Below are 72,089 nucleotides of genomic sequence, written 5' to 3' on the forward strand. Positions count from 1 at the left end.
TTCTAACGATTTTGTATTGTTAGAATTATTGTTAAATTGCTTCCAATATTGATGTTATTCTATTATGTTTATTGATCACCATATTGCATGTTAAAAGGAATATGTAATTGAAAATCACGCCTAATAAGATAATTTGGACAACCGGTTTAGGATCCTTTTTAATCTTGTTTAATCAAGTGATCACAAATAATTTAGAATTATATGTTGCATTAATATTAAACCAATTTAGCTTCATAATAGTTTGGAGCGAATTGAATATCTGTTTGTATGCCTTTGAGATCGCAGGAATCACTTTTCACTATAAGAATCGAGTAGAGGCCAATACGAGTAAATGTAACTCCATGACTCACTTCGTACCATCATCCCCGATCCTCCTTTCGTGGTTCCGAACCATATGGAGTTAGTAATCTCATGGATTATGAATGGGGTGTAACCTTCACGGGTCAGTCGTTGTTGCCTTCGTTGTCCCTTATTCATGGTTGCCTTTTATGATCCGTGAACGGTTTACAAGTTCATTAAAAACTTGTTGGCGGCTCCCTAATTTCCTTGTCCCTAATCGTTATGTCAATTCTCACTTCCTATGAGTGCCAAACATATTCACCACATGCTTTAATCTTCTGACTTCTTAGCAGACTTTCCGCTAGAAGAAGTTGAGAAAGAAGAAGATGAGTACGATTTCCCGGACGAAGATTTACTCATGACCGAAGATGATAGCTGGACTCTCTATTTCATAATGGAGTTAACAAACAGATACAAGTTCTAGTAGTAAATGACAAATAATAGGGTATCGTATCGACAGGGAACGTTGAATAATACTATGGTCTATAGTCTACTACAACTAATATATAAGTAAAGCCAAAAGAAGATGGAACCCATAAAATCGACACCCCACACATCAAAAATTTCAATAATTAAAATAGGGGTGAGGGGCATCATGTTATGACGCGATATAGCTCCTGTTTTCTGACATATATCACAAGCAAGACAAAATCGATGTGCATCTTTAAATAAGGTGGGCCAATAGAAACCACTTTGAAGAATTTTAGCAGCAGTTCTACGACCCCCAAAATGCCCACCACATGCATATGAATGACAAAAAGTTAAGATAGCATGATATTCACTTTCTGGTACACACCTACGAATCACTTGATCAAAACAATACTTAAACAAATAGGGATCTTCCTAAAAATAATACTTAACGTCAGAAAAGAACCTGTCCTTTTCTTGTTTTGTCCATTGGGATGGTATCTTACTAGACGCAAGGTAGTTGACAATATGTACGAACCATGGAAGGCGCGTCTGTGAAACAGCGAACAATTGTTCATCTGGAAAACTATCCTGCAAGGAATGGTCAATATTCTGCTCAAGAATTATCCTAGATAAGTGATTGGCCACTGAATTTTCAAACCCTTTTTTATCTCTAATTTTAAGATTAAATTCCTGAATTAATAAAATCCACCTAATTAGTCTCGGTTTTGACAACGTCTTAGACAACAAGTACCTTAAAGCTGCATGATCAGAATATATTATAACCTTTGAACATAAAAGATAGGAGCGAAATTTGTCCAAGGCAAACACAATAGCAAGCATCTCTTTTTCGGTAGTAGTATAATTTTTCTGTGCATCAGTTAGAGTTCGACTAGCATAATAGATTACATGAGGAACCTTATTCACTTTTTGGCCAAGGACTGCACCAATAGCATAGTCAGATGCGTCACACATGATTTCAAAAGGCAAAGAGAAATCAGGAGGTTGTACTATAGGTGCTGAAACAAGCAAGGATTTTATTTTCTCAAAAGACTCAACACAAGTTTCATCAAAAGCAAAAGTAGCATCCTTAGCAAGGAGATTAGTAAAAGGTCTAGCAAGCTTACTGAAATCTTTAATGAATCTCCTATAAAAACCAGCGTGCCCTAGAAACGATCTAACATGCTTGACAGAAGTAGGAATTGGAAGATTAGCAATAAGATCAATTTTGGCTTTATCTACCTCAATACCTTCTTTTGAAATTTTGTGACCTGGCCTAAAACAATGCCTTCATCAACCATGAAATGACTCTTTTCCTAACTTAGAATTAGATTTACCTCTTCACACCTTTTTAAAACAGCAGTCAAGTTATTCAAACAATCATCAAATGAAGGTCCAAACACAGAAAAATCATCCATAAATACCTCTAAAAACTTATCAATCATATCACAGAAAATAGATATCATACATCGTTGAAATGTCGACGGTGCATTACATAAACCAAAAGGCATACGTCTAAAAGCAAAAGTACCCGCAGGACATGTAAATGTGGTTTTCTCCGGATCTTCAGGATAAATAGCCATCAAGAATATCCATCAAGAAAGCAATAATAACTTTGACCAGCTAGTTTTCCTAAGATTTGATCAATAAAAGGTAAAGGGAAATGGTCTTTCCTAGTTACAGCATTTAATTTGCAGTAATCAATGCAAACTCTCCAACCTGTAGTTTGTCTAGTAGGAACAAGCTCACCTTGACTATTTTCCACAACTGTGATTCCTGATTTTTTTGGCACAACTTATACAGGACTGACCCATTGGCTATCAGAAATTGGGTATATGATACCTGCATCTAACAATTTAACTACTTTCATGAAAACTTCTTTCATATGTGGGTTCAGCCTACGTTGCATTTCCCTAGTAGGTTTAGCATTTTCTTCTAAAAATATTCTGTGCATACAAATAGATGGGCTAATCCCTTTCAAATCAGCTACTGACCACCCTATAGCTTTCTTATGATCAGATAAAACTTTGATAAGTTTTAACTCCTGTTCATTAGACAATTGAGAAGAAATAATAACAGGTAAAGTTTCATTGGGTCCTAAAAATGCATACTTGAGTGTAGATGGAAGGGCTTTTAGCTCAAGTTGAGGTGGGGAAATAAGGGATGGTACAGGTGGAGACTCGGAAAGAGGTGGTAAAGGTTCATGTTTAGCCACCCAAGAAGAAGTTTCGAGTAAAGGCGCTTCATCAATTATGGAAATTGACTCTTCTAACACATCCCCTAGGTCCATATGTTTTAAGTTCTCATGTGAAATACTAGTCTCTAAAGCATCCTTAGAAATGAGTGCAGGTAAAGATTCTTCAACTAGTTCATCAATTAATTCAACAAGGAAACATTCAGATTCATTTTCTATAGTGGGGTGGGTGGATGCTTTAAAAATATTAAGCTTAATTCTCATATTCAAAACAGAAACATCCATCTCTCCTGACCTACAATTAATAGTAGCATTAGCAGTTGCTAAGAAAGGACGCCCTAAGATGACTGGAATATTCTTGGACGGATTACCAGGTTCCATATCTAGTACTACAAAATCCACAGGAAAGAAACCTTTATCAATTTTAATTAGAACATCATCAATCCTACCTCTAGGAACTCTAACAGACCTATCAGCTAACTGTAGAGTGCAATTAGAAGGTTGTAACTCACCTAAGCCTAATTGCTCATACACCGAATAAGGAATCAAATTAACACTTGAACCTAAATCTAAGAGAGCTTTTTCAACTTTACAATCACCAATATGACAAGAAATAGTCGGAACTCCAGGATCTTTAAATTTAGGTGTCTTGTCAAATTGCAAAATAGAACTTACCTGTTCACTTAAGACAACTTTCTTAGAACAGTGGGCTTTTGATTTCCTTTTATACGTGCACATGTCTTTAAGAAATTTAGCATAGGCAGGGATTTGTTTAATAGCATCCAGAAGAGGTAAATTAATTTGAACCTGTTTAAAGATCTCTAAAATGTCTTCTTTCTGCTTATTCTTTCCATAAAGTGAAGGTGCATCTAAAGCTTGAAGATAAGGAATCCTAGGCTCATATGGAATTGTAATCACAGATTCATCATTTTTAGGGGAAGGGGATTTTTCTTTATTTTTGGCAATTTCAGACTCTGCATTAATTGATTCACCATTGTCATTATCGCCTTTCTTGTTAGAAATTTTGTTAAATAACTCTTTTCCATTCCTTAGAGTCATTATCGCTTGAGTTTGTTCATGATTTAAGCCTTTAGGATTTGCAATAGAAGTACTAGGCAATTTTCCATCATCTCTTTTACCAATTGCATTAGCTAACTGACCAATTTGAGTTTCCAATTTAGCTATGGATTGTGTGTGAGAATCAACAACATGCATCTTATTTTCAATATTCTGAACAGAAGTAGTGACTGCCCCTAGAGAAGAAATAATTTTTTCTAGGTCAGGATTACTACTAGCAGGTTGTGAAGGTTGAGAAGCATACGTTTGAGCTTGAAAACCAGAAGAATTATTCATACCAGATTGACCTATGTGGGTGAGTCTTTGTCCTTGTTGTGCTTCTCCACTTTGTTGTTTCCACGAAAAATTAGGATGATTCCTCCACCCCGGATTATATGTGTTCGAATATGGGTTGTTGTGTGGAGGATACCCTTGAGCTGCATTTACATGTTCCTGTGACACTTCAGAATAGTTATTAGGACAATTATAGGATAAGTGATTAAAATCACCACATGTCGCACACCCTTCATTAGCATTGATGGAATTAACATGCAAATTATTTGTATTCACAAGTTGATCAATCTTTTTGTTCAAAATATCCACTTGGTCCATTTTCTTAGTCAAAGCATCTACTTTATATGCAAGATCATGAGTATGAGATACTTCATAAATACCCCCTTTACCCCCTAGAGTTCTCGATGCATTAGATGCGTTAGTATGAGAGGAAGTAGCATGCTGTTGTGAATTTTCACTTAAATCTTCAAATAATTGCCATGCTTCATCAGAATTTTTCTGCATAAAATTTCCCCCACAAGAAGCATCTACCATTTGTTGATTATGTTCACTTAATCCATAATAAAAACTATGTATTAGTTGCCATTTAGGAACTTCATGATGTGGACATTCACGTAACAAACTACAAAAACGTTCCCATGCTTCATAAAACAATTCATTAGGCTTTTGAGAAAAAGTAGTTATAGCACGTCTCATATCACTCAATTTACCTATTGAATAAAATTTCTTGAGAAAATCCTTTTGCAATTGAGCCCAAGTTGTAACATTTCTGTTATTTAGCCATTCTTTAGCCTTTTCTTTCAAGGAAAAATTAAATAAACGCATACGAATAGCATCAGCAGCAGCATCAGATATACTAAAAGTAGAGCAAACCTCTAAAAATGCATCAATATGCTTGTAAGGATTTTCATATTCAAGACCATAAAACGTAGGAAGCATTTGAATAATTTGAGGTTTAATTTCAAAATTACCTTCAACATTAGGCATCCTATTACCAACAGGTGAATTGTAAGTTCCAGGGGTGAAAAATTCACTAAGCTTAATTTCATTTGCCATGATTATTTCTTTATTACAACCAAGATCAATAGAATTACTTTTATTCAAAGCTCTCAACTTTCTAAGTGTGCGATCAATTTCAGAATCGTATGGACTTAAATCACAGGGCAAAAATCTACGCCCAAACATAAACTAAACACAAAATAAGAGATTGGGTGGAAAGCACCTAGCAAATCAAATTCCAGTAAACTCTTCGCAAAGCAAACCAGGAGCTATCACCAGAGAACTGACTGAAATCAACTAGAATTAGTGGTGAGAGAGCACCAGGCAGGTTCACTCGGCTCTTCTCCAGGCTATGTGGCTGACCCAAAGTGTTGGCCGAAATACGTAATCTGGACACAGCAAACCAGAAATCAGAACACTTTAAAACTTACTATGACATAAAATAAAACTCCCGATGGATAAAGACAACTAAACACAAAAACAAAGAAAATAGGAACAGGAATAGAATAAACCTAAGAGTTAAACTATGGCAGACAAATAGACTAATTTATTCTACTACCGTTCCCCAGCAACGGCGCCAAAAACTTGATAGCGATTTTAAACAAGTTATAAAACCCTATTCTTGCAAGTGTACAAGTTCTAGTAGTAAATGATAAATAATAGGGTATCGTATCCACAGGGAACGTTGAATAATACTATGGTCTATAGTCTACTAATTTCATATTAAAGAGAAATATATTGAGTGGTTTTGATAAACTGAAAACATAAATTAAATAAGACAATAAGATTGATGGAAGTAATAAAATAACAGAGAACAATAAAATCAGAGAGCAAACAAATAAGAGGGACTCTAGGACGATCGAATCCACCTCTATTAATATGACTAACAATTTAACTAGAGAGACTTTTAATTGGTTATATTGAGCACCCTAAACTACAAGCCGTGATAAACTCATAAATAAAGATAATTGCGATTAAATAGGTGACGTAATTTATCTAGAAAAAGCATAAACTATTCAATTACTCAATCACAAACACGAAACACCATTGCATAACATCACACTCTGGACTACAAGAACAAAGTATGTAAATTAGATAACCAATCAAGTTAAAAGATAGTTCTACAAGAATTATAATTAACGTCAATTGGAAAACAATAATCACCCAAATTATCTTATAAAGTCATGCAATCATAAAACCAATAATACTTCTCAAATAATTAAATTATCAAATCATAATAATAGGATTTCATCTAAGCCCTAGAATAGAGAGATTAGCTACTCATAATTGAAGAGAACATCACCCAATTATGATAAACCATAGATGATATCAACGATTTGGACACCGAACCGCTGTCGTACTTCGTAGTTGGTTCTTCGCTGTCCTCCTCCGTCTTGTGCGTGTGTGTGTGTGTGTTTTTCTTCCTCCCCGCCTTGCTGCATCTCTGTGTGATTTATACCGTAGTAGTTGTGTGCTGTGAGGGTTTCATCGTGGTTTTTTTTTTGCCTCTCGCTGCCGCTGCTACTGTCTTTTAGGAGTCTTGAGTTAGTGGGTTGCAAAACATTAAAACCCACTAACTTTTCTTAATATGTTGCACGTGAGTTGTGAGAATATGGGCTTTCTTTGCTCTTTTTTTTCTTTAAATCCAACTTGCAATAAACCTTAATGCTTCTCAAGCACGTGGCTCCCATCCTAGTTAATGTAACATTCTTCCATCATTTTGTTAACCTGTCACATTACATAACAATAATCAACCAAACTCACATATTAACTATTAAATGGCCCATAATTCATAAAATAACAATTTTCGATAAAATATTAGAAATGTGAATATTATTATCCACTAATATCATAATGGAGTTAACAAATAGATACAAGTTATATATCATAATGGGGTATCGATTTTATGGGTCCCTTTCCATCTTCTTTTGGCTTTACTTATATATTAGTTGTAGTAGACTATAGACCATAGTATTATTCAACGTTCCCTGTGGATACGATACCCTATTATTTCTTTCTTTATCATTCATCTCCATTCCCCCATCCATGTCTAGCATAGGTTTTCCATTTTGAATTTTTATATGTTTCATGTGTTTCGTTCACCTTTTCCATTAATAAAACAAGCAAATTTCCTTTACATCTCGATCATAGAATTTTTCATTCATTCATTCATTCTCAAAAAAATTAAAAAAAAAAAAATCAATTGTCGAACTAAACACAAGGCCAGGTACACTAATGATTTGAGGCGCCTTTGCAACCCTGTCATTCCCTGTTACCCGTTCAATCACATTTCATTTCTTCATCAACCTTTGAGCCTCGTCTAACGTTTGGCCTTCGTTTCTTCAACCCACATTCACTTAACCCTGGGATTGGTAGATGTGTAATTGTATAACATTCAAAAAGCAAGTAAAAAAAAAGCAGCAAAGCAACAATAAAACAATGTCTAAAGGCAAGTGTTCCAATGTCTTTGATATGAACATGTCTCAAATTGCGTCTCTCATCGAGTGCTTGGTACCGTGCCTGAGAAACATGAATGCTAAGTGAGTGATGGACCGCATGATCTGAGATTGCCTACATTGATTCAAAAGAAAAAAAAAAAAAAAAATGTTGAAAATAAACTTGCAAAATTCAAAATTTTCAAATTCAAAATTACACATCTTGGAGATTCTCTCGGGTCTTGAGCCTTTTATCCCTTTCTTCCTTAAACCATCAACTTAACCACATTACAACCCATGAAAGAACTCTTTGAGGTATACATACACTTGTGCAAAGTTCGGTTAGAGCTACGTTCGGCCTGATTCCTAACGAATACGTAGGTAACCTCACATTGAGGTGCGGCCACATTCATATTCATATCTATGCATGATCGAGTCAAAGAATATCCAATGCTTATCTCTATATCCCTACCCATTTAGAGCTAGACTTGGGGGCTTGAACCCAAATCACGTTAGCTTACCCAGCCTAGAGAGTCATCATCTTTGACTTTTCACGAATATATTTCCATCATCATAACCTTTGCAGCCTCACCTTAGTATCACTTTCACACACTTTACTCACACATCCATATCCATATCATCCTTCCCTTTAGGAACCCTTTATCATGAAATCTTGTTTCCCTACCGCGCATGCTTCATCATCTTTCAAGATAACATTCATTAGAAGAAACGTTGTATACTTGCTTAGCTTCGTGCCTGAGCAATGTTCATTGTTTCATGCATCGCATAATGTGCTGAGTAACATTTCTATATCAATGGTTTGTAATAATACAAAGCATATCGTTCTTAGCTCCTTGACCTAAGCAACATTCATTATGCAATAATCACTTCATCTATATACCATATATGATGCTTAGCTCCATGACTTAAGTTCATTCATCTATCGTGTCACATGGTGTAATTGTCCTTAGCCTCCTGGCCTAAGAACATGCATCATGCATACATTATTTTCAGGACAAGCAATTCAGTTCATACGATTCATTTCGTCTTGCTCAAGAGGGAAGTTCAAAACTTCTTCCCTTTTTCATTATTTTATTTTGGGGAAGTTCAAAAACTTTTTCAAAATTTTTATCGAGGAAAGTTCAAAAATAAAACTTCATTTTTCACGTCTTTCTTTTTGGGGAGAAAGTCAATACCTTCCACTCGTCTCATGACAAAAATGATGGAAAATTTTTGCTTTTGCATTTTTGGTTGCTTGTGTCTGCACACACACACTCAAACTATACATACACAATCACAAGTCATACTCATGTCATGTCACGTCGTGTCAAGTCAAACTTGGTCAAGTCAGTTGGTCAAGTCAATCATAGTCTATGCGAGTCCCTTGGCAAATTTTATTTTGCAGGTTTCAATTACAGCCCACGTCCGGGGACAAGCGGACCATCTACAGCCCACGTCCGGGGACTAGCGGACCATCTACAGCCCACGTCCGGGGACAAGCGGACCATCTACAGCCCACGTTCGGGGACAAGCGAACCAACTACAGCCCACGTTCGAGGATAATCGAACCACCATCATTTCATGATGCAAGGTTCTCGATACACATAATCTCATCATCTGTCGACTTTCCTCAAGCATGGAAAGTATTATTCGGTGGATTTCTTCAAGCATAGAAAACCGCCAAATTCCTTTGTCGGCTTTCCTCAAGCATGGAAAGCATTATCGGTGGATTTCTTCAAGCATAGAAAAACACCAAAATCATATGTCGACTTTCCTCAAGCATGGAAAGTGTCATCCGGTAGGTTTCTTCAGGCTTAGAAAGCTACCAAACTCATCTGTCGGCTTTCCTAAAGCATGGAAAGCATTTCAACATACGTCATCCGGTGGATTCCTTCAAGCATAGGAAGCTACCAAACTCATTTGTCACCGATACACTGGTGTTTGATACGCATTCTATCCCTTTTCTCTTTTATCTGTAGAACTAACACTTTTCTGTAGGTATCGGCGTATAAAGAGTGATTTAGGATCGAAGAACGTCTTAAATCATTCTCCGTCCCTATCGACTACTTTTACTATCGTTTTCGAAACTGACGTTTTTACAAACTCAGTCAAAGTGGGGGCTTCTGTAGACACCTAAAAATGTCTCCCCAAAACCAAACCCGATGATGAATAACCTTTCACCGCCACTATTGGTCGGGTTCAGTATTTAATCCCGAGAGTGCTTAAAATATCGTATTTAATTAAATTCAATTTTGTAATAGTCCATGGATCAGGCTTGATGTTTGGTCAAAGCATAGTTTTAATTTCAGCCCAAACTTATTCTTTAATTTTAGCCCAAACCTTTTTTTAATTGTTTTATTATATTGGACCAAACTTTTTATTTATTTTATTTATTTTAGCCCAAATAATAATAAAATCATAAAATAGCCCGAAATTATCAATCGGCACTTAAAATGTTGAACGAAATTAGGGTTAAAAATGAATTAAGACGGAAAAGCGGATTGAAAATTCCCGCGTCACGGCAACAGTCTACACACGGGACACCTGCTGTGACACGGGGGTTTCCGTGTCCTTTCCGCGTAAACCCTTAACGCGTTTTCTCTCCCGTTCAGCAAATATTTCCCGCGTCACACAAAAGTGCACCGTGTTACGGGAATGTTTCCCGTCTGACGGTGGGATTTCCCGTGTCACGGTACACTTTGCCGTGTCGCGGGATACTTTTTTGGGATTTTTATCATTTTAGGGTTTCGTGTGTTCCCTCAGCACATTTTCTATATAAATACCCCCTCATTTCTGATGTACGGGGCATCAATTAATTCTCTATTTTTCTCTCTTCTATGCTTTAGCCTAAACACTAGCCTACCCTTCTTCTTTCAAAATTCCTTCTTCAAGCACTCCAAGGAGTCCACACTTTACTCGTGGTTCTATCCTTAAGCCAAGGCGTGAAAGGTAGAACTATTTGAGGGTTTGGCCCCAAATCAACTCTACTTAATTAAATTTGACTTAATTATTATTTAATTATTATTTCCTTGAAGTTATTAACTCGTTTATTATTTTATAGTTGCAAACAAACAGAATCAAAGTAAGAATTATGTTCCTTTTATTTCTATTATTTTTTCTAACGATTTTGTATTGTTAGAATTATTGTTAAATTGCTTCCAATATTGATGTTATTCTATTATGTTTATTGATCACCATATTGCATGTTAAAAGGAATATGTAATTGAAAATCACGCCTAATAAGATAATTTGGACAACCGGTTTAGGATCCTTTTTAATCTTGTTTAATCAAGTGATCACAAATAATTTAGAATTATATGTTGCATTAATATTAAACCAATTTAGCTTCATAATAGTTTGGAGCGAATTGAATATCTGTTTGTATGCCTTTGAGATCGCAGGAATCACTTTTCACTATAAGAATCGAGTAGAAGCCAATACGAGTAAATGTGACTCCATGACTCACTTCGTACCATCATCCCCGATCCTCCTTTCGTGGTTCCGAACCATATGGAGTTAGTAATCTCATGGATTATGAATGGGGTGTAACCTTCACGGGTCAGTCGTTGTTGCCTTCGTTGTCCCTTATTCATGGTTGCCTTTTATGATCCGTGAACGGTTTACAAGTTCATTAAAAACTTGTTGGCGGCTCCCTAATTTCCTTGTCCCTAATCGTTATGTCAATTCTCACTTCCTATGAGTGCCAAACATATTCACCACATGCTTTAACGTAGGCGCACTTCGAGCGACGCCTACAGAAGGTAAGTGATTTTATTGATAGGGAAACAACTTCATGGAAGGTAGGAAAGGTAAGAGAATGCTTTGATTGGGAAAGCGCAAGGTCCATCTTATCAATGGAACTTCCCTCTCCAGTAAGGATGATTTCATCTACTGGAAGTTTCACCCCTCGGGAAGATATACTATAAAAACGGGCTACTATTTCCTCATGCAAAAAGATGATTCAATGGGGGCTACTATTTCCTCATGTAAGAAGTTGATTCAAATGGAGGAGTACTTGACAACGATAGGGACAAAAATTTTGTAAAGCTTATGTGGAGGATGAACATCCAACCAAAATGGAAGATATTTTTGTGGAAGCTTTACCATAATGGAATTGCAATCAAGGTAAATTTAGCCAATAGGGGTATCCAAATATATAGATGATTCTTGTGGCTATTGTGGGGTGGAGGCAGAAGAAAGCCAACACTTATTCAGGTTTTGTATTCTAGCAAAAGAGGTCTGGGGAAATAGTTCTCTGGCAATTTGCTGCTCTGACTCTGATGGGTTCGATTCTTTGAGGGAATGGATCCAATCTTTTATCCTGCTATTCAATAGCGAGGATGGTAAGAATAGTACTAGTATGGCTTTGTTTATTGCAACCTTATGGGGACTTTGGAAAACGAGGAATGCGAGGAGTTTCAATGGAACAAATGGAGGAGCAAGCTTGGTTACGGAATTCATTAACCAAGCAATGCATGATCACGAGACCTTCATTTATAGAGAAAATCAGCATTATAATAATGCAGATGAGGAAAGGGAAGGCCCTTCCCTTCCACCTGGGTTTAATCATGCCAACTAGGACAAGAAAAAGATGGTTTTGACACCTTCTTGGTAGGAGTGGAGGGATCTTGGGATAAAAGGACCAAGAGGGCTAGGATTGGATGGTCAGTAATGGGAGTAATGGGAAATGGTGTTGAAGGAACCACATATGAAGGAGGAAGGCATGGGGCTTCAAATTCAACACTACAGTGTGAAGCTTGGGCATGTTTGGAAGCTATGAAATGGGCTAGTGCCAAGGGAAAACAGGGACTCCTTGTCCTCTTGGATTTTACATCCCTCATTAACAACCTTCAAGACCGCATAGGTAAGGATATTGAGATTTCGTGGACGGTAAATGAGATAAAAGAGGTGGGTGCTTCTTTCAAAAGATGCACCATCCTAAAGGTTACGAGAGACTAGGTCAAACAGGCACACGATATTGCTAGAAACTGTCGTCTCAATATGCTTAATTTTCTTTAGTTTGTTTGTTCCTTTGCTCTTGTCAAAAAAAAAAAAAAAAAACAAAAACAAAAACAAAAAAAACTTATCTTTTTCTCTTTTTCCAACTTTTGAAAACAACATAGTAAAAGCATATTCATATAAGAAGGCAACTTGTAACATTTCATAACATGAATTCCACCTAATCTTACAATCCAAAATCAATTTCTTAGTTATAGGAATTTTCACATAATTACAATCATCTTCAAACTTTTCATATCTCTTTAGTGTAGAAGTACAAAAGGCAACAACACCACGAACTTTCTCAATTGCATCACCAATAATATTCAATCCATCATTGACAACTAGTTTTAATATATGTGCACAACATCTTATATGCATATAAGTACCACCCAAAATAAGCTTACTAGGAGCAAGTTTTTCACGCAACACATCCATAACCGCATCATTGGTTGTACAATTATCAACGGTAATAGTTGAAACTTTTTCATCCAAATTAAAACTCTTCAAACATGCAACCAATGTCTTACTAATTGTATATTTGTTGTGTGGGCATGGAAAATACACGAACCTAATAATAATTAATAATTATATGTAATTAGTAATCTAAACTATTATGTAACTACCTTCTCACATGAATAAAAAGATGATAAAATAAAATAACATAATCCAAAATTAATTATGTGATAAATTAGTATAATTACCTTATCAGACGATTTTGCAAGATCCATTCATCATCAATAAAATGTGTCGTCACGGCCATATAGCCTTTTCTTTGATTGTTACAAGTCCACATATCCGTGGTGATGGTGACTTTACTTTCATCTGCTCCCAACAACTTCATCAATTGAGATTTCTCTTCCTTGTAATCCTTTAGAATGTCGGATTTCACGGTATTCCTTGAAATGATGTCAAATTCGAGGTTCAAACTATGTGAATATCTTCTAAAACCATTATGCTCAACAATGGAAAGTGGATACTCATGCATAAGAATCATGTTCACCAACTCATTTCTTGAAACTTGTTGGTTGAATTTGAATTTTCCAATTGTCATTGTAGTACTTCTACTCTTACTTGCACTAGCTAGCAACAATTGTTGTCTCACATCAATTGTTTTCTTGACTTTCATACATCTTTTTGTATGTTCTCTCAAGTGTGTAGTGCCACTTGAGCTCTTACCCACAACTTTTACAAAAGGCTCTCCATATCCATCCACCAATTTCCTATCATTAAATTTCCACACCGCCGAAGTTAACTTTCTTCCACTACCACCCGTTACCACCCCCATCATCTTCATTTTCATCATCATTGTCATTTACAACTACATGTGATGTATTTAAATCATTCAATTGTTTCTTAGTAGTCTTTGTATGAGTTGGTTGGCCATTAACCTCTTCACAATCATCTAGACTAGAAGATGCCTCATCGGTTTCCATATCTATACAATTGTAATATTAAAAATAAATCATTCTTTCATAAAATTACACTTACCAAAATGTATGCATAAAAATAATATATGAGAGAGGAGTATATAGATACTACCTTTTGATTGTTTTGTAGGAGGAGCCATTTATGTTGAAAATTCACTGTGGTTTAAGCCTAAATAACAATAATAATTAATCTTAGTCAAAAATCTCAAAATAATCGAATTTATGGAAAAATAAGCTAATGTCAAAAATCAACGTACTTACAACATGAGAAAAATAAAAAATTATCATACTAAAACATAAAAAAATCAGAGAATAATAAAAACAACTAAGAAATTAAAAACAAAACATACACGGTAGAAAAAAACAAAAGCAAAAAAAATCGCCTAAAAAGCAGACTAGTAGATTTAATCAAACTAAAAATAAAAAAAAAAATAAAAAAAAATAAAAACAAGAAAAATCAACTAAAAAATCAAACTAAAAAGCAAAAAATAAAAAATAAAAAATAATAAAATAATAAAAAAATCAAACTAAATTAAAACCTTAGCACACTAATTATAGTTTAAAGTAGCAACTACTCAACTAGGAAACTAATGAGTACTGACATTGCTAACTAGCAAAAAAACAAAAACAAAAAAAAAAACGAAAATCATACGAAGGAAATCGAATTCGTCAAGAAAAATCACAAAGTGACAAAGAATACCTGCGTTAGAGAGGTGGTCGAACAGGCTGAAATTGGACACTGGAGATCTGAACGCCGGGGTGGAGTGGTGGTCGGCGCTGGTGCGTGAATAGCTAGTGTGGTTTATTTTTCTTTGAATATGAAAGAAAATGGTGGCTGTGCATAGAGTGAAGGTGAATAGTTAGGGACCTAGGGTTTTTGTTTACTGTCCTTTTAGTTTTTAGTCTTTTACTAGTTATTTATTTATTTATTTTAAAGTAATTGAATTAAGGAAGTTGGGCAAAAAATAGTCAAAGTGGGCTAAATTATTAAACATGAATTTATAAATAGATTTAATATGTTATATGTGTTTTAATTTGCAAAATATCCCGAATTTGGCATGGATTCGAATCGGACTTGGACTTGGATCCGGATTCGTGTCGGACTCGGACTTGGATCCGGATTCGTGTCGGACTCGGACTTGGATCCGAATTCGTGTCGGACTCGGACTTGGACTCGGGTCGGACTCGGACGAACTCTGCACAGGGTCCAAGTCCAATCTGCTTTTTATTCGGATTCAGACTTATTTTGTCGAATTCGGATTCGGACTCAAATTAAACGGATTCAGATCGGATTTTTTTTCTTAGGATCGGATCGGATTCGAATCCGAATCGAACTCAGATTGAATTTTCATCCCTAGTTGTGTTGTTACGCTCTCTTTTTCTCTCCTAATAGAGTGGATACCGACACTATTGCTTGCTAATTTAACTTGGAAACTCAGGAGATCAACAAACAATTTGTGAGGGTGGACCTTCCTTCTCTAACACGACCCATGGTTGTGGACCAAATTTATTGTAGCACTATTCAGCAAATTAACGACGTTAACACACACACATTGGATGGATTCTCTTAACACCTTAACTTTCATTGTGGGAAACGTGGGTGACCGAGCATGTGAAGCGCCATAAATATGAGTTGGTGCTTGTGCATTGTTCTTTATAATTACAATTCCACCATTTGATTAACATGTTCTGTGGGGGGACCCTCAATGATTTGAATCCCTAACTCATACTCACCCTAAGTTTCTAGGCACTCATGGGGCGTTTGTTTAGGGGGATAAAAAGGGAGGGATAAGGATAAAGGATAAGGATAGAAGAAAAGTAGTACTCTCTCCGTTTCATAATGTTAGTCCCATATACTATTGTGGGCGTTTCAAAAAGATAGCTCCAATTAATCTGAACTTTGTCTCGTACGTCCAAATTAATCCCTACTTTGGATTATTCCCCATCACTCCCAACTTTAGAGGGTATTAATTTTTATTGCACCCAAATGACTTGCAACCGGTCAATCACGTAAACATTTGTGAATTAGTTTTTTTTTTTTTTTTTTGCACACGTGTCAACATGTAATTGCACTAGTAGAAAATACGAAATGGCAAGCGGTTCAAACCCCCCTAATGGGAAGCGGTTCTGAACCGCATGCCTTTAGGGGGCTTGCCAATTGGTCTTTAAAATGGCAAACGGTTCAGAACCGCTTTCCAATTATAGTGAAGGGGCAGCGGTTTTGGCGCCAAACCGCTGCCCATTAGGGGTATTAAATTTTTATTTTTTTTTTGGTTTTTTTCAATTAAATTGATATATAATCAAACCATATGTAAAAACATTAATATTTTTTTTTAGGGCATAAAAACATTAATATTTTTATTAATTAAAATATAATATTACAATTTCTGATTTTCAATCACAAAAAAAAAAAAAAATTAACAAAAAAATTAATAATAATAATTACAATTTTTGGTTTTCAATCACCAAACACCACCAGCCACCACCCCACACCAACAGCCACCACCACACACCACCAGCCACCAGTCACCAGTCACCACCCTACACCACCAACCAACAGCCACCAGCCACCACCCCACACCACCAGCACCACGACCCCCCACCCAAACCACGACCCCCACCCACCAAAAAAACCCCTCACCGAAACCACAACCCCCAGCCACCAATCCACCACGACCCCCACCCAAAACCATATCCCCACCCACCAAAAAACCCCTCACCGAAACCACGACCCCACCCACCAAACCAGATTCCCACCCAAACAACGACCTCCACCCACGACCCTAACCCAAACCATGCACGACCCCCACCCACTAAAACCAGACCCCCACCCACCACGACCTTCCACCAAAAATCAAATTAAAATAAAAAATAAAACTAAAATCGAGATAAAAATAAAAAAACCATCGATCTAACCCACCACGACCATCTAACCCACCGATTTTGGCTTTAAATTATGGTTTTAAAGGTCAAATTCGACCATAAAAACGCTAGATCTAGAGTTTTTATGGTCGAATTTGACCTAAAAAACTTATACACACACACGCATGCACGAATTTGCTTGAAATTGTTCGAAATTTGGTTGAAATTATCCTCAAAATTTGCTCGAAATTACCCATTTATGTTCGAATTTGATGAGATGAGAAAGAACAAAGAAAAAGAGAAAATGAAAGAAGAAAGGGGCGAATCAGAGGGAAGAGGATAGAGAGGGAAAACGGGAGTAGAAAGAGGAGAGAGAGAGAGAGCAGCCGAAATGAAAGAGGAGAGAGAGAGAGCTGAGCAAAGAAAGAGGAGAGAGAGAAATAAAAGAAGGAGGGTGCGCGGGTTTAGGGGAAAAAAATAGAGGAAAAAAACATAATAAAAAAAAAACCCCAATAGCCCTCCCTTCCCCCACCGCCACCTCCCGTTAGCTTCTCTCAACCCAACCTCGACGCCAGAACCCCCACCTCGACGTTGGAACCCCTGGCCCACCTCGACGCCGAAACCACCCCCAGAAACGCCCGAAAACGACCACCGGAAATGCACCCCCATGTCTCCCTGAAAACGGCCACAGAAATGACCGAATTTCGGGCTGAATGGTTGGTGTTAACCCTAAATCGGCCGTTTTCAGCCAATTTCGTGGCCTCCTTGCTCGGGATTTGGGGAACTATGGTGGGAGAAGGGAAGGGGTGGAGGACGGGTTTTCAGGGGTGGAGGACGGGTTTTCGGAGGTGGGGGAAGGGAAGGGGTGGCTAGACGGCTGTTTCCGGCAGCGAGGGAAGGGTTTTCGGGGATGTGGCCGATTTTCCGACAGGATGGGGGTGGGGTTTTGGTGTTTTCCGGGCTGGGCATGGGTGGTTTGTGGGTTTTTGTTTTTATTTTATTTTATTTTTTTATAGCCAATTATAGGCTGACAGGTGTTTAGGTAACTTGCTACATTAGGTTGGATGACCTGTTAGGTGCAATAGAAATTAATACCCCCTAAAATTGGGAGTGATAAATAATAATCGAAATTATGGATTAATTTGGGCGGACGAGGCAAAGTTCAGATTACTCTAAGTAAGAAAATCTTTACCTTAAATTATGCAATTATAACTTGTATTTTCCTAATAAAAAATTTTAAAAGTTAAATAAGGTAAACTAATTATGAATTATGTTATACTCTAATGTTAGATTCAAAATATATTTCTTTTCTTATTTTATGTGATTGATTCTATATGGGACTAACATTATGAAACAGAGGGATTAATTGTTTAGATGGATGGGGATTAAAAGAGAGTTGAGGATAGAGATTAAAACACCCCTTTATTCCTCCATTTCTATAACTAAAGGGGTGTTATAAGGGGAAGAGATAAGAAATAGGTTAAAAATACCAAATTACCCTTAATTAAGTTGAAAGTATACGGGAAAGAGTAGAAGTTAATAAATGTATTTTTATAATTTTACTACTTATCCCTAATTTATTTCCCATACTTATCAAACATGGGATAAGAATCCTTTATCCTTATCCCACCTATCCATTCAACAACAACAATAATAATAATAATAATATTAACAATAATAATAATAATAATAATAATAAAAATCAATAAGTAATAAATAATAATAATAATAATAATAATAATAATAATAAACATCAATAAATAATAATAATAAAAATAATAATAATAACAATAATAATTGAAATACTAATACTAATAATAATAATCAATAAATAATAATTATAATAATAATCAATAAATAATAATAATAATAATAATCAATAAATAATAATAATAATAATCATCAATAATTAATAATAATAATAATAAAATTATTATTATTATGTACATTTGTATATACACATATGCATAGTAATAAATAATCAATAAATAATCAAAAATCACTAATCCGTAGTTAAAAATCACTAGTTAATAAGTTCAGTTCAGTTCAGCTGAGTTCAATTCAGTTTAGTTCAGTTCAGCTGAGTTCAGTTCAGTCGGAACAGACCCTTATCCCTCTTATTCATATGCCTCCAACCAAATGCCCCGTCAGGAGTCAAGACTTAAGTGTCAAGAACTCAAGGATATGGCTCAACTTCAAATCAAGAAGTTGGGGCAAATGGTCCATGTTGAAAAATTATTTTCATTATCAAGGCCACATTTTAACACTTTCTCTAGGTATCCCTCACACTCCCACACAACAATGGCCGACGACCCCACTACAACGCCCTCCGCCGCAACCGCCGAACCCACAGACTTAGCTCCACCGCAACCACTCTCGAAGAGCGCCCAGAAAAAGTTAATAAAGCAACAAAGATACGAGGCGAAGAAGGCGGAGAAGAAAGCTGAAGCAAAAGAACACAAGAAGAGAGAGAAAGAGAGGAAACGGAAAGAATGGGATGAGAAGCTCGCAAACATGTCTTCTGAAGAAGAGAAATTGAAATTGATTGAGTCAAGAAAAGGGGTTCGAAAGGAGAGAATGGAGCAGCGGTCTGAGGAGAGAGAAAAGAAGTTGGAGCGTCTTTCTTGGGCTAAACTTCATGGTCAGAATATTGTTATTGATCTTGAGTTTTCTCATCTTATGACGCCTAATGAACTCAATAGCCTTGTTCAACAGGTCTCATTTTCCTTTCTTTTTCTTGGAATTTTATCTGGGTGTCTTTTGAATTTTTATGTTATTATGCTGAATTTTATGAATTTTATTGGGTTTCATCTGAATTTCATTTCTGGGTTGATATGAATTGTAGTTGTTCGAGTATTAGGGCAATTTTTATTATACAATCAGGTGTATCATACAGGCTAGAGCTTTTTTTTTTTTTTGCTGATTTGCTTAGATGAGTGAGGTTTTACTGTGTGTATGGTACAATCGGATGTATAATGGACATTCTAGACTATGGGGTTTCTGATGCTGGTGCTTATAAGATCAATGTGTGCTTTAGATTTCTAAATTTATATAACAACAACCATTTTGAAAGAGGAAATAATAGGGGAATTTTAGGTTTCAGTAGGCAGACATCACTACCCCATATCAACAACCATTTTGAAAATTGGAAATGATGGTAGAAAATGATTACTGTTGCTGCCAATATCCGCATGTCGCATATGTCTCCTTTTGAAGTTTTAACCTCTTGTACGAACGCTGAAACAGATGTGTCTGCGTTTGTAGATAGTCATGTGAAGCTGTCGCCCAGCTTTTGTATGGTCACAAAGTAGTATAGGATCACATTTTGTTCAATGTTGTGTACTTATCTCATGAGCTACTGTGCTGTTCTATCTTCACTTTCACCAGTATTGAGTGCATGATGAAAAATGGTGTTATGTTTCATAGGAACCCTGAACTCTAAGTGACATTGAAAACTTTGCTGTATGCTAAATGACATTGAAAACATTGCAAGTTTGCTTGGATTTTCACATTTGTGATTTTGTTGAATTAAGCTTCCTTTTTCTGAACTCTATCAATAAATTAATGCCAACTACAGATAATGTATTGCTATGCAGTTAATAATAGGTGCACTTCCCCTGGTCATCTGTGGCTGACTGGATGCGAGGGCAATATGGGAATTCATTTGAATAGAATTCCAGGATTTGATAAGTGGCTCATTGAGAAAGAGAAACAGTCTTATATTGAAGCTTTGCAAGATCAGAAAGAGAATCTGGTTTATTTAACTGCTGATGCAGAAACCATTTTGGATGATCTAGACCCCAAGAAAATTTATATCATTGGTGGTTTGGTAGATCGTAACCGGTGGAAAGGACTAACTATGAAGAAAGCCGAAGAGCAAGGCATTCAAGCAGCAAAGCTTCCTATGGGGAATTACCTGAAAATGTCCACTTCACAGGTCAGTATTATTGTAGTTTGACCCCTCTCGTTGCATCAGCTTGTTTCTTTTGTTAGCTGTAACTAGCTGACCAGTTGTTTTTCTGTCAAATATGTTATTCCTTTTTGTCTACTTTGTTTGTTGGTGATTTGGAGTATAAATCTACATTTGGATAGTCTGATGTGATCACATGTCCAATAGGCTTTAAGCTTCTCATTCATAGTTCACTTCGCATATTAGTAGTCTCTCATAATTGAATCATTTAAGCTTGTTATTCTAATTGGTGTTATATTTCAAGTTTAATTTGGGCTGAAAGTTCCTTAAAAAGCAGAAACATGCAAAGTATATTATTCTATTCCAGTTTGATGCTGACTTCCTCAAAAGAAATACTAGTATAATATAACAATGTTTCTAGATTTGGGCAAAAATGTCTGATTTCTATGGGAACTGTAGAACAATAACGTCCTGAAACCTGTTATATACTTATATGTCTCATCTTAATGAATTTTGGAAGGTTGAGTTGTGTGCGGACTTGACCCAAACATGTGTACATGTCATAGACGATTTTCCTTTTCAAACTCAAAAAGAAAAGTAATAAGGGTTTGTTTTTTTTTTTTTTCCTCCCTAAATATTATGTTGCGAAAAGAGAAAGCATTGAAACTTCTGTTAGTCAATCTTCAGCAATAGTAAAAGTAGCTGAGTTTAGCACCATCCTTTACCTAGAAACTTTTGTTAAAAGACATTTGGATGAGCATAGGAAATTCTCTTGCTTGGGGTCAGCTACATGAATTTTTACTCACTACTGCATTCTTCTAAGTGTCATATACTTTTTGAGCTGTGAAGTAGTGAGGTCCTACCTTAAGACCTTGTCCCTGCTCTTCTTTGGTCTACTTCTCCTTTTGCTATCCTTTGAAAAAATAGTTTATCTATTTCTTCTTTTGCTGAAGTCATCTAAGATCATTAATTATGAACAATATGCCAAACCTCGCTGCTAGTCATTACATATTCCAGCTAATCAGTATTCTTCACTGTCGTACATGTTGAATAATAGAGTATTAGTAAGTATATATCACTGCCAGCATGATGGACGGTGGTTATAATGCTGCCATTTAAACCCAGAGAAGACAGTGGCTTTAGTGCACCCATTTGAACCTAGAGAAGATGGTAGCTATAGGGCACCCAATTAAACCCAGAGAAGTATGTGGTGAGTGGTGACAAAATGGTGAAAAAATATGTAGGCTGCTAAAAGTACTGGCACATCTTAATATGCATGATTATGCCATAATGTAGAAGCAAGGAAACCAAAAGACACATGCTGAGACCATGTGCTGGTGCAGTAGCAAGATGGAGAAGTATCTTAACTTAGTAGTAGTCATGAGTAAACTAGCCAAACTTCCTATTATTAGGAATCTTAAAGATATTTTAGGCCTAAACACAAATGTTATTTAGATTAATATACTTGTGCGGAAGAAGATTGTTGCTATGTTCATTAGTCTAGGAGGTCCTTATGATGGCTTGTTTGGTAGGTAGTTATGAATGGTGGTAATGAGAATGAATTTGTACATTAAGTGTAAGAGAAATCATTTTTCATTCCTGAGGTAATGATACTTCAACCTCGATTATCAATTTTTCTTCACAAATTTTCATTACCTTCCATTACCACTGGGGGGGGGGAATATTGGATGGAATGGACACTTATGAAGAAAAACAGAAGTTGGGGAGTGAGATTGCAAAACTATGGACACTATGATGTAATTTACTTGCCTAATTATACTTAAATTCATTCCATTATCGCCATTTTATAATTGGTTACCACAGGGCACAGGCCACCAAATTGACCTGATTGTGGTGATAAAAATCATCATTAAGAACCTGATTGTGCACTTAAACAGGACTCCATGTCTGTTTTAAACTGGTGAATGGCATTCGATTGTGGTGATTGCATCTCCTAGTTGTGAGGATCGAAAAGGGGTCACTACGACACCCACAATGGCACAATGTCACAATGTCACACACAAGACAATAAACCAAGAATTCAATCTTATCCACCCAAATTATCACACAACCAAATCACCACATAAAAAAAGGCAATAATGCAGCAGCAAGCCATAACAGGAAGAACAAAATAGCAAACAACACACACGAATTATACGTGGAAAACCCCTTCGATGTGAAGGATAGTAACTACTGGACCGTTTGAGAAATCCACTTCTCCTATTGATAATTGAGGGTAAAATAAACCCAAATCAGCCATCTATAGATATGATTGCTTTTGTGTATGCTTTCTTTAGCTTAGTTCTTTTCTAAACGCTACTGTTCTTTAATTTTGAACCTGGCTTTCTGCCAAGAAAAAGTTTTTTAAGTCTTAGGCCTCTTTGCATTATTTAAGACCTATTAACTATTCCATTAGTATGGGGAAATTGTTTGCTTTATTCACAATGGCCTTAGCTTACAAATTAAGTGCAAATACAAAATTTGGACCCACTTTGCAGTATATCACTCTCACATTCTATACTGCCATTACTATTCATCAAGTATACAACTCAACCAAATCTATCTTGTGTCCTAAACCCCCTTTTTTCAAATTAATATTTAGATTTTTTATGAAAATAATAAGGGTAATAATTATAATTTTATTCAAAGATTAATCTCACTTAATTAGAGAGAGAGAGAGAGAGAGAGAGAGAGAGAGAGAGAGAGAGAGAGAGAGAGATGAGGGATTACCCCAATGGAAAATAGTTACTTTAATTTAGTGAGATTAATCTTTGTATAGTAAAAACAAAAGAGGGGTTACTCGAATGAACAAATGAGGTTAATCATATTAATAACAAAGGGTTACTCTTATAAGCAAACGTGCTCACATCATGTGCACATATAAGACTTGTTGATTATTGAATACACTAAATTGTATATACAAGACTCTTATAAACAAATTGCTCCTTTTAAATAGAATAAATAGAAAATAACTTGGCATTACTTGCACCGATTGACTCATGTTTTTCTCATAACTTTCCAAATTTATGCCATTTCATTTTAGAAATTACTTTTAGTGCTTTAAGGGATGTATGTAGCAGTAGTGCATTACCCTACAAAATTAGGATTTGATGACCAATTTATATTAAATGAATTCCAATTTATTTAACCATTTATAAATAATAAGATCTAAGCATGACACATGCTTTAGCTAGTTTCTATAATAGGCTATACAAGTGACTTGATCTAAAAGTGAGCCAAGCTTGAACTTTGAATGTCTGTCCTTGTATCAAACGTCAGATGACAACACTAGAATTAATGTTCTCATCTATAACCTTGTGTTTGGATAATGAAAAAGGAAGGAAAAGAAGGGGAGGGAGGGAAAGGGGAGGGAAGAATGACGAGTTTTCCTTCCAAACCTCTATTGTTAGAGAGATCAGTTTCTTACAATTTAATCTCTCCATTTCTTTCTCCTCCAATTCCTTTTCTTATTTGTTATCCAAATGAAAGATGTTCCTCCCCTTTATTTACCTTTCCTTTCTTTCTCTCCATTTCCCTTTCCTTTCTTTCTCTCAATTTTCCTTTCCGTCCTTTCTCTTTATTTCCTTCAATCCAATCCAAACAAAGGGTAAAACTAATAAGTATCATTTAAGAATTTGGACTCCTCCATTTTTCTGAAATTCATAAAATGTGATTCATATAGAATGTTAGTTATTATCAGTGAGATTTATGCAGAAACTTTGTAAAGTAAATGTCTAAACTAACTTGCCATTGCAGAATGTCTCGGAAACTTTTATCTTCTTATCTTGATGTTGAATAAAATCTCAGGCTAGTTAATGCTCGAGTCATATTTGGGTTTTAAAACCGCTATATGGTTGAAAAAATTGGAATATAAATTGGTCATCAATTGCTATATATTCTAGGGTAATGCTATATGCAATCCTTGAAGCACTAAAAAGTGGTATGAATTGGAGAATTTATGATAAAATTACGCGTAAATCGGTGTAATTATTTCCAAGTTAATCTTAAATTTTCTTGTTATTGCGTTTTCGTTGTTTAAATATCTAGCTTAAGTAAAATTATGTAGTACGCAATCACTTGGAGAAAAAAAAAGTAAAAAAAATTATACTATGGTCATGCTTAAAATGACCATTACTATTCTTAAATCCTATTGGTTGATTTTTTTTGTTTATTTTAAATGCTGGCTAATCTTTTTTTTATTTTTTATTTTTGATTTTCTATTTTTTTCTTTTTTTAATTTCTGATTTTTCGATTATTTTTTATTTTCATAATTATATTATTAATTATCACTTTTTTTTAAAAAAAAAATCCATAAATAAGATTAAATTAAAAATATTAAAATCAAAAAATTGTTCTTCAATGTTTTAAGGTTCTTCATCCATGGATGAAATTAACCACCAATCCATGATCTTTGTCCCTTAAATTCATTCACGCATCGACGGAGAATGAACACGTTTCCCGATTTATAAATCTTAAATTTTCACTTTTTTCAATAATCTGGGTTCGTGGAGCAAATCTTAGAAGAAACTGTAAAATATTCTTCAAAACTTTGTTTGATCCAAAAAAACCAAAGACGAAATTTTAAATTTGGTTTTTGTATTAGGATTCACCAATATGCTTACAGGACCTATAATAAACAGTTTTATTGTTTATTCGTCTACGACCGTAAAGAGTTTTGTAATAATAAAAAAAAACCCGAAATATTTGGCGGCGTCGTGGGAAGAGTACCTCTAAGATGGTGTCTCAAGAGACTGTTTCGCCTCCGGTTGAGGTCCATTCGGGCCATGACACATATTCTGTTCCATAGGTCGAAGTGTATATGGCTGAAGATGGATCTCTTAAAACCAGAGCAATTTTCATTAGATTATCAATGCAAATTCAATTTAACTATTAATAGCTCATTTGAATGAAGACTTTAACATGTTTATTATCAACAAAAGGTTATGACCGTATACATTTTAGGTCATTACATTATAAAACGATATATGCCAAGCTTATGTCATTAAGTATTTATTTGAAAATGTGATTCTATTAATTAAATATTAACGAACAACAACCTATGAATTATTTATTTAATATGGCACTAGCATGATTTTATGAATTAAAAAAAAAACTATAATATTATTTTCCACTAAAAAAAAATAGCTAAGCAATAATTATATATGGTTAACTTAACAATTGAGGTCTAAATTTCGTTTAATATTTGACAAAAGATTGTCATGCCAACTTATGTTACAAATCTTATAATATGTCAATTTAAAAGATCACGCCTTTAATAAATCGAGTTATTATAGTTAATTACTTATCATCATAAATTGTATTCTATATATTTATACTATCAAAGTGGTAGAATATAATATTTAGGGATCCTAAATTAGGTTCATATTAGAGGGATATCAATTAATATGGTTCCAAAAAATAAATATTAAATATAAATTTTAAAATATAACTTTCAAACAATAAATAATACATTACAATTATTACCGAATCTATGTATTATTTAATCCCAAAACTATTAAGTTTAATTTAAGTGTTTGACCACCAAATTTGTTTGTTAAATTAATTAAAAAAATAATTTAGATTATCCCATTACAAATAAATGCATGTTATAATAACAAAAAAGAATTACATTAAATGAAAACACATGTGAGTATGTGACATGATTACAGCAAGTGAAGGGAGCTACTTAAAGGTATGCACGTATGCTTGCTACCACATGGAAAAAAGAAAGAAAAGAGGAAGACCGTTTTGGGATTAAACTTAGAACTTTTAGAATTAAATTATGTATGGATCCTATATTAATTGTAATGTATTATTTATTTTTTGAAAGTTAAAATTTAAAATTTATATTTACATTTTTTTGTTTTTGGAATCATACTGATTGATATCCTTTTTATATAAACCTAATTTAGGGTTACTAAATATTCCATTCTACCACTTTATTAGGATGGTATCAATAATATACTGAATGCAATTTATGATGAGAAGGAATTAACAATAATAACTCGATTTATTAAAGGCATGATTTTTTAAATTGACATATTTTAAGATTTATCACATAAGATTCGTTAAAAGGCATTTACACTTCAATTGTTAAGTTAACCATATATGTAATTGTTGATTAGCTTTTTTTTTTTTTTTTTTTTTTTTTTTTGGGAAAACAATATTATAGTTTTATTTTTTTGATTTGCATAAAATCACGCTAATGCTAGATTAAATTAAATATACATAGGTCATTTTTCGTTGATATTTAATGTTTTCAATCACATTTCTAAATAAGTACTTCATGACATAAGCTTGACATATATCGTTTTATAATGTAATGACCTATAATGTATACACAATTTGCATTGATGATCAAATGAAAAATGTTTGATGATAACATAAAAATAATTACAAAAGTCATAATCATAACATTTAATATGATTACAAAACTCTTTATGGTCGTAGAAGAATAAACAATAAAACTGTTTAGGTAATGTCCTATTAGCATATTAGTGAATACCTAATTTTAAAAAATAAAATAAAAAGAAAAATAAAAATAAAAACAAGATTTTAAATTCCATCTTTGTTTTTTTCGATCAAACAAGGTTTTAAAAAAAAACTATGTTACGATTTCTTCTTTAATTTGCTTAACGAACCCAGATTAGCAAAAAAAATTTAATTTAGATTACATAAAATTGCAGATTTTGCATCCCTTGGTTAAGATTGTCCAATTAAAATCTATTATTTTAGGATTAAAAACCAACCCAAATTCCCAAGAACCCATATTTTAGAAACCTTAAATTTCTTATATCAATGTAGATCAGGGCATATCTTTAATCTTAGATGATGCGCAAGTTCATATCAAGACAAAAATCATGAATTAGTGGTTAATTTCATCTATGGATGAAGAATATTGAAGAACCATTAAAAAATTAATCTTATGTTTGGATTTTATTAAAAACTGATTTTAATAAAATAATCTTGAAAATAGGAAAAGATTTTCAAATAATAAAAAATTATTTTCCAGAAAATAGAATTGATTTTTAAAATGAAAAAAAAAATTAAAAAGGAGGTTTGACCAAGCAGTTTTTTATTTTTTATTTTATAAAGAAAGAAAAATCAACCAATAGGATTTAAGAATAGTGATGGTCATAATAAGGATGACCATAAGTAGAAACATCCAAGAAAAAATAAAATTTACTGCATTCAATTATTTAGGTTAGTATATAGAGAAAAAAGTAGTCCATAGGATGTACACTATGTTTGGTCGTTTGGATAACAATAATGAAGGGTACAGGAGGGGAAGGAAAAAGAGGAAAGGGAAAGGGAGGTGAGGGGAGGGAGAAGAAAACCTTCCATTTTCCTTCCAAATCTCTCCAACAATGGAGGGATTCGATTTATTAAAAGTGGTAGGAAAATGGATCCTAACAATTCCCTCCCCTCCCCTCCTTGCATTAGATATCCAAACAAGGGAGGATGCATCCCTTCATTTCTCTCTTCTTCCTTTCCCTCCATTTCTCTCTATCCAAACATAGCGGTAGTTTGCTTTTAAAATATATATAATTGATCCATTATTTCTAAAATATACTCTATTTCAATATATAATAGGAAAAATTGAAATAAATAACCCAAACTTCATCTTTCCAAAATAATCCCACCTTTAATTTATTTTAAAACAATCCCACCTTTGACATGGATTATCTATTAATGGTCTTTTTGATCTACAACTATTTTAATCAAATTCACTACCCTAAAAACCTTTTACCACCTACAACCCGACCCATTGTTGCTAGCCCCACCTTTGCTACTACCCTCACCTATTGCCGCATGAGATGCAACCTAGCCCCGCATCATGCCGCCCTGAAACCCTTTGAAACCCAGCCCCACCTTGAAACCCCAAGGGATGGCAATTTTGGGTTAGCTGTCGAGTTCGGGTTATATTTTGGGTTGTGCTTAGAAACTATCAAGAATAGTGTAACACTTAATATTATTATCAAATTCTGGTTAAATTGGGTCAAATTCGGGTTGTTTGGGTTCGGTTCGAGTTGGATCTGGGTTTCTCTTAGTAACTTTGGGTCGAGTTTGGGTCGGGTTATCGGACAGGTCAGCCTACCCCCAACCACACCAAAACCCCACTTCGGAGTCCTTACTAGTCACCACCGAAAACCCCACCCTCATCCTTAACCCTAAAACCCGCAGTGACGTCAGTAACCCTACCCCACCTCAAAAACCCCTCCCCTGAAGAAGTGACATAGACACACCACCCCGGGGAAGGGGAAGACGGAGACATGGGTTAGGTTGTCGAGGAAGGCGGGGGCGAAGATGGGGATGGGGAGGGGAAGGGGGTGGTCGTCCATCGGGGAAGCGCAGGGGTGGGGAAGGGTTGTGGTTTTTTTTAATTATTTTTGTTTTTTAATTATTCAAAAAGAAAATAGACCTGTTAGAAGTCAACACGTGGCAAACAACCTAAGAAAATTGGTTACCTGACAAGGATCGTTAAAAGATCTTTGCGAACTACGTAAATTATGTTACTCTGACACCCTGCTGCTGTGTCTGCAGACGGATCCTACGACACAGCACCCAAATATATTGTGGCCTTATATGAAATATTATAAAAACTAGAGTGTTGCAGGGATCCGACACCATGTCAGACTCAACACCCAATCCAAGTCTATGCAACATAGATTGTTAAAGGTGGGATTGTTTTGAAATATATTGAAGGTGAGATTGTTTTGGAATAAATTGAAGGTGGGATTGTTTTGGGAGGTGGGATTATTTGTTTCCATTTTTCCTATATAGTGTTGAACATCTCTATTTTGGATATTTGTGGAGAAACTTTATTTTGGAACTCCTCGGGATAAATTACTTTTTATTAATGAAATTTGTGGAGAAACTTTTTTTTCTGAATTTCATAAATTACTTGTTATTAATGAAATTTATGGAGAAACTGACTCTCGGGATAAAGTCTGACGTTATCTAACAGACATGCCCACTGAGGACTTGCAATTAGATATCAGGGCAATGAAAGCTTTGTAAAGTAATAAAAGTCCTAACTTGCAACTGTAGAATTTCCTGGGTACTCTTATCAACTTATCTTGGTGTTGAATAAACTCCCAAGCTACTGGAATATAAGCTTTCCTGAAGTTAATATACATCAATCATTTAGGGGAACTGGGGAACTAACTTTATTTCTGTACTCGCTGAATGTGAACGATATTGGTGCCTCTTGATTGATATGATAGCCATTATGTGGTAACACTTGTATATTTGAAATGTATGCCTAGAGATCTTCATTTCAAACAGAATTGGATCGCAGTTTACTAATTAACCCATGTGCAACCACATAGGAACAAGAATCAATGATATAGGGACTTAGTGAATACTTTCTTCTCTAATGAAAAGGTAAATAATTTTCTGTCTATACTCTAATTGTTACAAAATTGAGGTTTTTTGTACGTATAGGTTCTCACTGTTAACCAAGTGGTGGAGATACTTCTCAAGTACTTAGAGGTGAAAGATTGGAAGGCTGCTTTCTTTCAGGTGATTCCTCAGCGGAAACGATGTGACACAGACTCGGGTGATCATGATAAAGAATTAGAAGAGGATGGGAAGTTAGAGAATGACAGTTGTGCAGAGAACCAAAAGAAAATGAAATTATCTGAAACAGATTCTGAGGGAAGTGAAAGAGCAGTGGAAAATGGTGAAAATGTGAAGGATATTGTATCCAAATTGAGGGAAGATGCAGATTCAGAGGCAAGTAAAAGGGAGATAGAAGTTGATAAAAGTGAGAAGGATAATACGTCCTTACAGAAGGAAGATGTCTGATGAATACAGAGTAACAATATGCTTACTTCTCGTTTTTCTTTGATGTATTTCATTTAACCTTTTCGCCCCTTCAAGGGGAAATCAGTTTTGGATTAATCTAATTTTCCTCAACCCTGACTAATTTTGATTTGCGAGTTCCTTATTTTTATTTACTAGAATGCCTTGGCGTTTGTGTGGTTTTACCTCTTTCAAATTAGATGTGGCATCCATTGGGAATCAACCCCACTCCCGAACTGGGTGTCACGAACCAGCTCATTGCCAGCAGAAAACTCCCAAGCGCTAACAAGAACGCCTCCATCCGAATTTGATGATGAGATTCGTTGGTAAACCAGGATTTTACTGGCTAGTGCTATTGTCTCATTGGCAGATTACTGAAATTCTGAACACAGTTTTGAACTGTTGATAGACAATAACCTTGGTTTTCATTGCTTGTAAAACAAGTTGTACACTGTACGTAATTAGTATAATAGGACTAAATTAATTAGTAGTTGATTATGATTTACGAGTGCATAGCTGATTATGGATTTAGAAGTTTGGCAACCAAATGTTTTCATTTCCTTAGTATTGAGCGATAGGGTGCCTGCCTGCAGTTAAGAATTGATCTCCTCCAAAACGAGAAAGTCAAAAAGAAAGTTTGTGTGTATGCCAGCGTTACGGCTTAGCCAACCACTGCTTAGGTTGCTTTTACAGCAGAACTCTCCTCATGGCAGAGAGAGGCGAGGAGTTGGGAGTGGAGCCCTCTTGAAGACTTGTTCACCCGAGGCAGTACATTGCCCGAGCCTTACTTAAACTTAAAAGGCCGCTGCACAAGTAAGGCTTGCATGTTAAAGATAGAACCGGGCGATCCCCGACAGGGGCCTGCCAGCTCAGGAAGCCAAACGCCCAATACCGGTAGAAGGGTCTTGGCTCTTCAGAGTATTTTTAAAGATGGCATTAAATTACTTAATCAGATTTTATATTTATAACCTTCTTTGCCATGTAGTTTGACTGTAACGGTATTATAGTTTTTTAGATATTGAGCCATTGCCTGTTCCATCTATGGTTTGGTTCTTGTGAGATTTTCTTAGACCTATGTAAGGCTTTGGACCTTTGGTTGATTACCATTAACAGAAAGGCCTTTGAATTGACATTTGATGATATGTTAGGTTGTAGTTTTGAGAAAAGATTAACCTAATATTTAATAAATCTTTTTTATTTTTTTCAAATTTTTTTTTTTAAAAAAATCAAATGAACAAAACAAGAATAAAAGTTCGGAAGTGATTTGTTATGGACTTATGGAGATTCTCCATCATAGGTTTAGGGCCATCAATCACTTCCCTTTTTCCCTCGAGGAATTTTTAGTCCATAACACAACAAATTTATTGACACTCACGAAATTTTTGACTTTGTTTGCAGTTCGCTCTATTTTTTTAATTAGTGCTCCATTTTGACTTTATTGTTTTATCTCTCTCTTTAACTGACAAATTGTGATTTCTTCGCCAAAAAGAGGCAATTCGTATAATACAATGGAATATTGAAGTGGTTAGCATCACTTGTAACTGAAATTTTTTTGCACAAATTCAATGAATATCTATCAATATGCTAGACAATTTCGCTCAAAATTGCTGAGTGTTTGTCAAAAATGCCCTTATTATGACTGGTAAAAACTCTTTATCCTTCTTGTTCAAGAAATTGGAAGAAAATTAACAATTTTTCTCAGTCCATCTTGCCTAAAGTAAATTCTACGTTAAGGGCTCCAAATTCGTGTCATTGTACCAATTAAGAACATAGGAAGTAAACGTTATGACCCAAGAGGCCAAGACCTTTGCCTCCACGCCAAGAGTGACTTTCACCTTTCCTCATTTTCTCCATCCACCACCCAATCTACATCGTTTGCATATTGTTTGTATCAATCACTTCATATTCATCATTTACAGTAGTCCTTATCACAAACATGGCTGAATAGGAGAAGCTACTTTACAAATGAGTTGTAAAGAATGGAACCAACGATAACTATATACTACTTGACACGACAGTTTGCACGATTTTGCATATACTACTTGATACGGGAGTTAGCACAAATATAGTTGGAGACGACGTGACTTGATAAGACCTTTGATCATGTGCACCAAAAACAGATAAGACGCCAAAATTGTTTCTAATTAATCATACTAAAAACAATTAATTATAAGAATTTCATTATTAGTCTCTAACTATCCTTCAGAAAAGGTGAAATATTTCAGACATAATACAAAACATCATGGTGATATTATTGGAAGTAACGGATTTGATAAATTTAACAGACCACCAAATTCAATGTCCACTGAAGCATATGGGCTTGACATTGGATAGCTCCACTCTATCGAGTCTTTCTGTGAAAAAAAAATATATATATATATTTTTGAGTTGACACTACAAAATGAAATTATTACATTCCTGTTTATAACTGCAAGTCAACATTGAGCTCTTTTCTCTTTAACCAGTTTTGGATAAAAACTCGGTAACGAAATTTGTAACCAAAAACCAAAAGGGGTGTGAACTGAGTAAACACAGTTCAAACTTTAGCAACTTCTTAGGGATGTAGGACCAGTCAGGCTATCACTACTCTATGACATATGATACGAATATCAATTTCACTTGACATCAAGTCTTATCTCTTACCATCAGCACTAAGATACACGTCCATCTTGTATAGACCAGCTTCTCCTACATCTGATACCTCTACAGAAAAATAGTCATCATACCAAATAGTGCAACAGTTTGTGGCTTCTAAAGATTAGTGCATTATCATTGTGGACGCAATTTGACATACTGATCGGCAGCTTTGGATAACGACTGTATTGATATAGAAAACCCTGGACCCATCTGTGCATGGGAGACACAAACCATCATGGTATAAGAAAAAAAATACAAGTACAAGCAACTTAGCAGCACCAATATATTAAATGGAATATACAATTGCATAAGCGCAAGTAGAGCATAATATCCCATCACTTCACAATAACAAAAGAAAACAAACATGTAGCTTTCTTTTTTAATTTTAAAGGCTGGTGTACTATCTCACAAGGCAAAAGTTTTATTTCCACTAATATAGCTTACTTCGTGCAGCTAAATTGGGTAGCGGATTGATGCATTCATCATGCAAATCCTCCTAAACCCATAGTAATGAATAAACGAGCAACAACCTACAAGCATCAATTAATCAAATTGAAGTTTAAAATTTGTGAAGAATAAGGCATTGGTGCACATCATGTAATCACTGTCCTAGGATTGCCTGAGCACATTCTGTTAGCAAGTTTCATAGTGAACCTAAAATCACCCCCTTACAATTCTTTATGGTTTCAACCTAGAGACTCTTTGATTTGTAATTGTAATCTGACTATTCTCCCACAACCAAGTTGTTCTGCTGCAAGTTGCAACTCATGTGGGTCTTTCTTGAGTTAATAAAGTGTGCTACATTTATTTGCCCACAACTCTCTACAATCTCATCCCAAAAGTTGTTTGGCCACTTAATTAGTAGATTTTAGGTATGAGGTATGGGTTTAGAATGGATAAACCCACACCTAATTTTTTTTTTTAGAAAAATTCTTTTTTTTATCTCATACCTCAAAGCCGCAGGGTATGGGGTTTAGAAACCCAAGGGAGAGGTGGGAATGACTGATACTATACCTTCAGGTATCAAATAAAAGGAAAAAAAAAAAAAAAAAAAAAAAAAAAAAAAAAAAAAACAATCATCCCCAAACAATAACCAGATATACACGGAGTAAGAAACAAGTTCCAACACCATACGTCCATACCAACCTGGTTTCATTCCTGATTCCAAATTCATACTACTCTTTGATCGAAACACCCCCTTAGGAAATTCTACAATCACTAAAATCAATACTCTATTTGTCCCTAAAAATAGTTCCCGTATTCCTTTTTAGGCGTCCCTAAATGATGTTCCCATTTCTTTTTTTACCATTTATAGATGCCACAAAAAGACCAAAATAACCTCACTTTACTTTGTCTTTATTACCTGAAGTAACCCAAATAGCCCTCATTTGCCTCTAAAACTTTGTGCCCCCACTCATATGCATGTACTTAATTTTTTTACATGCACTTACTATTGGTGGTCCACTCAATTTTTAGTACTTTTCTCTTTTTGTGGCACTTTATGTACTTGCTTATCCCTTTTCTTAATTCCTGTGAAACTTGGCATACAGGAACTGAATTTAGGGGCGGAGGGAGTAATTGGTTTCATGGAAACAAACAACCGTGATCAAACCATGAAGTCACCTCACATCCTCATCAGCTCAACCATTTTGACTATTTGTCTAGGTTTACAGATCCTTCAGCTTGGCACAAGTGCCATCAATAAACCAAACCAGTTCATAGAGCTAAGTGCAGTTTTTAGTTTCTTACACTTCTTATCCAATAGAAGATAGATTCCATTGAAAATAATGATGCCATAAGGCATGGCAGAAATATCACAAATGGCCACAAACAGTGGAACCAAGTAAGGATATTGGTTTTGAGAGCTGATATATCTTTCATCTATTTTTCTTTCTTGAGCTAGACATCTTGGTGTTCTGATTTTTGAAGCTTTGAGCTTAAAGGATTTGATTATTATCAAAATAATATCCTTCGACCACAATTTCAAAATGTTTTTTTATCACTGTTTATGATATTAATGTTCTGTTTTTTTTTTTTTTTTTTTTTTTTTGAATAGATATTTCACAAATATTTGGGTTTCTAACAAAAAGGCTAAAAGCCTAAAAGCTATAAATTGTCTTACTCTCTTATATATAAAAAGTCATTCTACCCTACTGTAATACCCTAGCTAAAAATACAAAAAGCATTGCATGGGAATAATCCTAGAATAAAGATCACATGATTTAATGTTTAGACACAAAAAATATGCCTAGGCAATCCTTGGACAATGATCACATGATGTAATGAGCACCAACGTTGCACGCACCTCAATGTGCAACGAAAAAGGTAGATTTGATTCACAATGAATAAGTAATAACTCAAAAACGCATCATCCTTAATTGTAGGTGACATAGGCATATAAGCTAAACCTAAAGTTGCTATAATTAGTCCACATGTCCAACAACTAGAATAAATACTGCTACAAGCATTAGGAAATGAGTTCATTCATCCCCTAGGAAATGTGTGAAACCGCAACTAAAAAAAAAAACTTGTGGGAATTATGGCCCACTATTTCCAACTAAAACAAGAAAACTAAATAAGAGCCCCATCACTAACCATACACTGCTCAAACTTGCACCATGTAAAACCCACCACCTTAAGGGTAAAGGTAAAGTCATTCAGCAACCCAAGACAACTCAAAAATTTTGCTTAGACGCAAACAAATTAAAGGCTATTTAAGGATAAGGGTTATTGGCTTGTCAACTAAAATAGTCTCATAATCTGTAATAAACTAATTTATATGAAATTTTCTTAGTTAGCACCCCCACTTTTATAGCTTAATGGTGGGAGTTCTATAGTTTAAAAAAAAAAGGGTTCATATATGCAATTTTTTATTTTCATAATGTATATACACAAAATTTTCCTAATCTAACAAAAGAAATATATTATTAAATATGTTTAATACGTGTCAAGGATCGTCATTGGTTAACAAGCATTGACCCACAAGGCCACAAAAGTCAAATATTGTAAAGCACGTTGGCAAGAAAAGATTAGAACATTGCCAGAAACATGATCCTCCTAATCCTCGTAGTTCACTTTTATATCAAAAACCTGTTTTAAATTGGGTATGAGGGAGATTGTCATTAGAAAATGACTTGGTAGTTCAAATGTGCATGAGAGAAGTGGAAAAAAATAGTTCAGAGATAGAGAGAGAGAAGGGAACATTGGGTTAACAATAGAGGTGATTAAAGAGAGAAATGTACGACATTTTATTAACGAGTGTTTCCATCTTGCTCAAGTGCTTAGTTGGGAGAGAATCAAGCCACTTGAAAGCTTGAATATCATTTAGTATTTCTGTACTTTTCAAATCAATCAAAACTCAACTTGTTCTTCCCTTCAATTCTGTAATCAATTTCCAGTTTATCACAATACCATAAAATGGAAATGAGCAAGAACAAATTGTAGACTTTTAGTGAAAGAATGTAAGGAGATATAACAATTTGTATGACAAATCTGAAGTCTAAAATATTTACCCCCAACCCCTTTATAAGTGGAGGGCCAGAACAGGCAGTTAAGCATCAAAGCACAGATTAGTCCACAATCATATACCAAGGAACAATCTCTGTAGGAAATGTTACAGTACATATCACTTTAAACTCACCGTGCTACATAGATGGAAAGAGTTCACATAGCCAGCATATTTTGAAGCTGCAAAATACAAGAGCATAAAAGCGTCAATTATGACATGCAAACCTATGGGCTAATCTCCCATTCTGAGTAAACCAATCATTATAATTAAAAGACTTTAGTAGGCATGCAAAAACCCTCAACACGTATGACATTGACACATATCCATCAAATGGCAAACCAACCATACAGAATATAGAAACAACTAGAGATCATAGGCATTCTAAGTAAAACAATCATTATAATTCAAAGAATTTAGTAGTCATGCAAAAACCCTCATCACGTGTGACATTGACCCATATCCATCAAATGACAAACCAACCATACAGAATATAGAAACTAGAGATCGTAGATTAGTAGGCATTCAGATGGCAGATCAATTGGCCAAATTGAACAAAGGTACATATTGGCATATTGCTAGTTTCTACTAATGAAATGCATTTATATGATTGGCCTCTTTGGTGGTTGCACGGGGTTCTTTTTAATGTAAGGTGCTCTACAGGAGACAGTCTTAAGGAACTCATCCTTTCCTATTGTTAAAAAGGTGTCCATCTTCTTTGTCCCCACTCAAAAAACCAGGCTTTGCGACTAATAAGCTTGAGATAGCAATTAGAATACATAATTAGTGAAGGTATGTTCATTTCGCCTGATATAAGTCCATTACAACCTAAAGCCAAACAGCTCCTTTGCCATGGAGATATGAAGCTTTGTCATAATATAAAGAAAAAATACCAGAATTCATGATTATTTATGAAAAGCTTACAGACTTACAGTATACAGATATACACATCTCACTTATTGTGTCTCAAAAGCCTCAAGGCAACATAGAGTCAAGACGCTGTAAACATCTCATCTATTGTATCTCAAAAGCCTCAAGGCAATATAGAGTCAAGATGCTGTGCAGCTTGTATCACAAACTTACTTTAATACACCCGTGTTATGATTAAATAAATCTAAATATATTATCTAATGTTTGTAACAAATTGTAAGATGAAAATTGTTACAGAACAGAGAAAAAATTTGTTTCTACAGAAAACTATAGAGCCACCTCGTCCACTATTATCGAGGGAGCAGAAAATTTTCAGAGACAACCTTGGCAATATTTAAAAAGAACCTAGGAGGCAAGGACAATATCCATCCCTCAGCCCTAGACCAAATCCTAGAAGAAGGAAGAACAACATCAAAGAAAGGAGAGGGTAGAGGTGAGCAGTAATGCAAGTTCAAGAAAATACGGAAAAAGAACAGTATTAAAGAAAGAAGAGAGGAAAAGTAAGTATGAGCACACAAGATAAGCTATACAATGCAAATAAGAAAATCTGGTAACTTACTCTTCTTTAACCCTGCAGGCTTTGCAAGCAAAAGAGCATTCACAAATGCACCAACATTCGCTTGCAAAGCTTCCTCGGGAAAACTCACCTGCACATGACAGGCTCTACAGTAAGAATGTAGTTGCAGTAACAAAATATAAGAATATTGAGGGAGCAAAGGTTTGACATCATACCTTCCCCAACCCCACATGAACAATAGCATCCTTCATTCTGAAATCAAGCAACCCCTGCTTTGCTTCTTGCACTGCCGCAGCAACATTGTTGGTCACAGTACCTTTCTAAAGAATTGACTCTTAGTACATGAGATTCAATCATTAGCTACAAACAATTTTGAAATTGGTGAATGAGATTTACCTTGGCATTTGGTGTTAGGCCACGAAGAATTCTACCTATTTTCTGAAGAAACAAAAACAAAAATAAAAACAATTATTACTAAGATAAATGGTAGTCTTATGATTCGCTCTAGACAAAAGCAAAGTGGCAAACTATCATCTTACCGTCACACGCTGCATCATTGAATGAGTGGCTATACATTTGTCAAAATTGATCTTGCCACCTGCACAGAATCAAAGATGGAGTGTTGGTGGAACATAGCTCAAGCAGAATCCTTTTCAGTAAACAAGAAACAGAAATGGGAAATTTCAAATACAAGAAACTTTATAGACATATTTTTTATAACACATATTTCTAATATCGATATAAGAATATAGGATAAACTGTAACAAGATTACTTTCAAGTACAATCTAGACAATATACTTCAGAGCCTCATTAACTAAATGGACTTTTCCAAATCGTTACACATAGACATTCTTATACCAGAATTTGATATCACAGAGAAAGAGTGCTATACAATATAAGGGGTACTGACTAGTAAGAAGAATCAAACAGAGTAATAGAGCACTGTGCCTCACATTGCTAAAGCACCTAGGGTCTGCCAGGGGTATGAAATCCGCATTACAGCATCATGAAGGTTTGTTTAGCTTACCACAACTTGAGATACTAGGCCACAAAAGCCACAACCATCCCCACTGCCCACAAAAATGGTTTTCCAACCATAATCGCAATCTTAATATCATCCTAGAATTAAAACCATGGGTGTGCCTCTTTATTCACTCTGAATCTTGAGTTACATGAGGTGATGATGCTAGCACCATGAACCAATGTGCACTACTTTTAAAGCTAAGATAAAAGTAGTCTTCCTCTCTCTTTTACTCCTCCACCCCCAAAACCCTAGCCTCAACCCCAATAATCAACATCTTCTGCAGTAACTAATTATTTGGCCATAGTTTTCATGCCAATAATATTCATCTCTCCATCTGTGGCAGTTCTTTTCCCATCTATTGATTAATATCTCAGATTATCTTTATAGAAGATTTTTTTTTATGTCATTACTTATTAATTATTCTAAATGAATTATCTGATGATCGTCTCTTACTAGTATTTGCAATAATTATCAAGATAGATCTCCATCAAAAGAAAGTTATTTGAGATCATTAAACCCCGTTGCAGGTCTCATCACTACACAGAATAACTACAAATGGCACGCAAAAGTAAAATTAGCTTTCTTAAAACAGTGGATTTATTATAAATGTTAGAAATTAAAATAATTACTAGTTCTTATTTCTTCAATAAACTCATCTGCTCCAACAATATCAGCTCCTGCAGCTCTTGCTTCCTCAGCTGCAGCTCCATCAGCAAAAACAGCAACTTTGACAATCTAAAAGAAAAAAGAAATCTTAGGACCAAATTCCAACGAGAGTTTTAAAAAAATGGAAATAAAAATAAAAAGGTCTCGTGCTTTTCATTATAAGAGTACCTTGCCAGTACCATGAGGCAGCACGACAGCTCCACTAACACCCTACATTTCAGTGTGATACAGCATTAGCACCAACCACAATAGCATAGCACGCACCCAAAATTAAGCACCAGCATAACATTTCCAGGGAAACTATACATTAAACATTTTGACCAAAAAGAAAAATGTCTGGAATCTAAATACAAAAAACTGTGCCGTATTGATCAAAAAAAAAATCTATCCTATGGATTCCTATCTAGAACACAAAGAAATCTCACAATACCAAATCACTTCGGCGTCGATCAATGCCCAAATTTACATGTGCTTCCAGAGTTTCATCAAAGTTTCTCTTAGCATTAGCCTGAAACAAATTATGAAAGTTACTACAGATACTGATCGCTAATTTTTTATTAAAAGAAACAACGAAGCAGGAAATATCACAGATCAACGAAAACTAGGTGAAGAATAATAGCAACATCAACCGTTAAAAGCACCAAGTCCCCAGGAAAAGGCTAGCATAGTAGTAGTTACAATATATAGCTATTGACAACAATCAAAGGTTATCCAAGAAAATTTTTATTCAACCACTCAATAGGATATTGCGAAATAAACTATACTCAAACTCAATAATATTTAACTAGGAGGCATCTGCTAATTTTAGCAATGAGTAACCACCTAGTCATATGATCATATGTCAGGCTTTAGCAAACACGATCACCATGGAATTTGCATCAAAACCTACATGATAGTTAGACCACCTACCAAACAATGAATGTCAATGTGCTTCTAAGAAGCTCACAGGAACCTTGACAAACATACTTCACAATGGGTGTATTCTATTCGGCTAATATACTTCAGTAAATCAAATTTCAGTACAGCTTACTATTCCACCAACTTGAAATTAAATTATATTTAGCAAAACAAATTACTAGAGTGGCTTGAGCAGATAGCCTCCACTGGCAAGAAATCATGTTTACAGGCTACACTAACTCAGCAACCACGGAAAGCAACAGCGAATGAGCAATAGGGAGGCCGCAACTAATTACAGAGGCAATCAACTTACAGTCAATTAGGTTATATGACCATCATTCCACCAAATTAATCAACAAAACTAAATCATATTTCAACATCCAATTAGTTCAGTCCTTAATATATCTTTTCATACATTTAATTAATATTCATACAATTAACATTCATAAACAATGCCGAAAGATTTCAATTGAAATTCCGATTATCACATTCCAAGATAAAAAAAAGCAGAAATCTAACCTTACTAAAAAAAATCAAGTGACTAATAATTTTTTTTCATAAATTCACAAAAATAATGAATGTAAAGATGAAATGTAGCAAACCTTGACTTGACGAATAGCTTCCTGAAGATCAAAAACCTTTCTCTCACCATCCTTCTTCTCCACCTTAATCAAAGTAGGAAAAGGAACCTCTTTCTCTTCTTCAACAACCCTAAAAACTCTCCGAACAGCTCGATTATTCGCTTCAATCGTTTTCGACTCCGTCTGCAGCTCCACTGTCTCCTCCTCCACTGCAACACGATCCTCCGGAAGCGGCGCAACTCTCTTCGAATACGAAACCGGTGTTATTGTCATCGGCGAATCCTTCAAATACCGAAAATCTTCTCGCGTCAAATCTCTCACTGAAAATGTGTCTTCCGACAAATTTGCCGGCGCATTTTCCGGCGGAGTTTCATCGGCGGGTTTAGGTTTTGGTGCGTAGGAGACTGGTTGGATTGGCGGAGGTTGTGGAGAGTTGTCGGAGCAGAAATAGCGGCGGTGGTGGAGGAAGAGGGAGGAGAGTTGGGAACGAGGGATTCGGCGAGTGTGAGTGAGGAAGTGTTCTAGGGCTGCGGCCGCCATTGATGGTGGTTGAAGGTGATAATGAGGTTTCGTAGTGCCGGGAAGTGTGAGAGCGAGGGGTTAACGTAGGGGTTTTAGCAAATAGCAACACACTTATTTTTTTTTTAAATCTTTTTGTGAAAGTCAAAACCGGTGAAATGAAGCTTTCATTATTTTTTTTTTCTTTTTTTTTTGTCAAAAACCACTCATTAAAAACACATATTTTGTGAAAAATCACCCACAATAAAAAAAAATATTGTAAACAGCACTTAAACTAAAAAAAAAAAAAATTGTAAAAAGTCATCCACTACCTAAATCAGGTCATTGACCGTCCTCCCCCGATGTTGACCACACTCCCCACCTCTAAAAAAACCCCTATAATTCAAATTTTGGTCGCCCCTCCCCCTTGAAAACCCCTAACATTCACTCCCCTTTGAAAACCCCTAAAATCACGAGGAATGATGGACCGCTACCCCGTATAAGCTACCTCGCCCGATACCAAGTGACGTCAGATTTTTTTTAAGGTAAATAACAGTACTTAATGACTCAATAACAGTATTTGATAACTTAATAACAATATCTTAATTTAAAATAACAGTATTTGATAAATTAATAACAATACCTTAATTTTAAAAAAACAGTTTTTAATAATACGCTGATTTTTACTATAATTCGATCTGATAACTACTTTAATGACTTTTATTGGTACTAGTTATCACTACTCTACTACTTATACATCGAAATGAATTACTTTAACAATTTAACAGCCCACCATGCTTCGCAATTATAATTATTTAACTAGAGAGTTTTGACCAATACCTGAACGACAATGGAACCTTCGGCGTTCTGAGCTTTCAGCTTTACCAAGGTAGCTAACCCCAACTTATCTTCCTTAGATCAGGCTCAGCACAGATCTAATTCGTTTCCTACCTTAGACCGTAATCTCTAATTAGACAATCTTTACTGTGTTTATGATGGAACTTCTTAAACAGAAAGATAACTCATTTAATATATAAGGTTCAAGGGGATAACGTTCCCTTCTTAAACGAAACTTTTATTTAATTTGAAAAGATTACAACACTCATATATTCACTAGTAGAAAAACAGAAAAAGGCACCGGTTTTTACCCCATGTATGCCACCGGTTTAAACCGGTGACAATGTGGGGGTGCCAATACCTCCCAAATTTGTCACCGGTTAACCGGTGCCTTATATAATTTTGGCCACCGATTTATCGGTGCCAATAATAAAAACCCGCACATTTTTTTTTTGTGGCAGACACTTTTGGCACCGGTTAACCGGCGCCATTTAACTATATTTTGTTTTCCTGTTTTCTTGCAATAATATTATAAAAAAAGCCCTGTAATTCCATAATAACTTGTTTTTAGGCCTGTAATTCCAGCAATAATATTAACAAATTAAAAATAATTAATAATATTATTATTATAATTACCTATAATAATAATATTATTAAATATTATAATAAAATACAAATAATATTAAAAACAATAATTCATATATAGATATAAATATTCCCAAATGCAATACAATAAAAAAAAGTGTTATACATATATACAAAGGATAGTAAGTAATTAATAAATAATAATATAGTTAAAAAGTTAACAAAATATAAATTCGCAATAAAAGTGACATTTACATGTTAAAGGTGATAAAAGACGTCAACATGTCACGAACTTCATTAAGTTTCTTGATTGTCAACGAACCATCCTTTTGTACCTTGCAAAACTTGAAATACAGAAAAATTATATTAGAATTAATTAAATAGGCTAAACAATATGTATTTTATCAAAAATGGCCTACATGACTTCTACTATGCCCATTTTCTACATTTCTTATCAAACAAGGGCAGTGCTACGTGCGCGTTGCGCGCAAGGCAATTTGGTGTTGCAAGTGTGTTAGTCCGGAAGTATTAATTAGTGAATTTACATGTTGATAAATTGAATTGTATTAAAAATGTTTTTTTTACCCCATTGCAAACTATTGCGTCAAACTTAACTATTGGTTCTAAATTCTCATTAGTCTATAAAAGATAATATAGTCAAGTGAGATCTTATTGGATTTGTCTCATTGTTAATTTTATTAATATTAAGTTTTTATAATTTTTACGCATATAGATTTTGAGTTATATACATCATAAGACACGTATTAGAGATCGTGAAAAGTCAAATGAGAAAAAAAAAAATAGGGACAGAGGGTGTAAAATACATTGCTTTCATGTAGGTGTCTTGTATGTCCTGGTGTTGTGAAGATCTGCGGTGTCCTGGAGTAAAATGTAGTGCAAGTAAAATGTATTGCTTTCAATTTCATATAGATGTCCGGTAGAATTCTGATGTTGTTATTATTAGGGTCGCATGCGATAATTCTGTTGTATTCCGTGAAATATGTCAATATTGCCCCTAACTATTTTGATGAAAGTACATTCAAACCCCTCGATAAACAATGATCATTTCTCACTGTTACAAACATGAATTTGCTCCTTAATATTGTTTACAATAAATAGTCAAGTAAGCCAACTTAGCTAATAACCTTTTTCCTCAAATAAAAAAAATAAAAAATAAAAAAATATCATTTAAGAATGTGGTGTGAGAAATCAAATTGAACTCATATAATTTGTATGTAACTAAGCCAACAACATGACATCAGGTGAGCTGTAGCAGAAAAGAGATCATGAGCTTACCCAACATCATAATCTTGTTCCATAAGGGCATGTAGCTCATCAGCCTATAAAAAAAGGTAAAAATCAAATCAAATGGACTAAGTAAAGAGCTTCAACAAGTCTATTTAACACAGTGAAACACAACTCACAACATCCTTGTCAATCTCCTCCTCGTCCTCTGGGACATCATAGGGGCTAAAGAAATTGAAAAAGCTATCACCAGCATCGGTTTTTGTAATGGGCTTGGAATTCTTAGAACCCTTCTTTGGCTTCTTCTTCAAAATCTTCTGGGTCAAGCATTTTCCTAGGCACCACTCTATCACCGTCCTAAATATATCAATTGCCATCAGTAATCTTTAAGTAAAGATAACAAATTTCATTGAAAGCATTGGACAAAGCTAAGCAAGGAAGCTACATATCCGATGGCTTTCTCCAAAATAGGTTCATCTTCATCAATCATGTAGTATGTCTTTGTCAAAACAGAATTTGTAAAAAAAGGATTAGGATCAAAGAAAAATTCAAGCTTGAATCCCTTTGAGGCTTCACCCTTTTGAGCATCATCCTTGGGCAATTCAACCCTAGACCATTTTATATCTTTAAGATATTTGAGAGCCTCTTCATCACGCTCCTCGATCTAGTCATATAGAAAAAGGAATAAGTAAAAGCAATAAAAGTAGAGAACAAGTAGTAAATAAAGCTGACATCATAAGATACTAACCGATTCAGCCAACACTTCATTAGTCTTCATTGCAATGACCAGAAATTAGGCACTCCTTTCTCTGAATTAAACAAGAAACAAAACATGAAACATTTCCAACATTAAACAAGAAGCAAAGCATGAAACATTTCTAACTTCAAATACATACATAATAGTGAATTTCAATTAAGTACCTTCAGCAGCTTTATCAGCTTCTTCTGTTGCCGGTTCACTAACAACTCCTTCAACTTTAACAACACCATTAACAATTTCATATCTCTGCAAAAGTACACCAATGTTGATTAAGGTACTTAACAATTGGTCTTTAAATGATGATGTCAAATCAAGCAAATTAAGTTTTCCTAACATTCAATAAATATAGCTTTCAAAACTCAATAGCTCCAAAAGGTAATGGCGCACAAAAATTATTTGGGCATCCATAGTTCTGATCTCCACATTGTGGTTAAATATGCATAATTGATACAAAAACACTACTTCATGAGGATACAAGAACTTATTGAACATCACGTTCATAAATATTCTTATAAGAAAGTAGTTAATGATACTTTCAGCAGTAGTAATTTTAAGACTATAGAGTAAATTTAGATAAGGAAATAGCATAATTAGCATACCTTGGTGTAGAGTGGTTGATATAATTACTGGTATTTATCTTCAAGTGCTCTTCTCTCATCGAAGAACTTTGCCTCAAGTTCATCATGTTCTATATTAACTGATTACCTAGTTGAAGAACAAACTCAGGTGAAAAGAAAATAACAAAACCCATAGGATGTTGAGAAGCCTAACAATCAGAAGTTGAAGAATATAAAATGAAATCTATATTTAATCTGAATAAGATAACAAGGATTTAAAAAGTATCATAAAAAAATCTCAGAATGCCCAAATCATTGAGGCTATAAAAATGGGCAACGAAAAAAGACCTAAATATCAAAAGCATACACAGAACCAGAAATTGCACTTCAAATTCACTTCGTAACATTCAAAGCTTTAATAATTCAAAATACAGAAAATTCCCCCTGCTGCCGCCACCTGCTGGCTGCTGCCGCCGCCCGCCTCCCGCCGGTGGCGACCCACCGGAGACCCACCAGCCCAGCCACCGCCGTGGCCTTCCTTCCCTCCTCCTTTGTTTTATTTTTTTTTTTAGTTTTGCTTAGAATTGATTTAATTGTTTTGGGGTTTTGATTTTGTAGTATAAAGATTATATTTTTAGTATCAAAATCATGTTTTTGATAGCTTAAACCTATAATTTCAGATTTTAATTGTGTTATATATTTTCAGATTTTATAATTTATAAACCTAGGGTTTTAATTTAATCAAATTGGGATTTTAGGGTTCTTATGACTAATTAAATTGGGGCTTTTGTTCCTATTGGATTTCTATTGATTAATTAAGCATAAAGACATGTTTTTAATGAAGTTTTAAGAACTTTTAATCAAATTTATATTGCTGGAAATTTGGTTAAGTATTAATTTATTGTTGTTGCTTGTTTTCTAGGAGGTGATTATTTCTTAGGAGACTTTTAAGTGATTAAAAGTGGCACGAAGGATTGTTTATACAAGGTACGTACATGTCTACTTCGTTGTAAGTAGTATCATGTTTAGGTACTAAAGAAAAGAACTTAGTTTCATGATTAGAGAACACTTGGATGAAAATTGTTTGATTATACATTTAATTAATTCATGTGCTTATGTTTATGAGACATGTTTTGGTGAAATGATTATGTTTGTATGGAATTATGGATGCAAGCATGTTGAATTATATTGGATTAATTATTTGTATGGAATGTTGATACAAGCATATTTTTATTGGATTGGTTTGTTAACCAAATTTGGATTATTAAAGGATTGGAATTGAATGGTTTAAGTGGAATGAATTTATTAATTATTCCACAAGGTTATTATTATTTTATTTATTACTCGAGCATGACTTGTTAGTATGTTGAGTAAAAGTGGATTAAGCCGAAATGGCTAGGTGGGTTGACTATGTTCAACAATTTGGATAATTTGGAAGTTTAATGAAATTAAAGGTCAATTTGTGATGTGATCATCATTGTCCTAAATAAGATTAAAAGTAAATTGATGTATGATTTTTATGTATGGTCTATTGGATTGAGTCGGCTATTAATTAAATTTGTAATCACGTAAAGTGAAACATGGATGAGCAATAAAACTCTGGAAAGCGTGTACTTCTGGAGTATTGACAATTATGGGTTGGGGTACATGGTGGTAGCCCGTGGCTTTCCGAGGCTTGTTTGATCAACATGTCCTCTTTTCTTTTGGTATTTACATTTTATTTTATAATGAAAGTTAGATGGGATCCTAGACTAACTTTGTGAGAACGGAGTCGCGCCCATTCTTGCATCGCGCTAAACTTTTATTTTAAATGGTCATTTGGGACCAAAATGATTTGGTGGATTGGACAACCTCGTCTATTGCTTACTCCAAACTAAATATAGAGTCAAGTGTTTGGAATTAGTTAGTAAGTATGTTGAGTCAATTGAATTGTTTAAGTGTGGAGTCTTGATTAATGAATTCACGTTATATGTTTATTTGCTTTAATTGGTTGAGCATGCTAGGTTTGGTACGTTGTAGCTTGTATGTACTCAGCTTTGCTGATTGCGTGCTTTTGTGTGTTTTCTTTTGGTCATGGCCTTCGCCTTTCAATGACCCTGTGATGATCCAATTATTACACTTGTATTATTGGGGAGCAGTATTGCACAAGTTAGCTTGATGATGTGAAGTTCGGGGATTTGACATACGCATTGTCAAGGGGTTGGTGTGATTGAGAGTATTCGTTCTTTGTGTTAAACTTATTTATGTTTTACTATTCTAATTATGTTTTGGGATTTTGATTATTGGTTTTTAAATAAGGGTCTTTATGGTTCCAATTTGTAAGCTTTGACTTATTGGTTTTCTAAATTATATTATTTTAATATTTAAGTTGGATTTCCGCTGCAATACTTTGATAAAGTTTTAACGTTTTAACACGTGGCGGTAACATGCCAATGGTTCTCCTCTATTTTTATTTAAAGTAAGTGGTTTGGAAAAGGGAGAATTATTGGGGTGTTACATAAGGGGAACAAGTGAAACTTTTTAAGGGTTGAGGATGAACTATTTCTTTCTTATAACATGTAAATGTTGGCTATTATTAGGTGTCTAAGGCTTGAAATCACATCAATAGAGCATTTTATTAAGTTTTAAGATGCATTTTACTCAAAATGGCCCAAATATGGCCTATATATCTTCTACGTTGTCCATTTCCTACATTTCTTATCAAATGAACTATTTCTTTCTCATAACATGTCAATATTACCTAGTATTAGGTGTCTAAGGCTTAAAATTGAATCAAAAGAGCATTTTACCCAAAATTACCCTAATATAGCATACATGCATGACTTCTATTTAACCCATTTTCTACATTTCTTATGAAATGATCTATTTTTCTCTCATAACATGTCAATATTATCTAATTTTAAGTGTATAAGGTTAGAAATCACATCAAAAGAGCAAATTAACAAAAAAAATGGCCCAAATATGGCCTATATGACTTCTATTTAGCCCATTTTCTACCTTTCTTATCAAATGAACTATTTATTTCTCATAACATGTCAATGTTATCTACTTTTAGATGTCTAAGGCTTGAAATCATATCAAAAGAGCATTTCATTAAGTTTTAGGACTTACCTCATCAAGCTGTTGATTGTCCGTACAATGAGTCACTATGTCAAGCATGAATCTCATCACATACAAAGCACAATTGTAATACCCAAATATTTTATGATCTTATAAAATATATTTTATAGAAAAAATAGTTTATTTTTTATTTATTAAATAACTTTGTCAATCTCATATTTTTATTTTAGAGTTTGGAAAGTTTTTAAACCCTATTTTATTTAAACATGACTTTTATTTTTATCTATATTAACTGTTAAAAACCCTAAAAGTTTTATATTTCGTATATAAATTATTCAATATTTAGTGCAGCCGTGGTTTATATTAAAAGTTTTATCTTTGCAAATTACCTCCACAGACCTCTTTGTTTCACGCATAACACCTTAATTCGTGGGGATTCAAGTTCCTTTGATGACGTTGACTTCGTTAGTTCATTATGTATGCAAGTGCATTATCAAATTAAAAGTTGAAAAGCATTATATGTGCAGAATGTTGTTTGTGCGTGACATTAAATTCATTGATAAACCTTGGAGTATTATTTTCCAAAGGTAATCACACTATTGATCTTTTGGAGTTTCTTGATTATAATGTGATTGTATTAAATTATTAGAATTGTTTGGTTATAATATGTTATTGATTGTACTCTATATTATTATATGAGTAAATTTTAAAATTGTAACTCGTGTGATCAAGTTTGTATATGTATATGATCGACTATTGATATTCTATGATTTGATTGGATATGAATATCGTATTACTTTTATTGTTTATGATTGATTAATTCTAGGGTTTTTAATGTTGTTTATAAGGGATTAGGGAGTATTGTTTTTATCAAGGTTTTAGGGTTATTAGTGCATAGTATTATTTTGGGTTGAGAATTGATTACATTTGGGTTACTAGTATGATTGCCCTATAAGAGTTGAGATATACTATGATTGAATCGAGTTCGAAGTATTATATTATTTGGGAATCCGTGACATTGTTGAGATATTATTTATTATCAAGTGAAAGATTATTTGATCGAGTATGAGATCAAAAGGTTGAACATATTATTTTGTTATATTGGTTTGATGCTCGACGTTATAGACCTTAGTCCTTGGCATATTGGTAATGAGATAATGATCATGAGTTAAGAATGAGGTACAATCTTTATTATTTATTTTTCTATAGTCCCTTACAGTGGGAATTGGCCCGTATGTGGTCTGATTCAAGGTGTTTTCTAGTTATTGAGAGTATTAAAGTTTTTATACTTGTTTGTTTATTTATACGAATTACTCATGTTCAAGGCTCGGTATAGAGCAAAGAGCATGGCACACTTATTGGGTATGAGTTAATTGAGTGAAGGATTGTATTTTATTCGAGGTTGGACATAGTATAAAGTTTTTAACCCTTGAGGTGTATATGTGTAGTGTAGTTTTGAACTACATTGTTTAAATGAGCTAGTAATACTAATTATTATATTATTCTTTGTATTCTGATATGTGGTGATTACTCAGCTTTTGCTGACGTGTGTACTGTGTTGCTGTGCTATTTGTATTTGAGGCCATGTCTTTTTCTTATGGTGACCCTGCGACGATCTATTTTGTAATTTGTCCTTAATTATGAGCAGTCAAGTTTGTCTAAATAGGTTGATCAAGTGGTCGTAGCTAAAGGAGCTCAAGTGTTTCGATTAGTCTGTTTTAACAAGTTTGTAAAGTTGTATAAATAGCTCACCTAGATTTATTGAGTTGTATAGTTGGGATTTTATAAGCCTTAACACTTGACAGGTTGTCAAGTGTGGCAGTAATACCTCCGATTTAGGTGTATGCTTCCGCAATTTTATTTAAAGGTTGTTTAATTTTCCTTTAATTCTTGTTTATTATTAGTTAGTAAATCGGGGGTATTACAACAATCAAGTCCATTTTCTTGTTGTGCGCACTAGCATATGACGAACAAATCACATCAGTGAAACATGCAAAGCAAATCAGCAAATATTTACTAACATAGATTTTTAAGATAATCACAATATCGTTTAAATTACCATCGGTGACTTCCATGTTGGACCTTGAGGAGCACGACAATGTAACTTCTTCATAACACTGTAGTAAAGTACATTTAAATTTGATTAGTCGTCTGACTACTAAATTAATTAGCAATAATCATCACTAGGTAGCTATATATATTTACTTTTGCAGTATAGACTTCACGAGCCACTTCTCTGTTGATCGAGCTGAATCAAGGTGATAGATTGTGTTATTGGAATTACAAATCACCATGAGGCTCCAATGCTCCCTACATAAGTTCACAATAAACAAACAAATTAATATTTAGGAGTCAACATATAATGAGGCCAAACAATTGAATTTGACATGGTTAGACATACTCTCTATAACATGGGGCGAAATGAACTTGTCTCCCGCCCGCACTGATTCCCTGATACTCTGTTCAACATAATACAACACGTCACGGGGGTTGCCTATGATTCTAGGAGTGGATAACTGCTCGGGGGCATAACAACCCAACTTTACAAAGAGAATCAGTTTCAGTTAAGTGCTCCTGTAGTGCTCTGCGTGCATGAACATTGAATAATTAATCAAAAGAAGGATAATCACCACAAATTTGAATAACTTGAAAAAAGTGTAGATTATGTGGGCATTGAAGTACCTCATGAATGTTTGAATGAGGGAAATGTTAAGCTTTGCACCACGTAGAAATTCCTTCACATCTTCTTTGCTAATCCATGCAACTGCATCCTCATCATAGTGGAACATTGCCTTAGGAAGTGCAACTTTCATGGGATCGACCAAATGACAAGCACGGTTGTGAAGAAAGGTCAAATCAGCAAAGAGCGATTAAAGAACAATGTCTTTAACAAGTGGAGTAGGTTGCATGGGTGAACCTCTCGAAGAGTGAACCTTCGACACTTGTTCACTCTTGGACTGTTGTTCACTCAGCTTCTTGTTAGGTTGATCAATGCTTTTAGGCTTCATTACCCTCCTTCTCTTTGAAGTTTGGCTTCTATAAAATTTGAAACTTCAACGACCGAGTGAGTTAAGAAAAAAAAATAATAGCTCAAAATAATCCCAAAAAAAAGTGCAGCTTCCGCCAAGGCTAGAACAGCCGAGGGAGCCGCCGTCGAGGCCGGAATAACCCAGGCAGCCGCCGCCGAGGCCGCAGCAGCCCTGGCAGCCGCCTGCCGGGGCTGCTGCAGCCTAGGAAGCCGCTGTCGGGAATGCTGCAGCCTAGGCAGGCAGCTGCTGTCGAGGCCGGAGCAGCCTAGGGAGCGGCAGCCGAGACCGGAGCAGCCTAGGTAGCGGCAATCGGGGCTGCCGCAACCTCGGCATCGGAGATGTGGGCCGAGGAGTCGTGCTATTTCGGTGATTTTATTTTTAGAGGTGTAGTTAGAGAGTGCCTAACGCTTATTTAACACTAAAAAAATGAAAATAAATAAATTACCTCGTTGATCAACCTCACCCACGCACGTGGCCAATCAACGAAGCTACATTGAGTTTGCTAAAGCTTTGTTATCTCAGCCTCCTCTATCGATACGGGTAGTGGGATAACTTCGAACCCCGCAATCACCGAAGTGATCCCAACCGAGTAATGATGTGGCCCCGCCGTATCACCGGTTGTTGCTTGTGCACTACCATACGCCACGAAATTCAATTCTCCCCTATTTGCAAGCCCCGGGGCTAGAAGTGCACACCGAGTGTCTTCCTACACTTGTAAAAAAAGAAGTTATCAAAATAGATCTTTTCCTACACCATTGATAATATAACGAAATTCATTACGCTAGAACCAAACAAATCACCTGTAAATCTGGATATTCATGCGGTGTTGGGTTATCAAGCTCCCTCGAGTCCGCAAGTGTAGGAGTAGCAACCTGCAATAGTTCATCAATCATGCCACCTCAAATCTCACGTAACTCAATATTTTAAAACTTTGAATACAATTGAAACTACCTCATGCAGCATATCTTCTCCATGTATCTCATCTCCTCCATGTCTATCACCTTCTCCTTGTCCTTGTGAGTGACTACATGAGTCGACCAGTGTATTCGCGGGGAACGACAAACTCGATAAGTTCATCTACTTCCCCCAAGCATTGAATTCACCTACTAACTCGTTGCGTACTTGTTCCTTAATTGATGCCACCTTGGCATCCAACTCATTCGGTGAGTTAACACTTGCTCGAGGTCGACCCGATTTTGTTTATTCTAGACCCATCACCTTTTTCCATCCTAGCAATGACCCTCCCAAACCTACTACTCGTCCTGGATGGTATGACTTTCCCAAAGCCAAGGTGAAAGGGTCATTCTCCACACTTGGGACCAATTTACCCTCTACTAGTTCTTTAGTGTAGGAAAAAGGATGTCAATAATACAGTTAATGCTTTGTATAGTGATTTTGATGCAAAAGCTTCTTAAAATTCAACAGTTCATAGGTAACTTACAAGTTTATCTGCCCTTTTTTGGTTTCCGAAGCCTTGATGACCCTTTTCCGGTTTCTTTATCAAACGTATGGAGAGAACAAAAGAAATCACCGGCACGACTCACCAAATTAGTGATTGTGGAACTATAGGGTTCTTTCGATGGCACTAGAAGCGATTTAGGGTATAAACCCTTTTCGATCCACTCATGTCTCTTTTCAGCAAATGTCTTAGCCCCCATACGATGGGTGTACTCCTTCTGCAATGCATTTTTTGTATTTTGCTCTCGAAGTTCCTACATAAAAACAAATGTTAGTATCAGTACTACAAAAAGAGACAAGCTATCATTCAATTGACATCAGATTTACCCAAACTTACAATGGCTTTCTTTGTACTTCTTTGAATAACGAAATTTTCCCATTTTGACACGCTCGACCATTTTTGCCACGGGAGAAGATCATCCTCAACAACTTTCTTCTTCTTTGATTTCTTCTTCTTATAGATCCATCCATTAGTTAAGGTGGTCTTAAAGCCTCTGAATCTTTCCGCTAATAAAGATTCAAACACCCTTCTCTTCTCGACATCATTAGGAATAGAAAATAGCTTCTGCAAGCACAAATACAAACCTATTATTAGTTTCCATTTACAAACAATCGTAAGGTGAAGGTTTCTTAAATTGTCTAAATGTGCCAACAAAACACTTACCCTTGTATCATCCCAAAAGGTTTGAATCAAACCCGAAGGTACTTGCTGCATTACAAGTGTAATGGGGCTTTAGCGCGAACACATTCCAACATGATTAGCATATTGTCGATGCCATTTGCTCGCGGGTTGGCCGTTGTTGTCATACTTTACGACCTTGGGACCGGTAGGTTTCTTAAAACTTGTCGTCGGACCCCTAACCTTTTTCTGAGCTGGTGCCTCTACCCCCCATCACCTGTGTTGTTTTGATCCTGTCCTTGGCCATGAGTTTCAGGAGTCGGGTTCTCACCAACAATCTCACATGCTGTATTTTCAATAGGCGGCGCATGTTAAGTTGAAATTTCCAATTCTTCAAGCCTACGCTCAAACTCATCTTGAGCCTGATCCTCTGGCTCACCCAAATCAACCTTCTTGTTCACATCATAAGGCTCATCCTCGTCCTCGTCCTCATAGTCATCATCCTCAATGTCCTCTACTCAATGAAGTAGGGCTGTGCAAAAATTGGTCCAGATCGTATTTTGGACCTGAACCGGACTGGACCTGGATTAGTCCGGACCGGACCTGCTGATTCCGGGCCGGTCTTCGGTCCAAGGAAAAAGTGGATTTTGGGTTTCAGGTCCGGTCCAGTCTAAACCCGGAATAATCAGGTCTGGACCTGAAACCCGGATTTTAACAAAAAAAAAAAAAAATTTAATTATTAAATTTTTTTGGGGAATTTTCTCACTTACTGACTTACCCATTTCCCTAACCCTAGCATTTTCAAACTCAAACAAATTCTCTCCACTCTCAACGCAGTCACACCCTCACACTGTCACACATACTCCATTTTTTCCAGCAACTTTGAGCATCTCCAATTCACCGTGTGCCGCCGCTTTTACATCGGAACTTTGAAAGGCGAGTTAAAGGTATATATTGAATTGCTGAACTTTCAATCTCCTTTTTTGACATCTAATGTGTTCAATTACTTACTGCATTGCAATTTTACAAGTTAAATATACAAAGTACCTATTAAACGACTCATTAATGGTGAATTCAAAGAAGAAATACATGGATTTTTCATTATTAAGGCTCGAATTATTTTTGTTTGCTGCTAATACTTCAATTGGTTAAGTAAATAATACAAATCATCATATAATTATCATCTTTGCATAAAATATAGTAGATCTTACTATCTAAGAAGATAATTATATAATAAGCTTTGTTATTTCTACAAAATGCATAGAGATATTCACCAGACTACTAAAGCACTAACGTTGCTCTTTAATTTATATGATTACTAATAGTTGGTTCTATTTTATATTGTACAGATTTTTGACATTGTAAGGTGTAAGTCAGTAACAACAGATTCATCTTCGTGCAATGTAAGATTTATGTATGATTTGGTCTTGTAATTATTTTTAAAATTAAATTTGGTGGTAAGTTGGTAACAAATTTCTGTTTGTTAAATATTATTTAGATGGAGAGCTCTCAATCCAAAATTTTACAAAGTTTAATGGATGCGGTTAGTAGGACAGATATTGAAGAGTTGCGCAAGTCTTTACCTCCGAACAAGAAGTTAACAGAGGGACGTCAATATTTGGTTAGAAAGAGAAAGAGGAAAGCACCTTATTGGGAGTACTACATCGAATATGTAGACGATGGAAAACTCCGGGTAGAATGTAAGTTTTGTCTTGCTAATTTTGCTGCTGATGGTAATCTGAATGGCTCAAAAAATATTAAGAATCATTCTGAAAAATGTCTTGTTAACCCAGTAAATAAAAAAAAGGGTAAAGGAACACAAGCTGAATTATTTTTTGGGCAAGGGGAAGGGGATAAGGATAATGAGGAAGGTGAAACAAAACTAAAATATGGAAGTGGAACTGTGAGCTTGAAGGAAGTTAGAGATGCCTTAACCTATATGATTATTGTTGATGAGCTTCCTTTTAGATTTGTAGAGAAAGCTGGTTTTAAATATTTGATGGGTGTTGCTTGTCCTAGATTTAATATTCCATCTCGTACAACAATTGCTCGTGATTGTCTTCAACTTTATCATAATGAAAAGACAAAATTGAAAGCCATGTTACAAAATTCTCAAACTATTTGTGTGACAACTGATACTTGGACATCAATACAAAGAATTAATTACATGTGTCTCACGGCTCATTTCATTGATAATGATTGGAAATTGCACAAAAAAAATTATTAATTTTTGTCCAATCTCTAGTCATAAGGGTGAAGCTATTGGAAAAGTGGTTGAGGCTTGTTTGGAATTTTGGGGTATTGAGGATAAGTTGTTTAGTGTTATCGTTGATAATGTTTGTTCAAATGATGTTGTTTGTGCTCACTTAAAAAGAATGATTCAACGAATGGGATGTGTTGGTGATGGAAAATATCTTCATGTTAGATGTATTGCTCATATTATTAATTTGATTGTGTGGGATGGTATTAAAGAGCATGGTGTATGCATTGATAGGGTTAGAAATGCTTTTAAGTATGTTAAAAATTCTCCTGCCAGAATACAAAGGTTTAAAGATCTTGTGCAAAAGTTAAACATTGATTGCAAGTCTTCTTTATCTTTTGATGTTCCTACTCGTTGGAATTCAACTTATACAATGTTAGATACGGCTTTGAAATTTCAACGTGTTTTTAGTGGTATATCTTTGCCAAATGGGGATGGTTTAAAGGAGAATGAAAAGCCCCCAGAATTAGATGATTGGAAAAATGTGGAGAAATTGATAGTGTTTTTGAGAGGATTTTACTTGTTAACTCGCCGCATTTTTGGTTCTCTTTATGTTACTAGTAATAGAGGTATGTTTGAGATTGCTGCTGTGTATAATATGTTGAACAAGTGGGAGGAAAGTTTGGATGAAAATTTTAAAGCAATGGCATTACAATGAAAAAGAAGTTTGATAAGTATTGGGGAAATGTGGACAAAATGAACAAACTAATCTACATTGCTGCTATACTTGACCCTCGTACTAAGATGATTGTTGTTGAATTAACACTTACCGACCTTTATGGTAAGGATATTGGCACTAAGCTTTCTAATGATGTGAAAGAAGCTGCTTACTCTTTGTTTGATGAGTATAGAAGTAAGTATCCTTCTGTTGCTCATCAAAGTGGAAAAAGTGTTGATGATATGCCAATTGATTCAAATGGGGATCTTGATATAGGAGGGGAAGGGATGAGTATGAAAAAAGTATTAGGGACAGAGCTAAAAGGATGAAAGGGTCTGGTGGGTATGTAAGGAGCGAGTTTGAGAGGTATTAAAATGAACAATTAGGTGTGGAAGAAGAATCATCAGATGCCTTGACTTGGTGGAGTAGAAATGGACATCGATATCCTATTCTTTCACGTATGGCACGGGACATATTAGCTATTCCGCTGTCCACAGTTGCATCGGAATCCGCTTTTAGTGCCGGAGGTCGTCATCTTGATCCATTTAGGAGTTCATTGACTCCTAAGGTAATGCATTTTTTCTATTTTATTTGTTATATTTAATACAAGTCCACAATACACACTATAATGTTGAATTTTGATTTTTTTTTATTAATGAAAGATGGTACAAGCTCTCATTTGTACACAAGATTGGCTACATGCTAAGGGAGTATCCTCCGGATTTGATGTGGAGGAAAATGTGAGACTTAGAGGAAGTTGAGAAAGGTAATTATAAATTGGTTACTTATTTTTCTTCATGTTAATAATTTTCTCCATTCTCATTGATATTTTTTTCCATGTTTATAGAATTTCAAGGTACGACGTTGGATGAAGATGATGATGTTGTATATGTAGACTCTCTCATATGATTCCTAAAGTTTGATGGAGCAAGAAAGATCTTCTTATTGAAACTCTTGTTATAAATCTGCCGTGTTCAAAACTTGTCATTGTATTTCTAATTTGGTGGACTTTTGTAATTTTTAAGTAGTACTTAAATAGTTAAACGTATTCTAAACTTGTAGTAAGACTTGTTGACTTGTAGTACTTATAGACCTTTGACTTGTAGTTTTTAACTTAATATGTATGCCTTCTTAATAGGTTGTTATGTAATTATTTTTTCAAGGGTAAAAACAATAAAATTGCTGAAACAGGTCTAAAACCGGACCGGACCTGAAATTTCAGGTCTGGACAGGTTTGGACCTGATTTTTTCAGGTCCGGTCCTCGGTCCTCAAAATATCCATATTCAGGTCTTCAGGTCCAAGGGGTCCCGGTCCAGTCCGGTCCGGTTCTGAACCTGTGCACAGCCCTACAATGAAGGTCATGATCGTCCTTCATGAGATATAAGCACCTGTCAAAACAAACATAAAACGATATTAGTGTATAGTAAAGTATTAGTGCAAACGAATACTCTTATGAAATTTCAAACGTCAAAAAAGTTAAATATAATGCATACGATTTGTTAAAATGAATAATTGTTAGTTCATACACAAAACAAAGGACTTGGGTTAAGTAGAAGCCCATTTAAGCCATTTTCACCTACTTATGGTCCTATAACCTTGTATTTGCATGATAATGATGAGTACACTTAGACAATTTCAAACTAAAAACATGTTAAATATAATGAATATGAGTTGTTAGAATGATTAAATGTTAGTTTATATACAAAACAAAGGACTTGGGTTAAGTAGAAGCTCATTTAAGCCATTTTCACCTACTTATGGTCCTATAACCTTGTATTTGCATGATAATGAGTACACTTAGGCCATTTCAAACTACAAACATGTTAGTTTATATACAAAACAAAGGATTTGGGTCAAATACAAGCTCATTTATGTCATTTCTGCCATTACTAACTTTTAATCATACTACCTCAATCTGAAATTCCTTCGTTGTGGTCTGATCGCATATAACTTGTTTCGTCGTCTATGTCATTTGGTACAACAGGTATAGGAACAGTGAAAGGTGAAAAATCATCAAACGCATCATATTCTTCCTCATCCTCAACATCTCCATTGCCTAGGATTCTTCTTTTGCCAGCTAGCACAATACACCTTTTTGAATCGACGGGGTCAGTTACGTAGAACACTTGCTTAGCTTGAGATGCAAGGATAAAGTCATAATATTTGACGTTACGCCTGATATTATCAACCCAATTACACTTGAAAAAAGCAACCGTGAAGTTACAATAATCAAGCTCCCATATTTCTTGAATTCGACCATAGTATGACAACTTTGCATCGACATGTGATTTATCCTTAGCACTTGCAAACTCCCTTGATGATGCCACAAGCGTTACACCACTATTTTGGGTAGAGGAAGATTTCAAATCCCGACCCTTAGTCCAAAAAGTGTACCCATTGTGTCATATCCCTCAAATGAACGAACATTATCCCTAGGACCGTACACAAGCCACCTGTTGAGTAATTAGGTTTTGATGATTGTAAACTAATGATGATTATCTATCTAATGTGTTTGTTAAGTTGTGCATAGAAAGAACAAGTTATACTTGGAACAGGATACAAGGAACCTGAGCAGTCACATATATATATATATAAGGAACCTGAGCAATATATGATAAACAATAGAGAAACAAGAACAATGACGAGTGTTATAGTTGATAAACATGATGATGGCTAAAGAACCATGAAGGTAACTATGTAAATAGGTGTTTGCATATGTTAGCTTCATAAGGTAAGTACACTATGCATACATGAGTTGTATATGTGTAGGAGTATTTACATAAGCTTTAAGTTTAATTAGTTCTCTCACTTGAAGTTTGTTTATGACAAACAAACTTCAATCTAATGTTTCTCTTAAGTTTTTATGTGAAGACAGGAACTGACTTAGGTGAAGTCAATGGGTTGGAACATAGAAGACTTTAAGAGGAACAAGAGAGAATGAATGAACCTAAAGCAGGTTCTCCCATGAGAACCAAACCACGAAGGAACCTGAAGGTATTCTCTAACAAGATCCAAAAGGAACTTTCGGCATGCTTTCCCACGAAAGCCGGAGCATGTTCCCTAACAGGTACATGAAGTGTTCCATGTTCCCTAACAGGTACATGAAGAGTTCCCTAACAGGAACTTAGTTCTCTAACAAGAACTATCTAAGTTCCCTAACAGGAACTTGCCCCGAGATATAGAATACATCAATATTACAAGATTCCAGAACAAGTGTTTCAAAGAAACAACATGAAGACGGAGAAATCGAAGTATGTCGCTCTAGGATTCATGTAAGTATGTTGGACATAAAAGTCAGTCTTGAACAAGTCTAAAGAACCAAGGTGAACTCATGATAGTCAATGAAATTAGAGTTACTGACTTGTCAGGAACTCAGAGACTGTCAGAGTTCCAGAACCTAATCGGAACTTAGGTCTGCACGTCGTTAAAGGTCGCAGGTCGAATTTAATGATATAAATATTTACCTAATACGTGCATATCTTTTAGGGATTTGGTTTTACAGAATAAAAATATTTATTTTCTAATAAATCCCTTTTGGAAAAAGATAAGTTATTTTTGGAAAATATTTTCAGTAAAATAAGTTTTAAATAAAATGTAATTTTATGGCAAGTACATCTTTTGTTGAAAGATATGGTAAATATATCTTTTGTAAAAAGATATGGTAAGTATATGTTTTATAAAAAGATATGGCAAGTATATCTTTTGTAAAAAGATATGGTAAGTATATCTTTTGTTAAAAGATATATTAGTATATTTGGAAAATATAAGATTTAGATAAAATCTGATTTTATGGTAAATATATCTTATTATTATTGATAGAATATATTCTTAACAAAAGATATATTTTTGGAAAACTTATTTTTGGAAAATATCTTTTATTTCTATCTTTTAATAAAACTTATCTTTTACGAAAAGAATAATTTGGGTGTACTATAAATATGCTCATATGTATTCATTCAAAGTTGAGGCTGATGAAGCTTAGTGGTCGTGCTTAATGGTTTCATCCTTCACCACGAAGCTAAGTCAAACCTCCAGGTCGAAGTTCCAGTCAGGTTCCAGTTATAGTTCGTCCAGTAAGTTCCAGACAGATCTTGAAGTGTCCAGTATATTAGTTTTATCTCTTTATTCATTGATATGTATTTAGAGTTATTCTTTGAGAGCTTGTAATTGGGAAAAAAGGTTTTGAGTGTTTTATGTATTGGGGTGTGAGAGTTCGTGAGGATTCTCGTTATAATTATTTTGTAAGAGTGCAATGTATGAGCTTCTAGGTGAGGTCGATTGAGCTTCTAGTGTGAGGCCGAGTGGGTAGTACTTTGGTAGTACGAGTAGTTTTGTACTTAGGTGGTACAAGTAGTTTGTACTTTGGCAGTACGTGTAGTACTTTGGTGGTACGAGTGAATCTAAGTGTGGTACTTAGATTGGGTAGGTTAGGGTCCTATCAAGTAGCAAGTCCAGTGAGAAACTTGTGAAATAAAGGTCCGTGTCTAATAGGTTGTAACTTGGTGTTTTCCCTATTATAGTGAAATGGTTTGTGTTTGAAATCCCTAAGGTAGGGTCGAGGTTTTACTTCCAGTTGGGCCCTGGATGGTTTCCTCGTAAAATCCGCTTTGCATTGTCTAAGTTCCTAACAGCAATCAGTTTTATATTCCGCGAAAAGTAGGCACTAGGAACATACTACAATTCACCCCCCCTCTTGTTGTATTTCATCAGAATTAACACCACCGTACTGTATCAGTCAAATTGGTATCATCCAATCGACCCGTTACTCGATCACAAAACCAATCGACAAACCTCTTATTATGAAACTGCATAAGTGCCCTTTCACCTTTCAATGGAAATTCATCAAGCAAACTAGCCATGTGCTCGTCTAAATATGGGTGCACATCTGTAACATGGTGCAACACATAAAGGTGTGCTTGTAAGAACTGATCTCGGTTAGGTGACATTCGTTTCGACCCAATTGTGCCATGACCATCAAGTCTCCCTTCATGTCGAGAAGTAGCACTAGTAGAAAAAATGCTAATTGTAACGCCCTATTAGTAACTAACATAAGTTATGTTAGTTACAACAAGAGTATTAGTAACTGACATAAATAATGCGGGTTACAAATAAATTATTATTAGTATCTAGCATAATCAAGGCCAGTTACATATAGTAGGTCAATGACAGGCTGACTAACTATTAGTAATGGGCATAAAAAAGGTCAGTTATAAATAATAGGTTTAACTTTATTGACTTTATTAATTGTAATGGGCTTTGCTAAAGTTAGTTACAAATACTTACACGACTTTTTTTTTTTAGGTAAACAAATACTTACACGACTCACCCTTCTTCCTTTTCCCCATTTTTTCACAAAATCCATAGCTTTTCTCTCTCCTCTCAAAACTGCTCTATAGCTCCTCCAAAATTGCTTAAAACTTCTCCAAAACCAAAACTCATTCTTCAACAATATCATTAAGGTACATATGCTCTCGATCTCCACCTAATTTACATTTTTTTAATCATTAAGCCATTAGTTAATAAAAAGATCTAAAAACAATTCTAGGGTTTGTGCTTCTGTTTGTCAATTTAATTTAATAGAAGTTTTGGGGTTTTATTACTTTCCGATTGCAAACTCGTTCATATTAAACTGGAATTAAAGTTGATCTACTTTTATTTGAGATGCTAGGTTGCGATATTTTCGAGCTGATAAATTGAAGCTCATAATTCTTAAATCGGTGTCTTGTTGAACAATTTGCTGGGCTGAAAGATTCGGTATGGCTCTTCAATTCAGGTAAAATCTTTTATTGTGATATATAGTGTGTCTTCTTTTTAAATACTTCTATGAGAAATTTTAAAATTTTAATTATCACTATTTTAAGGGATTCAAAATTAACAAATATGAACAAGCTTCTATTTTGAAGATTTTAGTGCATGTGACTGAAAACGTCAGTTTTCGAAAAATTTTAAGCCATAATTTGAGTTTATTTAGAAATTTTTGCTTGTGCTAGGGGTTGCAAATTTGTGATTAAAGCCTATCTAGAGTTTGAGACACCCTGCTTGAAAACTCAATTTTTCTGTTTTATAGATAATGTTCATCTGATAAATTCTCAGGAAAATTTTCGACCACTTAACTGATTAGAATTCATAAATATTGATAGTTCTTGGTTCCTGTGAAACAAATTTTGCTGCTAGTTTCTTAAAATGTAGGAATTGGACAATCCATACAAAATATGAGCTTGGAGCCATTCATATCTCTGTACTCAGATCTCTCATATATGTAGTATATTGATGCTAATTCTAATAACTTTAGTGAAACTTATCTTATTTATCTTATGGAAAACTTTGATATTTGAAAAATAAAAGTCGAGAAACATGAGTGCATAACTAAAGCTCATATGGCTAATAATTTCAAGTATTGACATATGATAAAAATTTAGTGTTTTTAATCTAAATTAGCATGTATCATTATTGCTGAATTTTCCTTGCATGACTGTCTTACTGCCCTCTTAACAAGGCAATGTTGACTGTATTTTGCTTGATCTTCTTATTCCGGTTCTTTTAGATCATCTTTCACAAGATTGTTTTGCATTTTGCAAGTCGCTTAAGTCTGCGTAGCTGTCAGATCTCTTGTTTGAATTGAGGACCATGATGTTTGGATAGATAGTGAAGTAGTTGCTATTAATGGTGAAAATATAATGGTCTTTTATTTTGATATATGGTGAGTTTGAATTGCCTAGTCTCATACTCTCATGGCATATATCTTAATGTATATATATAGCTTTGATTATAGCATAAATGTTTATTTAAAGTAGGTTTGTATGAAGCCTCTCTTTAAAACAGTGCACAAGTGTGCAAGTGTACATGCATGGCTGCTTACTTTCCACCAGATTACTTTTTATGTTCATCTTTGTTTATATGTTTTTTTTCTCCAATTCAAGGATTTCATGTTTATTTTCAAAGATAATTTTTGTCATGTTTTGTGATAATTAGTGACTAAAAAATGGTTTGTTAGTTGTTGATTTTGTAATTTTATTACTTTTGAGGAATATTAAGCCAATTTTTTTATTTGATTGTGAAATTGTTGCTTGTACTAGGATTTGTGTATTAAACGTAGAATAAATATGAACTCAGGTTGCAAATTTGTGATTAATACCTCTCTAGAATTGCTAACCGTAAGGTCTTATCACAATTGAAAGTCCAAAGATTAACAATCGTAATGGAGTACAGGTCGCATCAGGGAATTTGTTGTTGAAGTGGTGACGCTTAGTCTAGCTGATCACCCTAATCTTGTGAAATTAATTGGGTACTGTGATGAGGGTAATCAGAGGTTGTTGGTGTATGAGTACATGCCACTAGGATCCTTAGAAAGCCATCTACACGGTACATAGGCGCCTCTGTGTGTTTTTTTGCTACAGTAGTCCTTCTCTAGCAATTTTTTTCATATCCTAATGCATTTTTTTGTATTCCCTTGATAATGAATGCTGCAAACCTCCGAAATAAGAAGAAGGTTCTTGATTGGAACAGAAGGATGAAAATAGCTGCTGGGGCGGCTAGGGGATTAGAATATTTGCATGACAAGATGGAGCCACCTGTAAAATGCCGTGATTTGAAATGCTCAAATATCTTTCTTGGCGAGGGCTATCACGTTAAACTATCGGATTTTATTGGGCTGGCCAAAGTGGGTCCAATTGGAGACAATAATACTCATGTATTGACTCGGGTAATGGGTACATATGCTTATTGTGCACCAGATTATGCAATGACGAGTCAGCTGACTTTTAAATAAGATATATACAGTTTTGGTGTTGTTTTATTAGAGCTTATCATAGGAAGAAAAGCAATTGATAGCACAAAAGACGGGCGCAAACAGAATGTGGTTGCTTGGGTAAGATTGTTTTTGTTAGAGATGTTGCTTGGATGTGAAGTATTACCACTTCTTGCTAACTTTAGTTGCATATGATTGGGTTGACCTTAGTCTAAATTGGCTGATTATATTGATTATGTTTACATCAGCTTACAACTTGTCTTGAGGTTCGATATCTAAGAGTTTGAGAGCAAAGTTAGTGATTATAATTAAAATCTTAGTCCAGATTTGTTTACTAAATATGGAGTGTTATAATTAGAAGTACTATGTCTTTTAGAGGTTAATTCTTTCCTTTAAATCCATTAATTATTGTCCATGATTCTATTCTATGTCAGGCACCTGCTTTTACTGTCAAATCATGTGTTGTTTGAATAAGGGCTTATCTCAAACTATGGGCTGCTAGCGTCTAGCTTATGGAATATGGAAATAACAATTAAGCTTTGATAAATTGCCTTGAATTTTTGTGCATCTTTAGTAATTAGGTTGTATATTTACAATTATAGGTCACGTGGCTGCTGTTCTGAAGCTCTTTTGGTAATTTACAATTATAGGTCACGTGGTACATATCTTCCTCAAAGTCACACATTTATTGGTGCAGGCTCATTATTTGCTTCCAATGATTGTAGGCTCATTTGTTTTGCAATGGTCAGGGCTCATATGTTACTTGTAATGATGCAGGCTCATCAGGTATGCAATTTAAAAGGCTCACTTATCTTGGATATTTCTACAACTATAAGTGGTGAAACATTGACCACCTGCCACTTCAGAAAAATAGATTATGCTAGTTCAGACACCTAAGAAACTGAAAATTGAGCTAGTTTAGGCACCAAGCATCTGCTATCTATGTTTTGTTGTATTTTATATGTGGGGTTTTGATTTCTGTATTGAATTTATTTGTGACTACTTTTGTCTAATAATTGAAATTACTGGTTTTGATTTATGTGTTGAATTTATTTGACTAGTTTTGTCTAATAAGTGACTGAAGTTTTTCATATGAGTTTTTATGCTTATTTTATTCTTTTATATCCACTCAATTTGTGCATTGTCCATGTTGGAAGAGTTCACTTGGTGACTGTCTGAAACAACCTTTTTTTAATTTTGGCTTTTTTTTTTTTTTTTTTTATGTTTTTATTTCTTTGCCATGCAGAATTCTGTTGCAATATCAAGTGCTTAGTGTGAACTGCTGCTATCCCATACAGAAGAGTCAAATTTGTGAAGCAGACAGAGACAAAATCGTCAAAATTTTAAGGTTGACCATTGTATCAATTAACTAACTAGCTTTTTTTAGTTATAGAGTATTGTTTATTGTGAATTGTGATAAATATTTGTAATTTACAAGTACATCAATTCAATATAATTTACAAGATGCCGTTTAAAGTTGGTCTTATATTGGTTAGATTGATAGTTATTGTATTTTATTAAAGTTTATTAACAATTAATGGTCTTTACATTAAAAAAATATAAATGTAGTGTACGGGTGGTGGCAGTAGAGGAATTTGCTATTTGCTACTGCTACCATTTTATTTATTTTTTTTATAATAAAAACACTATTCGTAACTGGCGTTAGGCTATGCCAGTTACAAATAATATTCTATTTGTAACCGGCGTAACTTAACGCCAGTTACAAATAGTATGCTTTCTAACTTGGAAAATAGCCTATTTGTAATTGGCGTTAGTTTAAGCCAGTTACGAATAGTACATTATTTGTAACTAACATTAGCCAGTTACGAATAATTTTCATTAGTTGTAACGGTGGCATTCGTAACCACCAATGCCAGTTACAAAAAGTCAATTTTGCCAGTTACAATTAGCATTTTTTCTACTAGTGTAGGAAGACCAATAGGTTGAACAACGGCTATATAGTCCACCACAAAGTTACCTATCTCCTCACCCACGGTCCCTTGCATCATACTTCCTTCCGGGTGAGCCCGGTTCCGTACTTTATTTTGTAATGTACCCATGTGCCTTTCAAAAGGATAGCACCACCTCATGAAACTTGTAACACCCCAATAATTCTCTCTTTAAACTTGTGAGGACCCTGAACAACATTCAAGAGAATTACTGGCGTGCTACCGCCACGTGTTCAAACGTTAAGGCTTTATCAGAAAATAGCAGCGGAAAAACTAAATCAGTTATAAATAAGTTTCAAAACCAACGAATGAAACCAAATTAAGTCATACAACTTGGAACCATTAAGGCCCTTATTCAAAACCCAATAAAAGTAGTAAGTGATTAATTCAAGTGTTCGAATAAATTCAAACCCAAAAGAATTAGTGTCAAATAAAATCGAATTAAAATAAATTCAAACTTGCAAAAGAAATAAAATGCAAACAATCAACTCTCTACTCAAGATCCCACAACCCTGATGAATGCTGCATGTGTAAGAACCTGTGGTAATTCTGCTCCCCAATATTACAAGTGTAAAAATTGGATCGTCAAAGGGTCATTGAAAGGCGAAGGCCATGACCAAAGAAAGACACACAAAGCACGCAATCAGCAAAGCTGAGTACATACAAGCTGCAAAATAAATTAAGAAATCCATAACATGCTACTAATAATCAATCATCATGCATCATTAAATTATAGACTCAACACACGACTCAACTATTTATATTACTAAGACTCCATTAATTAATAATAGGTAAATCATTATTTTTATTCATTGGATTACGCAATAGACAAGGTTGTCCAACCCATGCTCCATTTGGAACATCAATAAAAGAAAAACCCCATGCCTCCTTTCGGAAACATCAATAAACATCCAACGACCACGGGCGCGACTCCGTGACCGTAGTTAGTATGAGATCTCACCTAACTCCTAGTTTTGAAAAATATTTGAAATAAGAGACTCGTAGATCAGACGGCCTCGAGAAAAGTACACGGCTAATACCCCATGTACCCCAACCCCTGATTGTCATTACTCCAGAAGTGCACCAATCCAGAGTTTTATTGCTCATCCAACTTGCACTTTACGTGATTTACAGGTTTAGACTTGGTGATGACTCATATGCATAACAATACAATCAATCCAATATCAATTCAATCAAGTAAAACAACTTTTCAATTTCAATTCTTGATTTATTAGTGGCAAGCAACATTTATTATTTATTCATTTACTACCTCGGTGTATAAACACCTTGAGTGCATAAGACACCCCAAAACCTTAACCTCGTCTTAGAAGACTTAAATTCTTCCTTTACTCATCCTGCTTGCATAATCATGAATGAGTAATAAATTAATCATTACACCAATAATATACCTTTGCCTCTAAGCGCACCTTGCATAATTAGAGCACAAATAATACTTGCAATATAAAATAGTGCACGTTATACGAAATTCACAATTTATAACCAAGCAATTTAACTCAGTCATCCCTATACATGATACTAAGTTCTCGATCCGTCGTCCTTAAACATGCACCTAAAAGAAAGGTTTCGTAACTTGTACGTACCTTGAGCAAACGAATTGGTATGCCACTTTACTAACTAGAAATCACCTTCAATAAACTCCTCTCCTAAGCCAAATAATAACATCTCAATCAATACCCAATCAATCAAATTTACAGCAATACTAACTTACTTTAAAACCTTCAAAATCCAAATCAAACAACACTTTAAAACCTCCCCTTTAGTTAAAATTAAAGGCTTATATATAGTTCTTTAAATTTTCTTCATAAAAACCTTAAAATACACTCTTATACATGAAATTACAGCAAGTTCAAAGTCTAATAAAAATCTGAAAATTATATAAAAACCCCTAAAAATCTCCCTTTTTAATGGGTGATTAAACCCTCTTTATAAAACATTAAAAGTAGTACTTAGAAACTATTTCCAACACTTAAAACTTCAATAAAAACATATATTTATGTTTAATTAACTTTAAACATAATTAATTTTATTAATCAAACTCAAGGATAATATTTTAAGTAAAAAAAAACTTCGTTAAAAATCAAAAACTGCCCGAAAATCATATTTAGAGGCTGAATTTGGCCACGAGAGGGTAGAGCTTACTACCAAAGGTAGTAAGTCTTTCTTAAAACGTTGTTTCCACATGGAAAACACTATTTTTTCATCAAAATCGGATGAGTTCAGAATCTGATCGGGATTAAAACGGGATTAATATTAACGAACGAAAATCTAAAAACTAAAACACGAATTTACATGTTCAAAATAATCTGGAATTAAGTTAAACTAATCATTAGTTATTGTTTCGGGGTTTTCTGATGTCCTGCGGGAGAGTTACAATTCCGAGACTGGAACCGGACGCCTGTACCTGCAAAATAACGGAGACTCCTGAGAGCTCCGCCTCCAACGGTCAAGTTAGTACCTGATTAAGGAGTAATTAATACAGAAATCAAAGTAATAAGGTCTCTCTAGGTGAGAGTATTTAATGTAGGTAATCTGCTTTGCTAGCGAGATCAGCCGGTTATTAGAGTGTTCCGTAATGTATTCGGTCCCTTGATTAATGAGGATTAATCGAGTATTTATAGCCTTGGGAAGCGTGCAACTCTCTAGGTTTAAGGTAAACCTAGGGCCGATCGGGCTTCTAGACTGAAATGGGCCTTGATGGCCGGTTGTCCCATTTGGCATGGGTGGACACGTGGCGTGTCTTAAGTGGTCCGTGGAGGACGCGTGGCGGAACCTGGTTGGTCCACTTGTCAAACGGCGCTTGGTGGATAAAAATCCCCTAATCATTTGCCCCTCACAGGTGGCACGCGACTGGTCACGTGTCGCCTGTGACAGGTGTCGCACGGTGACAGGCGACGGCCCGTTACAGGTGTCACCTTGCAGACGGCCGGGAGACTCTCCCGCCCAAATTTGAATTCGGAGGCGACCCTTCGCCTTCTCATTTTGCCTATAAAAGGAAGTGCTGACTTCGGTCATTTTCACATTTGAGAATTTTTGCGAGAACATTCGGACCCCTGAACTTGCTCTGACATTTTCGGACTTTTTCTGCCTACCGCCTGTTCTGACAAGCCGACTGACCCGAACTTTCAGGACTTCATCAACTGTCATCCGTTCAGGTAACTCAGTTCTCTTACTCTTAATTTTCTTTTTATTTTTTGAAATGGCACCATGGAAGCACACGACACGCCCTAAGTTAGTGATCAGCCGGTCACCGGGGACGGCTGAATCTAGGACTAGGAGTGCCGCCTGCCCTTTTCTGGACCCATCTTTGCCCTTTATACAAAGTCCGACTGAATCTGTGTCTATGCAGAACGTGATGGCCAGAACAAAAAAGACTGCTAGAATATCAAACTCAGACGGCTCCTCCCAAAGGGTACTCCTTAGCGAAACATCTGACCAGGCGCCAGATGTGGAACGAGGCGACTGTCAAGCTGACAGTTCTGAGAGAGGGACCAAGGTGTTCCCTTCTCATCTAACCGTGGACATGTCTAATTTACCTTCTGCTCCTTCTAAGGGAGAGGAGGCGGGCCCCTCTAGGAGAGGGGAGGCGTCGTCCTCTTCGGACTCGTCAGGGGACGAGTCCGATTCCAGCTCTTCTGACCATAGTTCTTCTGACTCAGAAGAAAAACATAACCGCCTACAAGAGGCGAGAAGTTCCCATGCAGTGGAGAAGGGGGATAATTGGGCAGAGCCGTCCGCCTCTTACAGAGAGGAAAACACCCCCTACTACTGCAGGGTGCCCCGGGGCCGGATCGCAACCATGCGAGACAACGTGGCGAGCTTTATTGCTAACCACAAAATGGGCCCGGAGTATTTACTGTTTGTGCCGGATCCAGAAGATACTGTCGTCTGGCCGGCTGGTACCAGCTATGGTGACGGCTGTTTTGGCTGCTATGTGGCGGCCATCAAAGCTGGTCTGCGCTTCCCATTACATCCGGCTGTTCAGCGGATTTTAGATGGGTATGATCTGGGGTTATGGCAGTTAGCCCCCAACTCTTGGGTAAACGTACTCGGCTATGTGGCCGGGTGCGAACTGAACGGGGTGGAGCCAAGTTTTGAGGCTTTCGCCCACATGAACTATCTCAGCCGGACCCCTAAGTCGGGAGGTACCGGCTGGTATCAACTAACAAGCCACAGGGGTTACCTCATGACGAGAGGTAAGGCAAACAAATGGAAGGATTGGCGGAACACCTTCCTTATTATCGAGAGTTCAGACACGGAGCTGAACAAACGATTTAACAAGTGGAACAGGGATCCGCCTCTTCTTGCAGGCGGCCGCAGCATGCCGCCTGTTCCCCCAAAGGCTAAAAGAGAGATCCTAGACAAAGGACTCTTCAAAGTAGAGACTAGGGTGAACTCTACTTCAGGGGTACGAGAGCAAGTACCCCTACACTGCGTCCCGAGCTTCAAGTGGCTCTATGATGAGTACTTCTTGGCCGCCTGTGGCCTCGGCAGTCGGTGCTCTAGAGGTAGCCGGCCTGACGAATACTCTGTTTTTTCACGCCTTGTTTACTTGGGATTTTTACTAACTTTGCTGTTTATTTCTTTCAGCCGACGCCATGAGTAAAATAACAGCATCTAAGACTGCGGCGGCCATGCTGCGGGTTTCGCTAATGAAGCAGTCGTACGCCGACTCCCCCAGCAAGGAGGCACCCTTGGTAAGCTTTGAAAACTCTTCCCCTTTAAGTTGTATTATGCATATACTAACTCTTTTTGTTTTCAGTCTGGCACTCCAAGGGCTTCTTCCTCGCAACAGCCGGACCCCAAGGCCCGGAGAACGACTGTTGCAAGCTCTCCTGGGTCTTCCAGGAAAACAGTGGCGGCTGAGAAGCAGCCGGCCACTTCTTCAAAAACCCAGGCGGGGCCGCCTAGATGTATGGACACTTGCTTGTAAAAACTCACTCTTGCTTCCTTCTTGATTAGGTCTAACTTGTTTTTCCTTCTGCTTAATGCAGCCGGCCCCCAGGGACTTGACTTGGTTGAGGTAGCCAAGTCAATGGTTAAAGTAGTTCCTCCCTCTGACAGGGAGGCGGTCAAGGGTGCCGGCACCCTTGACCTCGATGGAATTTCGGGGATCCTAGCTGAGGTATACCCTTTTGAAGTTCCAGGACGCCTGTTAACCCTTTTGATTGGAAACTGACGCCTGTTTTTCTTTGTACTTAGGCCCTGCTCCGAGTCAACAGCCTTCGCAAGCCGATTGATCGGAAAAACAAAGAGGTAAAGGCCGCAAAGGCTATGGCCGCCTCCAGCTGTGATAAAGCAATGTTTCAAATTGCCCA

The 72,089-nt window shown here is 35.5% G+C and overlaps 3 protein-coding genes and 1 pseudogene across 4 annotated transcripts; 1 reads left to right on the forward strand and 3 right to left on the reverse strand.

Annotated features, from left to right (window-relative positions):
• Positions 1-1,346: 1,346 nt before the first annotated feature.
• LOC110713162 lies at positions 1,347-15,250 on the reverse strand. 2 transcript variants are annotated; one of them, XM_021891631.1, is made up of 5 exons: positions 14,854-15,250; positions 14,266-14,322; positions 13,428-14,161; positions 6,652-7,018; positions 1,347-5,679 (listed from the first exon to the last, which is right to left on the reverse strand). In XM_021891631.1, the coding sequence occupies exon 5, from the start codon at positions 5,474-5,476 to the stop codon at positions 2,543-2,545; it is 2,934 nt and encodes a 977-aa protein (XP_021747323.1). In that variant the 5' UTR covers positions 5,477-5,679; positions 6,652-7,018; positions 13,428-14,161; positions 14,266-14,322; positions 14,854-15,250; the 3' UTR covers positions 1,347-2,542. The 2 variants fall into 2 exon arrangements, with proteins under 2 accessions (XP_021747323.1, XP_021747322.1); XM_021891630.1 differs by having other exon boundaries at positions 6,594-7,018.
• A 3,969-nt stretch (positions 15,251-19,219) lies between these two features.
• On the forward strand, positions 19,220-30,883 carry LOC110713124 (tRNA (guanine(9)-N1)-methyltransferase-like). The gene is made up of 3 exons (XM_021891589.1): positions 19,220-19,730; positions 20,593-20,952; positions 30,373-30,883. The coding sequence occupies exons 1-3, from the start codon at positions 19,233-19,235 to the stop codon at positions 30,733-30,735; spliced, it is 1,221 nt and encodes a 406-aa protein (XP_021747281.1). The 5' UTR covers positions 19,220-19,232; the 3' UTR covers positions 30,736-30,883.
• Positions 30,884-33,033: 2,150 nt separating this feature from the next.
• On the reverse strand, positions 33,034-42,509 carry LOC110713121 (50S ribosomal protein L1-like). Its single transcript, XM_021891586.1, has 10 exons — positions 41,512-42,509; positions 40,443-40,520; positions 40,181-40,222; positions 39,976-40,081; positions 38,861-38,919; positions 38,718-38,759; positions 38,537-38,641; positions 38,364-38,451; positions 37,010-37,056; positions 33,034-33,579 (listed from the first exon to the last, which is right to left on the reverse strand). The coding sequence occupies exons 1-10, from the start codon at positions 42,028-42,030 to the stop codon at positions 33,502-33,504; spliced, it is 1,164 nt and encodes a 387-aa protein (XP_021747278.1). The 5' UTR covers positions 42,031-42,509; the 3' UTR covers positions 33,034-33,501.
• A 1,134-nt stretch (positions 42,510-43,643) lies between these two features.
• LOC110713189 lies at positions 43,644-54,234 on the reverse strand (annotated as a pseudogene).
• Positions 54,235-72,089: the final 17,855 nt, after the last annotated feature.

The sequence above is a fragment of the Chenopodium quinoa genome, unplaced genomic scaffold (assembly GCF_001683475.1).
Source record: "Chenopodium quinoa cultivar QQ74 unplaced genomic scaffold, ASM168347v1, whole genome shotgun sequence".
NCBI lineage: Eukaryota > Viridiplantae > Streptophyta > Magnoliopsida > Caryophyllales > Amaranthaceae > Chenopodium > Chenopodium quinoa.

What these genes read in the sequence shown, in the direction of transcription:
- LOC110713162 (XM_021891631.1), bottom strand. Translation starts at nt 5,476, where the DNA reads ATGTTTGGGCGTAGATTTTTGCCCTGTGATTTAAGTCCATACGATTCT.
- LOC110713121 (XM_021891586.1), bottom strand. Translation starts at nt 42,030, where the DNA reads ATGGCGGCCGCAGCCCTAGAACACTTCCTCACTCACACTCGCCGAATC. An exon ending in TATTGAAGAAATAAGAACTA is followed by an intron (nt 38,920 to 39,975) that starts GTAATTATTTTA and finishes GATTCTGTGCAG; the next exon opens with GTGGCAAGATCAATTTTGAC. An exon ending in CAATGATGCAGCGTGTGACG is followed by an intron (nt 38,760 to 38,860) that starts GTAAGATGATAG and finishes TTGTTTCTTCAG; the next exon opens with AAAATAGGTAGAATTCTTCG.
- LOC110713124 (XM_021891589.1), top strand. Translation starts at nt 19,233, where the DNA reads ATGGTCCATGTTGAAAAATTATTTTCATTATCAAGGCCACATTTTAAC. An exon ending in TCAATAGCCTTGTTCAACAG is followed by an intron (nt 19,731 to 20,592) that starts GTCTCATTTTCC and finishes TGCCAACTACAG; the next exon opens with ATAATGTATTGCTATGCAGT. An exon ending in TGAAAATGTCCACTTCACAG is followed by an intron (nt 20,953 to 30,372) that starts GTCAGTATTATT and finishes TTGTACGTATAG; the next exon opens with GTTCTCACTGTTAACCAAGT.